A 71277-nucleotide genomic window follows, 5' to 3' on the forward strand; every position below is an offset into this window, starting at 1 on the left:
TGTTATGCACGGAGTGCACAACTCAGGCATCACAAGGCACCAGCATTACCCCAAATCAATAGCATGCCCTTCCAACTTGTTTTTGCCTGCTTTTTGGTATTTTGGATATCTTTGACAAGCATCCAAATTTCATTCCATGTCAAAATTCCATTAAATATATTCCCAATGTTTGCTATGCCTTGAAACCCCTGCATTCTCAAAAAAAGACTCCCAAAGGTCTCAGAGTGGGGCTTAAAATGACTATTTATTCAGACTTAATAAATTCCAGTTAGTTGATGCAGTGAAAACCAAGATAACATAGTGCAAGGTACAGTGAAACACAAACTATGCACTAATATTTCTACTTTTTAATATTTAATATATTAATTAAGCTGTGTTTTCCTCTGTCTAAGAGCAGTATGCTTCACAGAGTGAGCTCTTTCTTTCAGTTTATGGTGAATGTCACAGTTCATCCCCATGTCCTTCGGATCGCTACATCATCCTGTGCAGTTCACAAAGTCCGGTTTAAATTTTCAGCCCCTTAACTAAATGCCTGCTCTTCATGGAGGAAAAAAAGCAATGCAGTAACCTTTATAACGGCATATTTTGTTTTTCTCTGTGGCTTTATCTGTTTTTTTTTCCCTTTCCCACAGGCAGCAGGTAATTCTTTTTTAAATCTGGGTGATATTGAATCGATTGAAGTAGAAAATGAAATTAAATCTGTATGTACATGTACCATAAAAATATCAAGCCATTTATTTTTTATTTAAAAACATAATTCAACAGAGAAATACAGCAATGCACTGCAAGAAGGATGACATCACTGTGTACTGACTGTATGTCCCATATTTTACTTGCACACAGCTAACCTGAATAAATCTTTATGGCTGCATTTTTTGTGGTTACTTTAGTCCAATTTTTCTTTATTATTAATCAAATTATTAGGCCACATTAGTGAAGAAGAGACATTAAATCACTTATAAAAAGTGTGCGCAATGAAACAGATCAAAAAAATTAAATTTAAATTAAATTTTAAAAAACAGCTGTTGACTGAGTTTTATTACATGCTATTTAGTTTACCTCAGTATGTGGTTACTTATACACCACAGCAATGTGCTTATTACTAATTACAGAAATTATCTCAAAGGCTCTTTCATGCTATTGCCTAAGAGAATTTATGTAGCAATCAGCATGTCATTCATAGAGATTCTTGTAACTCTGCAGTCACCTACAACTAAACCATTTGGCACCAAGAGCAGTTACTTCTCACACGATGGTTAATGAAATGGTTGAACAATGGGGGGGCAGCGGTGGCCGTGTCCCTGGAGCCCATCGACCTGGGGGTGTGCCCTTGAGGACTGCCTCAACATGCAGCAAATAGCTGCAGTCCCATCCATAAATCCCTGCTTCCCTAAACATCTCATACATCACAGAACACCACCCCTGGCCCAAAACAAACCCCCCAACCCCTACTCAACCTACATATCACATGTACATACAGTGACAAAGGGAATGCATCATCGGGGGCTCCAGAATTTGATGGTGTTTTTAATGTCACTGAGTAGAAGTACCCAGGATGCTTACTTCATACCCAGGTGGTGTGGGGCAGGGTAACGTGTCAGCCAAAGTCAGGCTGAATTTATATTATCATACTTCTTTATAGTTGCACTTATAGCCTCACGTTGCCATCTATTTCGCGATGAGCCTCTGCTGCAGTGTGCTGTTAAAGTGCCGATTTACTCTGGGAAGTGGACTACGGCGTTCAGAAGACCTCCCCACACTTTCAGTGTCTCCCTCACTGCAGCTAGGAGCAGGTGTACACAACCTGAATGTTCACAATGATCAATTAGATAATGCTTAGTTTTTTATGTAATCTGTAAAAGGATAAAACAAAACAAAAAAATAGAATTAATAGTATTAGGTGGATTTTAGAAACACTTAACCCATAATTGGAATGCAGTGTTAATTTAGCCAGATCTGAAATAAAATTATATTTGGTATTATTCAAAGTTGTAAAAATGTACAGTTTTTGCTATAGCGGTGAGCTGTGAGTTTTACACAAGTCACTACTGCCCCCAAGTCTTCACTGTGTGCTTTGCATCAGTTTCATCTCCACACACAAAAGCAAAGCTCTACAGATAGGAAAGCAGCACACAGGCCATCTGACAGTTTTTCATTTTTACATATAAGTTAGAAATAGATTATTCTATTTTTGTAGGGTGGCCACTCACTCTCAGGTCCCCTGACTTTTACCAAGCTGCTTGTATTGGTTTCTTTCATTTTTGCAAATTTCATTTGTGATATTGAATGCCAAGAATCTGGTCTCTTGTACCAAGTTATATCTGGCCCACTGATTATATCAACCAGACAGTCTGCTTTATATATATATAAATGTGAAGGGTTCCCCCCCCACCCCTTTTTTGTGAAATGTAGCCATATGTTGAATAATATGTTAAGGTTTTAGCAGTTTCCTTTGTTCGAGGTTAGACGCTCAACTCTGCGATGACTGACCCGTTTGCACAGCAGGAAATACATACTGCATCAATTCAGGGTAAGTAAATAAGACTACTACAGAGAGATTCAAAACCAGAAACCTTTAGACTGCAGGAACAGAGCACTAACCACCACACTCATTATTTTGAGGTTTCCAGTCCGTGTTTCATTTGTCCCAACATAGACCTGGCATCATGACCCCTTGTCTAGTTTCCTTTAACCAAAACATGGACAAAGGACAACCTAAAGAAAGTTACTATTAAATGTCTATTACATATAGTGCAGCTATTCAAAAGATGTGAATATATGTTCAGCACTAATAATTTGGAGCCAAGGCACTGACTGGTAATTTGTATTCTGAATTTTTTAAATGCATACAGTGAGTAAGAACAATATATTACCATGTATGCAATGCAGCACAATGAATTTGTTTCATGGGCTGTCATGACAATATTTTTCATAAGTTTAATTCACATGCAAATAGGATGTCTGATATTAAGTTGATATCCTTTACTACTGGATAAAGAAATTCTGCTGTAGCATTGTTGCATTACACACTCACATTAAAAATAAACCTTTAGCAGAAGGCATGTCAGAAATAATGCAAATTTCATGTCTTAAGACTAAAGTGGTAGGGTACAAAATCTGCTTATAATTACATAAGGCAAAACGAAACGTCAATTCTTTTGTTTTCCCATTTACAATAACATCACACGGCTTAAATCTGTCCCCTTAAGATGTATTGTTTTACAATAGGCAGACAATTATTTTAATAAGAAGCTAGTTGAGTTGCCACTTAACACTACAGTAGTACATTGTTTACAACCCTCTAAAGAAATAAATAACAGAAATACAGATAGTCTTTTTACAATATACAAAGTTTCAGGATATGCATTTCACTAAAGAATCTAACTTCTGTTGAACCAGCAACCATGTTTCAAGTCAGATTCCTTCACTAGCTGCTCAAGGAAACCTGATTTGAATGCACAAAGGAAGCATATTTTGGTATAGTATACAGTAGGGTCAGCAAAGTAGTGAAGCAGATAACATCACAGCTGTCACAGCTCCCCGGCTGTGGGTTTGAATCCAACTCAGTCTGTCGGCAGTTTTGTCCTTTTGCCGTGTTCAGGTAGGATTCCTCCAGGTGCTCATATTTCATCTCAGTTTAAAGACCCATGTTTGAAGTGGATTGGTGACTCTGAATTGCCTGTACTGAGTGGATCTTCAACACAACATGATGCAAAACAGCACCAACCATCTGATAAATAAAGCACTGCAAGACTATCCGTTTACAACACTCATGCTCCGAGTCCCTTTAAATCAGTATTCTGTGTATGCAGTACACTGGGTGGTCCATGAATTGGTGTTAGGAGCAGTAGAAGAACAAATGCACAGTGCAACCTGCGTGTAGAGATACCGAGATACCCTCTCATGTTCCCATAGCCGCGTGGCATTCCTCTCCAACCTACTAAGTGCTGCATGGCTTCTTCTGGTTTGGTTTAAAAGCAAATTCCGCATCACTGCCACTGTGGCCAAGAAGCTCCAGTGTCCAGACACTCCCCTCCCACTTAAACTCCTACCTTCCCAGGGTTCGAGAGTCAGTGCCACTGCCCTCACTCTGTGCAAAATGCCAAGTTAATCTCCAGCCACAGTGGCACCATGCAGTCCGCAAACATAAGCCGTAAGCTCCAGACGTATTACTGCTGGGCCAGCAGCAGTAATGTTCATGTACATCCATATTTGGTCTTTTTAAGCAAAAAAAAATTAAATAAATGAGTTAAACTGTACAATTCGGGACCCCAAGGCAAAAATCTGTGGCTGGATGTCAAACAAGCTGCTGCTGCTGGATATCTTTCAAAATGATAGCTTTGGAACACTAACACTGAATCACTGTGGCTTCTAATTTCCTACAGTAATCAAGCACTTTTATTCAATTTTAGTTCATTTGCAGTACAAGTTGTTTAGAGAGGAATTCTAAACCCTTCCAACCATTCTGTTGAGTGCCAACTCTCTCTGTGACATAAACTTGCGTTTTTTGCAATATCTGACTGAACTGCAATCGTCTTTTTGCCAAGTTTGACAGCCATCAAATATATTACAGACATACACACACATATTCTATATATAAGATTAGCCAATAGCTATCGGCTATCTAATCATCACTGATGATCTTAGACTTAGTAATCTACTAGACTATAATCTAGACTAGTATCAATCCAAAATCTGAAGCAAATTTGCATTTCGACGCGACAGCGACACGCTCACGCAAGCACAAACGCAACATACAACTGAAAGAAAATTCTACTTTAGTCATAGCTGAATAAGAACTAAAATTATAAGTGAAACAAAAACGTAAATAAATCAAATGTAAAGGCGCACTTCGAATTCACTTCAGAAACGCAGCCCAAGTAAAGCTTGCTTGCTTCAGACTTACCTTGCGGGGAGGCGGAGGGGCTTATGGGAAATGGAGTCCTTTACGAATTCTGCAAGGCACTGGTTGCACTGTTAACTGCAGAGGGGAAATAAAGTAAAGAATTCACGGTGTTCTATTTGCTTAATAAACTTGACGTCATTAACTGATATATTGAAAATGTTAACTCTGCATTGTGACAGTTATTATGAGTAGACAGAAAAGTGGAGACCTAAACTGGGTTTGAAGAATCTGCAGGGTAGCGCTCAGCCAATTGACCAAGGGCCGAGTGGCGTCCAGAAGTCCAGAAAAGAGCACATTGCACGTAAACACACTGTATTCTAACAGTGTTACACATTAGCTTCTCATTGATTGCTCTAGGGAAACTTGGATACACGGGTGTGTGTTGGTTTCTCTTCCTTCAGGATACTATCGTACATTCAGAATTAATCACTTTCAAGCCTATCTGTAACAAAACTTCATTTAGAAGCTTATTTTTGTCTATGTTTTCGTAACTTTCTTGGTCTCTGAGGCACCAAACTGATGTATACTGAATTTATACCGATCTGAACTCGGAAAGGAACCCGAAGGAACATCATGTAAATCGCATTACTGTCTGGTTTCATTAACTAAACCATTTTAAAAGTGAATTACATACGATGTTGCATGGCATTTCAGAAACATCAAAAACCAGAAATAAACTGGTCACGACATTGCAATGAGGTTAAAAATGAAAAAAAGCCCAGTGGCCGATACACGCTCAAGAATTCAGCGCTCAAGACAAAGTTCATATATGGCGCCCCCTATTAGTGAAGAAACGAAATACTGCAGTAAGTGCAATCCCCCCATGCAACACTTTCCAACCTTAAGAACATTCCTCGCCTTACACAATATTAGGTATACTGTGAATTACTACTACGCTAGCAACTTTGACCCTCTACTACCCAAATGAAACAGAGGTATTGTCATTTAATACATATACACTCCCTAAACATGTATTCCATGACACTACTAGGCATTATAACAAAAATGAGAATCATCTAGTTTTGTGTCACTAATGGTCCCAGTCTACTCCGCTAAGGATATGTTGGTGGCCTTTGCCTCAGGAGAGGTGGAAGGTATAAGAAGAATGGCCCCACCCGGTCCGTGTACATTGTATTCATTCGTTTTTTTTCATTCAAGATTGAAAAACAAAAGGTGAATTACAATGCCTTCATTTTTTTTTTGTTAATATATTGAAAGCAGAAAAAAGAAGTGCTTTTATTGTTTCTGAGCACACACAAAAATAAAAGGACTTGTTTGTCTTTTCGTTTAACCATACAAAGTGCAGGAATCAAAATCTCAATACCAAATATGATGAATGCCCTAAAATACACAGCATTTCCAATCTAACAAGTAGCCTAACCTAAAATATGTAGCACAGCGATTAGCACTGCTGTCTCGCAGCACCTGGATGGTACGAGAGGACATGGGTTTAATCCCCACTCAGTCTGTATGAAGTTTGCATGTTCTCGCCGTCTCTGCTTGGGTTTCCTCCCACAGTTCAAAGACAGCATGTTCGATGAAGCCACTGATGGCTTACACGTAGTTTCAGTTCATTTACATGTGGGGTGTTCAAGAATAAGCCATTTCATGTTGTGATAAAGTCAGAAAATAAGAGGGCACAGTACTATAAATGAGGCATATTTTAAATTGAGCAAAAAATTTGCTTTTAAGATGTTAATTCATAATTTGTTTTTCATTTTTAGCAACTTCATTTATTTTCACTTCTTTTCACTTCATGTTTAAAGAAATGAAGGCTTCATAATTCACATTTTGTTTTTGAATTTAAAAAAAAAAAAAAAGAAAAAATGAATGCGGCATACATAAACCCCGACCCCATCCTTCCTTAATGGCACCTTGTGACAAAGCAGGTCTGTCCCAGTTAAGGGTCAGGAAGAAAATTATTCTTTTATTCTAGTTAACTTAGGGGGTGAACACAGTTACCAACATTCTTCATACTGTACAAACACTCAACACATATTAAATTCCTTCTGTTATGCTTGTATTTCACTAACCTCACCACTTACCCAGCACTGTCACTACAGTCCTGGAAAAAGATCCAAGCACTGTTTTAGGTGGCCTTAAATACTGTCTGTTCTGGGGTGGCCCATGTTCAGTGGGATGGAAGTGGGAAAACAAATTACTGGGGAACTTTGTCATGAACTGGTTTTCATTAATCATTATACTTTAGCAAAATAAGGAATGGTAAGATATAGAAAAATGAAATTCATGCTTGTTTGTAACTGAACCATCTGTAGGTCACTGTTTTACTGAGTTCATATCTTTCATTGATACCCTTTTCGGTTGAAATGGTTCAGTCCTTCCAATAAGGAGACAGGGAGGCTATTTAAAGGGCTCTTTCGGCTCTGTAGAGAAGCAGAGGTGTAGATGTTGTTGATGGCAAATGTGAACCTTTGTAAGTATTGCACAGCAATCCACTTTCCTCACTTACTTGGTAATAAATACCTTTGGTACCTACAAGGTTTGTTGTGACTTACCACTGTTTGAAGAAAAGACACAGAGGAAGGAGATTCATTTACTTCCATCCTTCTGTAGTTTTCATGATCATTGCTGAAACAGACAGCAGATAAAGCAGATGGAGCCTATGCAGACAAATGAGAAAAATCCCAGTGTCTGCTGCCGCTGCTGTGAGTTTGAGAAGTACTTCTGGTTGTCTTACAGAAGGTACTGAGTGAATCAGAGTGATTTAATGTTGGAGATGGCAAGTCTCTAAGTCTTCACCCTACATACTGCACAGGATAGGTACTGCAGTATTTCAGAATAACATATTTTAAAAGTGGTTTCTTTCACAAACATAAAATTGCATTTGTGAGTGTATATATACAAAATCATGCTGCTTCTAGTGTACATGCAGTATATTTGACACAGATGGCAAATCAGAAGTGATTTAAAATGTTTACTGACTTTCATTACATGTTTTATAAAAACATTGCTAAATTTGATTAAATATTGAAACATTAAATATAAAAACATATTTCTAAAAATGACTACAGATCCCAAATCTACCTTGGCATTCAACATAGAGAATCAAACTCTATTTTCTACCGACAGCTCATCTCCAAGGATTATATGAGCAGGTGGCAGCTGACACCAATCAGCACTCTACAAACCCAATCCAAAAACTCTATTTTAGAGAGGACAGCATAAACATAAAGTAAAATTTACTGGCAGAGTGCAAAGTGTAAACACAATAAATGTGAAAGAAAGTTATTAAAATGATGTAGAAATGTGTGGGCTTCAAGTTTTTCAAGGGTACAATGCTAGCAGCCAGCAATCTGGTTCTCAGATGGCTCACACCACCAATAAAATAAAGATGAGTAATTGCTTAGTTGATAAGATTTGTAAATTTTACTGGAATCGTATGCCAGCCATGTAACGTTACCTGAACAACGACACAGTCACGTAAAAGGACAGCAAGTGGTCAATGTAATGCAAGTTCGGCATTTTAACTAAAAAGGAAAATCACCTTGAAATACACTGGAAATAAATTAAATGAAAAATGAAACAAGGGCATCAACTGTTTGTAAGAGAGGACAAAAGGGCCATTCCCAAACAATTCATGAAGCAGTGCTCTGAGGATTTGTGCTTAATTCCTGCTCCCTATTCATATTCTACCAACTGACAAAAACAACATAGATCAGGCAGCAATGTCCCTGTGAAATATGGTTTATTTCCAGAAATTTTTACATGTTTAGAAAAAGAATCCAAGGATTTTTCCACCAGTGTGTTTTCGTCTCGCTTCTTCATGGTCCATGATGCCGGCAGAAGTGGTCATCACTATGTACCTGCAGAGATGGAGACACACATCTACATTTATTCACTTAACTGAAGCCTTGTCCCCAAACTGCTTAGATGTATCAAAGCATGAATCAACAGACAAATTACAGCTGTATCAATAATTGCATAAATGTGAATACTAAAAGTGTACATAGAAATAGTTGAGGTTGAAGCTACGGTGTAAATACAAAAAGTCATGCACCTCCTCAAGGTTCCAGTTACATTGTAAATCGCACTGCCAAATTAAAGGTGTATTTAACTTTTTTGATATTTTTACTTAAACCAGGAATTTAAACTGCACTGCTATTCAGTTTCACCTCACTTACTTCACCTCAGCTACCCACTTCAAAAGAAACAACAGCAATGAAATTGTAAGCATAAAATACAGAATTTTTTTTTTTTTTTAAAAATCTGTTGATAGGCACCCATATGCAGAAATCCAAGGTCTGCAAAAGTACAAAAGCACAAAAATAAATATTTGAGACCTGGGGCCTATTACTATTTCCCAATTCAAAAAGTATGTGTAGAAGTGCAATGCTCGAGTCCGTTACAATCAGGAACTGTAACTGCTGCCACTTACTATTATTACAGTACAATATAAAGAAATAAATAACCTGACATTTATAGGCCTTGTTTTAACAACTCAGCCAGCAGCAATCACACTCTTGTTCTCACTGTAAGTGCTGATGTTATTGAAAAGGGAATAAACCCTGCCATACAAGATAAAACTACAAGATGCTGGATCATTAAAGTTGCAAGCGCTGCTTTTTAGAGCATTTATTAACTAATACCATCTTAAATCGACACTTTCCAAGAGTTTGTGATCAAAGTCTAGTTCTGATCAAAACAACTGCATGAATATGAAGTGCACATGTTTCTGATGGCCAGCTAAAATTGCATATTTGGTACATTTTAGGCACCAGCCAACTGCTGTGACTATCCTTTCTCTGGGCACCTCATTTTTGGGACATACTGCAGTTATTTGCTTTTGATTAGAAATGAACACGCAAAGTATGACAACAGAAAATGGGAATTAAGGAGTTTAAATATAATAAATGTTACTGTGATGTGTTCTTTGGGGCAAAATAAAGAACCTGTTTAAGAACATATTTTTAAGGGCAATTTGTGGTGAAGCTGTTCGAGCTGTTGCTTTGCAGGTGAAAAGCTGAAGGTTCAACTCCCACCTCCCATTCTAATATCCCTGGCAAGGTATAAACCCTGAATTGTTCCAATACAAATTACCATGCAATAAAGTTAATACCAGCTTAATATACAAACCTAACATTGAAGGTCATTTTGGAGAAATCCATCAATTAAACAAATAATAAGCGAACGAGTGTTCCTGCAGATAAGGATTTTACCACTGAAAAAACATTTGACTGAAATGTCTCATAGCATGTGAGAGTTCAGTGGGTGTTTAAGAGACATCCCGCAGATTAATTAAGAGTGGAAGAGCAGTTTGCATCATCATCACTTTACAGCTGCATTACTAGATGCTCAATTGCTCCTCATAAAGAAAAGAAACATCCAGCAGTGTGTCAAATGATTCCTGGCCACATCTCTGCTAGCTCTCACACCAACCCCTTTCACTGGATTAATTACTCCAATTAGTAGTTGTAATTATGTGTCGCTCTCATTAGCATTACTAGTCATACTACTGCAATTCCCAAATAATACTGCAACGAAATAGGTATTTTCCGGAACAGCATATTGCTAAATGTAATTATTGTTTAAAAAAATATATACATAATTAATACAAATAATTTAAGGAGAACAAGGGAGCAAAATGTGTTTACAAATGGTGCAAAACACAAAAAAATATGGTGGTGTGTGTGTGCAGTTAGATGAAGCTACAGGAATAGTAATATTTCAGCATCAACTAAGTTAGTGTGCCCAAGAAACCAAATTAAGTAGGAACCAGACTCCTAGAATCTTAGATTTCATCAAAGATTTTCAACAAACGTGTTAACTCGTAAAATTAATCCATTCTTATTCAAAAAGATTTAAACTGTGTGTTTTGTTGCAATACTCCTTTACCATCCATCTGTCTATTGTTAACCACTTATACAATTACAGGCTGTGGTGATCTACTGTCTATCCCAGAAACATGAGGCCTGAGGCAGGGGACACATAAGACAGGACACCAGTATACAAAAATGAGATTTTTTTGCTGGCAATCTGTTTCATCATAGTACTGAGAATCTGCCCATTTGACCTATGATTTGTTTACACTGGCAAAATTCTGGAAAATATGAACATCCACATTTCATATTTACAGACAAAAGAATATACATTAATGTATATTTGGACCACAAATTTCAGTATATGATGAAACAGTGAATACTCTGAAATGAATTTATTATATCACTTTTCTAAGTATTTTGAGACTTATGTTTCTGATCTTCTCAGTAGTTCTATGGACCTGAACAGGTTTCCCTATAACATTATGGTTCAACAATTTAACTGCTATCCAACATCAAATACTTGCCAAATCAAATCAGAGCTAAAGACAAATAAAGAAAGACTAAGGTTTGACTTTTCATACCAACCAAACAGCAGTTGTGACGTTCAAATGCTGCACCTACGGCATTAATACATTTATCCTCAACAAACCATCAGCGGAGACCATCATCTAATGCATATTCCTTTCACGTGTCAATTTTCACGACAAGTAACGATACACTTACCCAAACTGTCGAGAAGGCAAGAGATTATTCTGCCACTTCTCCAAATCCTTAAGCCGGAGGTCGAATCGGGGGCTGATAACACCGCACTGAGGAAAAAAATTGATGTTTGTATGGTGAAACTGAGCATCAAGACAAATCACATAGACACTGAGCGCAGATCTATATCTTACCTTGTTCAATCTACCGGTGAGATTAACAACAATTTTTCCAGCTCTGTGATCATCAATCATTTCGAACTCTCCAATGTAGCCTGAAAAACCAATGGAAACTACAATGAGCCTTGAAAGCAATTCAAAATGTACAATTCCAGCCAAAAGTTTGAGTACGCCTGCTATAAACTTCCTGTTTTTTCCACATATCTTTCAGCTTACGGGGGACAGCTGGTAGCATAGTGGTTAGAGCTGCTACCTTTGAACCCACAGTAGTGTAGCTGTAGTACACTTGATCAAGGCACTTATCCTAAACTGCTCCAGTAGAGTTACCCAGCTGTATAAATGGGTAAATAATTTTAAGTAGATTAACATCGAAAGTAGCTTTGGAGAAAAGCTTCAACTAAATGAATAAATGTAATAAGGTTGATCAGGAAATGAGCTGCCACATTTTCTCAGCTCTGCTGCCATTCCAGAGATGTGGGGTCTTCGTGTGTCATACTTTCAGTCATCTGTCCAGTTTGTTCCATGCAAGTACACACCAGGTGGACTCACACTGTTCACTGGTACTGCAGGCAGACCCAAAACACTACTGCTAGAGGCACATGTATCTCTCAAGTATGAAACCTGTTTTGCTTTATCCACCTGCATGGCCATCTGCTTTCATCAAGTCTCTGCACATAAAGAGGGGTTCACTAACTGGAAGTTCTCACCTCTATAGTAACAGGTTGCTGGCAGAAGATGAAAACACACTCCATTTTTGTACTGCAGTATATGTTCTCAGCCCCGAGATGTGCTGAATCATATTCTTAGGGGGCATTATCAAGTGATGCCTGACTCACCATGCTTCATCATGACACTCAAAAAGCGCTGAATGACCTTGGAGCAGGGCCTGATAAGAACCTGGCGTTTTCCTCGCTTTTCTGCATTGTTGATGATCTTCAAAGCATCTGCGAGAACATTCATGCGCACCATGATGCCTGAAAGAGCCAACGGGAAGAGCACACAGTCATTCAGGGAGTCCACATCACCACAGTCTATGATCCAGCACATAAATATTTGTACAATTCTCTCTCAACTTCTTCAGGAGTGATGTCTGAGCACTCTGGACACTTTACTAGCTCAGGGACAGATGACTGACATGTATTCCGACACAAATTTCTGAAACATGTTGGCTGTCAGTGAATGGCTTTGTCGTTAGGTGCTTGTGTTGAGGTGAGGGTCCATTACCACAGTGACGAAGTCATTAATACACTGCAAGGCATTTAGGAGCTCGTAACTTACACCTCACAATGAATTATGTGTCATTTTATAATAAACAACCGTCGTTCTTGTGCTATAACAGCACCGACACGTGGCCATATGCTTCCGCTTTGGAGTTAGGGTTGAGGGAGCCTGGTGAAGGCAAGGATTGCATCGATATTAACAGGATTTGAAACACTTCCCCGTTGTTTCGCCTTACCAGTTCCGCAATATGGAAGAAAGAAGGAAGAGGAAGTCTCGTGTTCAAACTAGCGGGAGAGGGAAAAGGCAAAATCTCGTATCTCGCGTGACTAGCTGCGAGCATACTGGCTGGGATGGGCGAGGTTTGTTACTTCCGGGAGCGTGCTAAGTGACGTATGCTTTGTTTATGTCGGGAAGTTCAACTTTAGTTTTTCCCAACTGGAATGCTTGTTGCTGTATGGCTTTACACAATATAAACACTCCAGTGTAAACATTAAGTACATTATGTATGTAAACACTGCCCCAGCTACACGTGCTTCCGCTTTGAAACAAAGACATAAATCTTCAGTTGCAAGAACCAATCACAACGCTTCAGTAACGTAGTACTGACTTAATCCTTGTGATTTATGCACCAAAAAACCCCCGACTCAGACTGCTCTTTAAATCTTTATTACACAAATCATAAATGAAAAGGAGCCAAAGTAAATGTGAAAAGTCAAGTTGGGTTTTGTCAAAGGAAACCCTTAAACACAAACCTCAACAGAAAGGCAGGAAGACAGCTATATATTATTCCACCAAAGAGATTGGACAGTAGTTAGATGAGCAGGAAGTACTGCTTCCACAGGCCAGTGTGTTAATTGGGAGGGGCAGGATCCAGTGTTTTTTTTTTTTCTTTTCAATGTGTCCAGTTTCCACACTTATCAAACTACTGTCTAGCATGTAGCTTCTTCGTAAATCCAGTCTTTCTATACAGGATCATCACCAGTGCATAGTAGTTTTAGACCTCCAGCAGTGTATTTACCACTGTACTGTGCTTTCAGCATTGATTCATACCATCAACACTACAGAAGCACACCCCATCTTGCCTATAAAAGCCTTTTCCAAAATGGGACCCTTATGTATTAACACTTTATCCTAGCAGAAGTCTTCCGTATCCCCAGCAAAGAGGGTTACTTCATCTCTCTCAGTTTTCCTTCCACTAAATGTCCATAAACTTAACTGTGTTCCATTATGAAATGAATTCAGTGCACTATGTCAGCAAAATCGGTCATTTCAAAGCATCACGCCTTTCCATCACCCTCAATAACATCACGGTATGAGTAAAAACGTAAACAAACAGAGACCTTTCTTTGATGCCAGTCAGCAATAAATTACCAGTGATGTGTATCCCTTTGTATGTTGGATCCACATGTGAATATCTACCATTTTATAAGCTACAACCAAAAACACCATGGCTGTCTGCTACAGTGATCAAATATTAATAAGCAGCAGAAGGTAAGAATTATGAAGAGTAGGTGTGTAGGGCTTTAGTAATATAGCATACAACTGGAACATCAAGGATAACGTTGGCTTCATTCTATGAGAATATTCTAAGAGCGCTCCAAGGCAGGGAATGAAACCACACAAGTCCAGGCAATCTGAAATGGTCAGGTTCTGGTGCACACTGAACAGGAAGCGGTCTGGTTCTTCCTGCTCCCTTGTGCACCCTCAGAGAGGTCGCTTCATTAATTCTTCTTCTCCTTCTGCTTGAGTAGCTTGTTGATCTCCCTCTTGGCCATGCCAGCATACTTGGTAATCATGCCATGCTGGTTCAGGCCAGGAAGGAGGAGAAGCAGGCTCACTACAACAGAGAATAAATGAATTTAAAAAGCAGGAGTCAGATATACCCAGAGCAGAACACCAAACAGCCTGTCAGTAAGGACACAACCAGTCAGACCAGAGCAACAGTATATGAACAGCTACACTATTTTACTTTCATACAAACTAAGTAGCAAGAAGGCTTTGATATCTTACATTTAACTGACAAATTTGATTTTTCTTTAAAAAAAATTTTCAAAACAAATATCATCTAATCACAAGTCTAATAACTCAAGGAGCAACGGGAGCAGTTTATAGTATATATGGACTGAAACGGTCCTCCTTTATTGCCCTCAGCTGTGGCCCCATAATCACAGCTGCGAGGGAGGTGTAATTACGACAGCTCTCAAACAAATCCACAGAAGCAAACCTAGAATGCTCATTTTTCCCCTTCATTAATGGCCTGCAGAATTCAGCAATGGTTCGAAATCACAGTCAAAGCGATACTTGCAGCTGTATCAATGGAAATCATTTCCATTTGAAATTCACACTCCAGTATTTTGTTAGTTATTGAAAAAAATACAATGATAGACATTTATGCAACATCCTCTGTCTACTCACCAATCAAGTAGGTCAGGAAGAGGTTATGGATCTGCTGACCAACCCAGGCCATCACCACCAGACAGCTGATCACAGACAAGAAGTACTGCAGAGGAAACAGGAATGAAATGGAAGTTCTGCATGAGCATGTTTACAATGTGCTAACTATTCGAAGCTGTAAAACATCTTAAAATAGCAAATAAGTTACGTTAGGGAAAAGTTTAAGAAAAATGGGCTGCAATGGCTTTTATGTAATATGGTAAACTTAAAGGTTTACTGAAAAAGTCTTAAATATCAAGGTTTGAAGTAAAACACTAGTAATTACAAGTGAAGGAAAAAAATAAGTACTTCCCTTCTAGCCTGTTGTAATGACAATTGTATCATTCTGTGCAAGACGTGCAGATCGGTGCAACATTTTGAACAATATCGAATGTGTAAAAAAAAAACCATTCAGTTATTTCAAAACATTATCCATGGTAGTTTGATGCAGTTTTCTTCCATTGTACAATAATAGCTCTCGGATTTAATTTAAAATACTAATGTAAATAGTACTTTAATTTAATCATTCACTGTTGAGGCAAAAAGGTTCTTGAGTGAAACATTCCCCTTTTGAGGCCAGCTGCAAAGTACCACTTTCGGTTTTTCTTCCTTCAGGGCGAAGATGCGTTTCCACCAGCCGACCATGCGACGCTGGAGCTTCACGAGGTTCCCGCAGATCTCGTGGAAGCGCTGCTGCTGCTCCGTGGTCCTGCGGGGAGAACAGCAGCGAGAGCGAGATGAATAGAGTCCCTTATAGAGTCATACCCTCCCGCAAAACAGACAACTTCAATGATCCTTTATCCCCGGGAACCCCGACATTTCACTGCATGACACAAATCCCTCATAATAACCCTTACCAAACATTTCAATTTTGGTGCAGAGCTGTTTTTGCCCACAGCCAAGGGAACGGGTTACGCTACTGGTGCTACTAAACCAATTCATTAATAAGGTCGTCTAAAAACACGCTTGTATAACACACAAGATAGACTTTATTTCAACATTTCAAAGCCACGACATATGGGGCAATGCACGCAGCTATTAATATGAAGCGTGAAATCTAATATAAAAATCTCTGGGGCCCATAGTTAATCACATCAGCGTGTATCTAGGGCAAGTGCCAGAACTGCCGCACCCAGTGAAAGCAGGAATAATGAGCAACGAAATGACTGTTTCCGAAAGGACTAACAGCACAGAAGTCATCTTCGACTTACAGGAGTGAACGGTAACAAAAGGAGTAAATACACCTTTTACACGTACACAGCTCCTAATGAATCCTGGGGCACCGATCGCCATCACAGTCAGCAGAGTGGATAAAAATTTCATCCTTGCAGACAAATGTGTTATAAAAGTGACATCACAAAATACATTTAGCTGAAACTTTTCTCTAAATCAACTGACTTATTTATCCATTTATACAGCTGGGTAATTTTATTTGTGCAATATAGGGCAACACCTTGCTCGAGGGTACTGCAGCTTGAGGTGGGTTTTGAACCCATGACCTTTGGATTCAAAGGCAGCAACACCAGCCACTACATTACCAGGTGCAATAAGTCTACATTTGAATATTATTTTTAAACCCATTCCCTTCCAAGACGCACCACTTGCTGGATCCAAAGATCTTCGGAGCAAGGATTGGCACTAGGTAATCAGCGAGACACAGGGCCATCACACTGCAGGAGACTCCAGTAAGCACCGAAGGGTCCAGGTAATACACCATCCTGCAACGGGAGAGGCGTCACTAGTCGGACACACGTCTTGTACTGCCACTTCTGAAAAGAATAAGGCAAGTCACTTTGCATTAAAAAAAAAAAAATCTTCAATGAATTGCTGCACATGTGTAAGGGTGACCTTAAATCACTAATATTGGTGTATTTCATTTCAAAAAGCATTTTGATATTTTCACTCTGCATTTCTGTTACGCAAACTTCTCAGCTTATGGAAACCACAAGTCTGCCTGTAGTTTGTTCTGTTTGTAATTAAAGTCACAATAAGGCTTATTAATACGGACACCCCACAATTTACTCATGAGTTTAGTTCTATAAAAACCTTAACTGGGGGTATTACTATAGTACTTTTTTTTTTTTTTAAACTGTCATTTTAAGTCAATTTCAAGCTGCATTCAAATTAAAACTAGTATAAAAATCGATGAAAATAAAAGTTGTCGTTACAAATTCCTATCCAGTCCTAACTGTTGGCTGACTCGTGCACAGAGTGCAAGGTTCTTTGCATTCTCGCCACTTTCAGCTTTGTTTATAATCTCCAATTTGGTCGCCATGGTAACAAGAAACTTCTTTCTGATGCTATTCAGATAGAACCACCAACACTAGAAACACCAGGCATGCGCTGCTCACGCTGAAAGTGAGGCGAATTGCGGCAAGGAAAGGGTCCGGTTTTGAAGGGTGCCCCTTACTACCTTGACCGCGTGGTTCCACATTCTCTCCCTTTAGAAAATGGGTCAGCAAGGAAATCCCCCCCCCCCAAAAAATATATCATAACTTGACTGTTTGTAACCTGTGGGGGGGGAGTCTCTTCAGATGCATACAAACTATACAATTACCATAACATCACCTTCAGGGAAGACATTTACATATGCATGAATTTTTCATGTACGGCAGTGTTCTTGTGATGGAAACAAAACTGGAGCTACTGGCTCAGTGCAGCACTCAGGATTAGGACAGCCACCGATGCGGCACATCCACGGTAACAGGTGGCGGGCGATGCACCGTGCTCACGTGAACAGTACGGTGACGGCTCCTATCAAGGCACCGGGAAACCAGGGTTTCTCCCAGCGCAGCACCTGGTCCGCAGCCAGGATCACCTCCCCCCACCCCTGCAGCTGCTCCTCCAGCTGGGAAATCTCCTGAGCCTGAGGGAAGGAAATAGAGATTTTTTTTTTTTTTTTTTTTTTTTTTAAAAAAAGGGGGGGGTGGAATCACATTAAAGAAGGAAACACTTCATAGCCATTTAAAAATTACTAATCACCATTGCAGACAGGCAGGCTCAACTTCAGCATTAACAAACCCCTGACCGAAGAGGCATCTCTTTAAAATGCACCGCAGTACAGTTTGAACGCATGGAGCCCAGGGAATGCAAGTTTTCACGCAAACGATTTGCAGATTTCACCGACTTCAGTTTGAGGCGCCTCTCTGCAAGACATATGTGGCCTCATCATAGCCTTATCTAAAAACATATTTAAATAAAAAAAAAAAAAAAAAAAACCAGGCCTCATGAACACCCTGATGCACAAGGGCAAAACCACAGGAAAGTGATTTTCTTACACTGAGAGTTACCTTGGAGCAAGGTGTCAGCCAAATCAATGGCAACCATACAAGCTAAAGGCTGCAGGTTCCAATTTCAGCATGGCGCGCGCTGTGAAACGTTCCTGCAGCATAAGCATGTATATTTGTTATCTGCCTTGGGTAAGAGTGTCAGCTAAATAAGTGGATAAAATATGAGCTCGGCTGTGTAGTACTGGACCTACAGACAGTGGTGTAGTAGTTGGAGCTGCTGCCTTTCCTCAGGCCATTTACCTCATGAACAGCTAAATCCCCCCTAGAGTAAACCAGTGCAATACACAATGCTATTTATAATTATATCTATTTATCGCATCATACATCTCACTCACATTCCCTTGCACTTGTATAGAACACACCTGTACATACATATAATGTACAGTGCCTTTTTTGTATATTGTGTACTTTATTTTTTTTTTTAATCCTTTATTCACATATTCTATCTTCTCATCTGTGTCTTGTCACTGTGATTCTGTCTGTGCTGTGGAAGTTTCTGCCACCAAGACAAATTCCCTGTATGTGTGAACATACTTGGCAATAAAGCTCGTTCCGATTCCGCCTTTGGACCCTTGAGCTTGGTACTTACCCTAAATTGCTCCAGGAAAATTACCCAGCTGTATAAGTGGGTAAATAATTGTAAGTGGCGTTGGACAAGAGCATGAGCTAAACGAATTAATGGAGATGTCACCAGGAAGCACCCGTGTTTTACATCGTGTGACATTTCAGATGCTTTAAAAGACTGCACAGACTAAACAGATATGGTTTTATGATAGATATGTTATATTAAGAGTTATCCATCCATAACCCACATTTTCTTTCATTTGCTTTTTTCCCCCCAGGATCCTTCACAATTTGCCATGTCAAGGGGGCCAAGGTAGAAGAAATCGTACAAAAGACAAAGGAACAGGTGGTGCAATGACTTTGAGAGAAATTTCGAGGGCCTGGACACTTTATAAAAAATAAAAAGAAAAATTCAACGACTGACCGCTCTCCCCCAGAGTAAAGCGTGGTAAACGAGGGTAAACGGTGCTCACACTCGGTAGCCAGACGAAGGGAGTAGGGTGCGGAGACCGATGACGTAAAACTCTGCACGCGTCAGATGCGGGTCCAGCACACAGGGCCCCCAGGCGGCCGCTTCACGCGCGCCGCACGTGTGAAGCTGTCAGCGGCACGGAGCGTCCCCGCCCAGCGCGGGAAGGACAAGGAGGCACCACGCACTCGGCCCTTTAGTGTACAATATGATCGACACTTAATGCAAAGCGTTTAGGTCGCGCGTGCAGGCTACAGGTGAACACGGAGCGATTACCATGGCATTATTAGCATACATACATACAGGAGGTTTATTTACACACGTCGTCAGCGCGTCTACGTTCACCAGCTCGGTGAAGCTCGGAGCTAGCGGTCCTCACCCTCCCCCGCCCGAGCGGACGGAAGGAAGGAAGGAAGGAAGAAGGAAGGAAGAATTAATGATTTCAAGCCTGCTTGGCACGCGGGCGCGGCGAGGGGCAGAAGATCAAGATGCGGATGCGCTACATACCAGCAAGTTCGCGCTTTTGTTGTCGCCTTCTGCCATGTTCACCGATCAGCCTGGCACCGACGTTATGATACCAAGTGAGAGGCGCAACGCGTCCCACCCGGGCTCCCGCTCCGCTCTCTCCGCGTCCCTCACTGACAGATTAATCTCTATTATCCGCTAGGCGTTCAACGCGAGTGTGCTGCGTCTTGGGATTTGTAGTTCTGCAGTTTGTTTACGTCACAGGAAGTAAGAGCCAGAAATAGACTCCACTTCCTTTATAAAAAAGTGTTGTACATCTAGGTTGTAGTTACGAAATTTTATCGCCTCTACTGATCGCTTGTTCTTATGACAAATTCGTGAAATTCTGTGGGTAAAGAATACGGTTTCGCTACAGTGGTAGGCTACTATGACACGTTCAGTTTTAATTAAATTCTCAATTATTTGATTGAACCGTTATTAATTATGGCTAATTTTTAAAAATCTCGATATAATTTCTTATGTCTTTATGCTTATTAACAAGATTAAAAGTGTGTTTTAAATTATGTTTGCCAAGAATTTCTTGAAGAAATGTGCGTTGGTTTAAACTCTAACTTCCGCTGACTTATGAATTTAAGTCTGTTTACCTCGAAAATAAAAAAAATTGGGTTTTCGCATTTTGTTGTCAGAACCAGTAAACTAAATAAATAAATAGAACATTATATACACGGCTTTCACGAGTGCATTTCTGTGCCAGTTTTAAACATTTTTAGCTTCTAAATATGAATAGATGTAATAGGAAAGCCAAAGAAACCTAATCAGGCACCTGACGGGACCCAAGAAACAGGAAAAAAAAACCGGATTGATAGCGGTGCACGCGCTTGCAGTAGTTCCCGCCGTTGCCACAAGGTGTCGCCCTGCCACCAAGCGCAGCAATGTTTACTCTTCGTACATATTGCCTCCGTCATTTCTTCGCTTGCTGTGAACATTTGTGAATCTTTTTTAAGATTTTTCTCTTAATTAGAGAAAAAAACGGACTTTTTGAATAAGAGCGTAGGAATCAGCTGGACCAGACAACTTGCCTTCAGTGTGGTTGCAAAGTTTCTCTTCTACCTGATCACATAAGAACTTGGCTTAAGTTTCATAGGATAAAACTGAACAGCTGCTGCATTATGCACTTGTATACATATCCCTTTGCCTCTTTTTCAAGGTACATATAGTTAAGTTAAGGAAGTCTATTATGTATTTTATATGAATATGTCCCTATTTTTGGAGAATTTTGTCTCGGTGTATAAATTAGTTTAAAATGTCCCGCTCAGGTACCAGGTGCAAGGAGTTACTAGGGTTGAGAGTAAGGTATGTTTGCTTAGCCGTCCTTTAATGAGAAACAGCCCGGGTCTAACCTCTGTCCCCGGCCCCTGCTCTTTGCCTGATCCCTCCTGTTCTGCTTCTCTGGAGCCCCATGCTATGACATCACCTCGTTGCCAGGCAACAGGAGCCTGCGATAATCAGTAGTGCAGTGAAGAGGTCCTCTTACACTGACTAAGGGGCTGATCTGATAGGTGATGACAAGAAAAGGAGGGGTTTCCATATTTCAGGTGAAGGATTGCTAACACCCATGCTTCCAGAGTTATATTAGCCCTTCGCCAGAAACAGTAGGCACCTTCGTTCCCTGAGAGTGGCTTCGGTGCTGGTGTGCTTTTAAATAACTGCTTCTGTGTACTTGGACTGCGGACAGCCTGATGCACAAACGGGAGCAATTCAACTGCGGTGAAAACAACCAAAGCGCACAGTGGGAGATGGACAAATGAAAACTTTACAACTGAGGTTTCCTTGCGGAGCTGAGCAGCAGCTCAACGGCGGTGGAAGGACAATACTGGTGTAAGAGGGTCTCTTAGGCTGCATGGTCCGCACACTGGCATTCGTCATTCATCCTGCCATAGCGCTGCTGTCTCACAGTGCCGGGGTGGTGCGAGAGGACGTGGGTTCAATCCGCGCTCAGTCCAGTCTGCATGGGTTTCCTCCGCACGCTCTGGTTTCCTCTCACACTCCAAAGACATGCTGTTCAGGGTCCCCCGTACTATGTGAGTGACAGAGAGAATGTGTTCCACTGATGAGTGACCCATTGTAAGTAGTATATCTAGCAGTGTAAGTCACCTTCGTTAATAAGGTGTGTGAGCTGATAACACTACATAGAGTTCATTGGAAGTCACTTTGGACAAAAGAGTCTGTAAAATGAAGGAATGTAAACATTTCCTTGCCTGTCTGCAGCCACTGGTGACTCACCATCAGCAGGGCACTTCTGGGAGGCTCCATGGATCCCACTTTAGACTGTCCAGCAAAGATTTTCTTCATTCAGGCACACAATGTCTACAACTGTGTGTCTCAAGCGGGGCCGCGGCGAACCGGAGCCTAACAAGGCACAAGGCTGGGGGGGGGAGACACACCCCAGATAGGATGCCAGTGCGCCGCAAGGCACCCCAAGCAGGATTCGACCCTCATACCCACCACAGAGCAGGCCCCGGCCAAACCCGCTACGCCGCCTCACCCTGCAGTTGGGCACACCAAGGGCTAAATTCAGTTTGGTCCCCTTCATTTCAGTTCTGTTTATTTTTCTTTCGCGTTCTTCCTTACAGATTGCCACACTTAACATAAGCACAGGGGGGCATAAAACAAGGTGTACTAGTACCAACAAAAATGATTCAATTTTAAAATCGACAGTAGGGAGAAAAGCAAGAAATAAAATGGATTCAAAATTCTCATACAGGAGTAGATAAATCTTTTTCTTTTTTGTCTTAAGAAACTAGTTTGCTGTTGTGCACCGTCATCGATTCATACTGACGTGTCAATTGATATCATGAGCGTAGGAACGAACAATGAAAATGATTTTGTGTCTCTTTATGAGCTATGCTCATGTGAAATAGTAACTGCTCCAATCTGTAGTACTGTGGAAATCCATATCTAATACAGGTGTTGATGGAGTAAAATGCAGTTCTCTAAAAACAATTAATTTGATAAAAAGAAATCCATTTAAGCACAATTCCAGACTGACCAACCCAGGATTCCGGTCTACTTATGGTAAATCTACGGTATCAAGGACGGCATGAGAGTCTGAAAGCATTAGTGTTGTGGAACTTCCTGCTGAAATGGATAACAGTATTTAGAACATAATGTTTTCCAGGAGGGGGTGCGGTGGCGCAGTGGGTTAGACCACAGTCCTGCTGTCTGGTGGGTCTGCGGTTCGAGTCCCGCTTGGGGTGCCTTGCGACGGACTGGCGTCCCGTCCTGGGTGTGTCCCCTCCCCCTCCGGCCTTACGCCCTGTGTTGCCGGGTAGGCTCCGGTTCCCCCGCGACCCCATATGGGACAAGCGGTTCTGAAAATGTGTGTGTGTGTTTTCCAGGACTCCCATCTTGTCCCTGTGTAGAGTAGGACTGTGATTTATTGGTGGACTCTGGGCCTTGAGAGGGTTTTAATGTTACAGATGAGGATCCAAACAATGGATCCCATTGTTGTCCTACAGCGGTTGATCAGCATCAGTTTACTTCCTAAAAATAGTTAAGAACTGTCTGCTGAGAAAAGTGTAATCTGTCACACCTAGTGTCTAACTATGTGAACTATATATATATATATAATTTACCCTGATGACTTTTCTGTTTTTTTGTGTTTCCTCCGCAGTGATTAATTTAGTACAAAGTGCACTTTTTGGTCTAATTAAGGCTTACAGAAATATACTGAGATGTTTTCTCTATGTCAAAAAAGGTCAACAATGTGAAATATTTCACATATTGATTGAATAAGTATCACTAAAAACAGCATTTTTTTTACATATTTAAGACAATAATAAATAATTAGAGAAGCTGAAGAACAAATTTAAAGTAATGCTTAGTTTTCTATTTCGAAAGTGCATTTTTGTTCTTTTCTGGGCAAAGATTTGTTCAAGTCGTCTTCTGTGCAGAAAACTGAATCTTTATTGGTTATCAAGTACATTGAGCTGTTGGTGTATTTTTATTCATGAGGCAAATTTCAAGGATTTACTTCATTTTTTTAAGTAAACTGTCTACATGATGATGATGATATTGATGGTACTCATACCCTATTGGGATGAAATGCCAAGTTTTTTCTTTGCTCGTAGATCCGACAATGATTTTACATTTTTAATCTAAAGCTGGACAGATTTAAAAGCGCAATAAAAACGTTCAGTCAGTGTATGTTCATGTACTAAACCACTTTCAATCTTCAGTCAGGCAAAGCAGAACAATTCCTGTGTTGTTTTTCTATTGCTGCTTTTGTAACTTCGGTGTTGCCATCTTACAGGGAACTCCTTTGTCAATGAGTTTGGAATCTGGGTGTGATTAAGTCATAATAAACGCCCAGTCCAGTCACTGCTGCACCGTGACCATTGCGTGGCACTTTCTGCCATAGCTACGCTTTGTCATCCCGGGAAATGGTCATTGGGATGGGGTAACACACTCTCCACATTCTGCAGCGTTACTGTCCACTGATCCACGGTGTGTTTCCGCAGCGGCTGTGCTCTCTAATTGGCTCCTAGGGAGCACAACTCAAGACTTGAAGGAATTACTCAGTGAATGTACAGTACAACTGAGTTTCCTTAAGGAATTTCTCTTCTCACTGTGGCCACTTTCAAATAAAAATCTGAAATTTTCATCATACCCTTCCATCACGTCAGTCTTTCCTCATAAAATCCTAGGAGTCATTGTCATTCCTTGACCTTTAGCAAGAGCAAGAGAAACTGTGCCTTAACCATTTTCACTGTGGATGAAAACTGTACTTAGATGAGTTACAATTAACAGCACAGGATTAAAACATTCGAAGGTGGAATGTGTAAGAGCTGCTGTGACATCTGTCAAAGTCATTGAGCTCTTTCTAATGCGAGGTTGTAACCGCTAATTTGTACAACACAATTCTATAACACCGACGGTGATAAAAGAGGAACGGGGATAATATGTGCTCGTTCAATAGAGTTCATTTAACAGAAACCAACAGAATGTCTCATACGTTGTATCATTGCGGTGTAAACATGGCCCAAGAGTTTTACTGCAAACACGTAAAATCAAAGCCTTTATGGTCACTGTCAAAGACCCTACTTAACCGTTTTCTCCGTCATTTTTATTGTTTATTCGAACACTTGATAGAAAATCATTGTGCATTTTTTATAAAGGGATAGTCTGACCACGGCACCTATTTCAGAGAAAGATCACTGTGAAATTACGAGGGATTGTGTTGCGATATAATCCACATTTTATGGAGATTTCTTTTCAGTTTTCTGTTCCTCTTCTCTGAAAAAACCTCCACGAGAAAATGCAAACCAGTACTGTAAGTATCGTAACTATGAAAACAGCAGGAGAAAACGGGGGGAGTAATTGTCAGATATAAGTCCTCATTTGTAATATTTTTCTTCTACGCTTCAGCAAATTGCATTAAATAGCCAAACTGGGAAGAAAATAAAAATGTACACTGCTGCAGGTAAAGAATCAGAAAAAAAAGCATTAAAGACACGAGAAATTTATTGCCAAGCATTGTTATATAAATTAATGCTGAGTGATGAGTGCCGCAGTCACAGACACATGAACACATACAAACAGAGAAGTATCATTTCAACGACAGTGATTATTTCGGCTTCACGATACACCTTATAATTCGGTGAAACGGGTCATATCCGCAGCATTCTGGCGACAGGACCGTCTACTTCCAAGTCCTTCCGCCGACCTTTTCCAGCTCGTCCTCCGAGATTCCAAAGCCCTTCTTTACAGCGAGTGGGAATCATTCTTATGACGAATCCCATGACAGTCGCTCCCTACAGGATTCCCACTCATGCACGTTGGTCCTCTGACTGCTGCCGATATCTTCGAATACTTCACATGTGCTGAAAGCAGAAGCTTTCAATCGGGAATGAACCACCGCAGCTCCCCAGGTTTCATCAAGAAAGCTTCAGTGAAAACACACAGATTTATACTTCTTGCAGGCCAAGTATTAATAGAAATTTGTTCAATATATATACTTCATTGGCAAAGTACGAAATATATGTATGCTATGCTATTATACATATACCTCTATATTTACAGCTATTCTCTAGGTAAACAATCAGAGTTACTAACACAGATTACTTTCAAAATGTTCATTACAATAATGGATTTCACTCCGTCGCATGACTGATCCTAGAGCTTGCAATGAGAGGATAGGAGGGAATGCAAATTAGCAGAGCGATTTTAAGTCGAAGGTCATTTGGTGCTCGAATTCTTAAATACCCTCATGCTGTAACATTGATCACGTTTCCATCAGAGGGGCTGAAGCTTAATTTTGGTGAAAAAAAAAAAATTGTTATAGATGAACTTGGCTGAACAGCGCAACTGGGTACAAAACTGTTCTACTGCATCATACACATCATCGAGTGACCGACACTGAAAATACAAATCAATGTTTGTACCTCAAAAAATACCCAACTTTCATACTGGTCCCCAATCGCAAATTTTGAACAGATGGTACAATCTGTGTGGTGTTGCTTAATCTGTAGATAATTTATATTTTTATTCCGTACATGCCAATAGCCATTTTTCAAAAAATACCATGCCGTGTCCACCTCTCTAGATGCGCTTGCTAGTTTATTGAAAACAAAAAACATTCTTGTCGAAACCAATTCCATCACTCTAAATTTGAGCACAGCTGTATTTTGTTCTGAACTGATGTTAGCCTTTCAAAATCAATAAAATTAAACTCAGCTGAACAAATATCTGGGCTTTTTCGATCAGAACCCGCAAGCCCATTATTGCGCTACTTTATTCATTATCAATCGTCGCTTATCCAGTGTAGGGTCGCCATGGTCTGGAGCCTATCCTTGAAGTGTAGGGCATGAAGCAGCCCGTTAAGCAGGCGTTGAACATTTTAAATTCGGTCCTCTTCATGGAAACAGCTAGTAATTATTTAGATGTCTTGACACAACACATTGCCAGAACACAACGGTGACAGTCGAGTCTTCTGCTGTAGGTCACGACACAATATTTTCAACGTTATCGACAAGATTGGACAGAAGTAATCGCTACAAAGTACAACCCGGTGTTGGTGAAACAATGAACAAGTAGCACAGATGTTTGCAGCGATGCGCCGTTGCAGTGAAGCACAGCGAGGAGAAGACAAACACACACACACACACACACACACTGTGTGCTGCACGCAGCCACTTCCAGTGTCCTGAAAACACAGCGGCGGGAGCTTTCGACTCACACACGAGCCGTCTCTGAACGTCTCTTACTTTTCCCTGGTCAATAACCACTTGAACCAGGACCGCAATCTCCTGTAAAGACCCAACAAAAAGGCTCGTAGGTCCATTTACACTTCCCACTTAAAAACACAGAAAGACTTCACTTCCAGTACGAAAACGATGCAACGATCGATAGTTCTGGGTCCTAATGACTTTGAAGACTTCTTATTAGTAAGGCTAAATGAAAGAAAAGGCAATGTAATGTCAACGTCATGCGGTTTGCTTTGGTCTCATGAGTTGTGTTGCAGACTACTAATATGGTGGACATCCGCCGAGCCAAAGAAAGCGACGAGATCGTAATGCCATTTGTAGCGCGCTACTCCTGAGACTCTAAATATGACCGTGATAAAGCAATTGCTGAATTCATGGATCTGCTTCCGCTTCATATCCTGAGGTTTCCTTCCTTCCCAAGGGTCAGCTGATGCTGAAGAGGCACCTGAAAGTTTCAAATAGTATGGGCTTCTGGGGAAATTATCCAGCAGTGATAAATAAATCCTCACCCCGCCCCCCACCCCATGACCTCTCGGGACCTTTTGCCCCCCCCCCCCCCCACCCACCCCCGCTGCCCTCATCACCGCACCTCCTCAAACTCCCTCTTTCCCAAGGCCGTCATGTGACTTCGAGCGAAGCGAGGGACACTCGGTCGCACTCAGCCCGTGACCTCAGGGTGTGCCACTGCTCCACAGGGGTGCGCTGCGACCCCAGCAACCGCAGCCAGTGGTTGGCCTCAGGGGGTCCTGTGGAAAACCGTCCGATCACGATACGGCCCACGAAGTCGTTGCTGCTCTTCATGTTGTGTCCATAGACTGGAACAGAGAGAAAAAGACACAACCGTAAAGTGCCTTCCGCACACTGTCCTGTAAAAAAGGACAAGGTGAAAAGAACAGGAAATCCTCACGTTAACTTAAAGCTCACATGACTGGTTGTATGTTTACAGCTGTAAATATTTCCTAACGCTCTCAGTATAATACATGATCACACCCTGCCTCACTGCTACAGTTCAGTTCATTTGATTTATACAGTGCCGTAAAATCAACATTTAAGGTTCTTGCTAATTAAGGTTTTGTAGAGATTTATTCACAATGCCTTAATTATTAATATTTGTTTCTTAATGAAAATTCAAGAGGGAACATCCGTCTATTCAATTTCAAAAACTACTTGTCTCAAGCAAGGTTGCGGTGAACCACACCCTATCCAGGATTGGGAGCAAGCTTCGGTACACCCCGGATGGGATACCAGTCAGTCACAGGGTAGCCAGACACACACTCACTCATTCACTCACCCCTCTACACACTGAGGGCAATTCAGAGTGAGCAAGTCATCTGAACTGCATGTTTTTGGACTGTGCGAGGAAACCAGAGCAACCGGAGGAAAGCCATGCAGACACAGCACGGATCAGACCCAGATTCTCTCGCACCACTCAGGCGCTGCATCATCATACGACCCAGAAGGAACAATTAAACAAAAAAAAATTACTTCGCTGCCGTTAAGTGTTCCAACAGAACCTAATGTGACAGACCACATGACCATAACCTGACCAAGCGTAGGAGATGAACAGATTTACTCTGAGTCAAAAAAACTGGAAATTATCCCCACAAAGGAATCAGGGATCTCAGAAAAAAATGATGTTACTTCCCTCCGTGAAATAACCTCAGCATTCTTCATGTTTTCTTTTTCCCCATCGCCTCTTAACACACAAGTTGTGAGTGCAAAAAGGCAATAAAGTAGCTGCCCAAAATAAGAGGGATGGCATTTATCTACCTGGCAGTGCCCGGAATCAGCATCTTATTTCCCAAGAGGCATGAGCTTTTCTGCTACTTAAAATTGGGCTTCTTAGTTTCAAGGTAACATTTTTTACCTGTCCATTTTGGGCTCTTGTGCAATGGTATAGCACATCACATAAATGATTTCTTTCTTTCTCAAAAATCAAAACTATATCATTCGAATGAATGCTCTACTTGTTTTACAGTACAGTGGCTTGAAACATTATTAATCTTTATTCATGTGGACTTGGCATTTGAGGAGATGGGTTTGGTCTCCAAAGAGGAATCCCATATGTTGCGCTAACGGCCGCTTCTTCCTTAATCATTTTCTTTTTGGCAGAGTTCTCTTCCTATGTGCACCGCACATCCCTGTGGGGAGTCAAGGGGATGCATTATTAATGCAGCCTGAGTCAGCCACAGATGCAATGACCAGTTTGTCTAGGTTCCTGGGCCAGCCTGAGGAATATGTGATTCAGGGGAGGCCAGCTTGGACAGTGGGTGTTGCTTGAGCATTGGGTCTGTTAGCACATTTGCAAGAAGGCGTTGCGCAGTGATCAACAGTCAAAATTTTGATGGAACGAAACCCTTTAAAAGCAACATTTGAAGATATGCAAGTCATTGCCAAAGGTGATTTCCACACGTTTTTTCAGCCTTCCTCTTAACAAACCGGGTGTGGAATAGTTAGTACAGACATTAGTAGACATTCGTCTATTTTTTAATTCCAGTGCATCGATGTTCTACTTTATCACATGAAAGAAGAGATCCTGCTTTCATGTAATGCACATTACATACTCCAGCAGATAGTGGGAGAAATTAGTATTTGGTAAAACACTTATTGCAATAAACCAAAATAACCATGGTGCTCTCACATTTTCCATTGCCATATCCATTCCATATTATGTGCTCTCTTCAGAATTAAATCTCCTTGACTAACAAAATAAAAGCAGTAAGCAGCTGGTCTGGGAAAACCCAAAAAGCTTGATGACAGATTATGGAATAGGATCCATTGAGGTTCTTTTCTGAGCTATAATGGCTAATCTATTTCAGGATGAAAGCAGTCAGCCTGCTTCACCTGCAGAAGGCCTCTGTATGCTTCATGAGAACAGGAGAGCGTTGCACAGCCCTTTGTAATTTAGCAGATCAGCACATGGACACCGCACCATATTCTGCTCAGATACACAAATCACTGTCAAAGCAAGTGTCTGAAAGCTGTAGGAAAAGACCTTGCAATTAGTGAAACCAATCAGTGCAACAAAGGCCTTAATAGCAGAGACGTGTGGACTACGGTAACTTAGGTCTCTAAGTAGCTTATTAATATTCCATCACGTGAGTTAAAAGATCAGTCCCTACTGACAGTTTTTTGTTATTCTGTGGTTTGCAAAAATATTAGGAGCTTCACTTATTTTTAGGCCAGGGTCATCCTCCCAAGGGATGATCGTTAAAGATTTTAGCTGCAGCTGTTATCACAACATGTACAAGCAAATACAACGATGAGGCCAGGTACCTGAAAACACCAGGCTGACTTCACTGAGCTCTTCTTGAGGGACCTTGAAGCTGAATGACTCATTGTAAAAAGGGTCAATGGTTCCCTTCATGCAGGAGGTCTTCTTGGTCTTCACCAGCTTCAGCCCTGTCACTAGTTGGATCTTGACAAAAGGATCTAAATGAAAGACAAAAAACAAACACATTACTATTACAAATATTTTACAAATTTTTTAGACAAATAGAGTTTAAAACAAAGTGAGAAAAATGTGTTAAAGGGAGGTTTTATGAAAGGCAACGTTTGTTCTTGATATTTTTCGATGTCTTGTCTATGAATGATAAATGAGCACACACAGTATTACTGCATGTTTACTTAATAATCAGCACGGTAAAACAACAAATGGAGTGGTATTGCAAATAACTTGCACAAATAAATAAATAAAAGCATCTGTGACCAGTAAAACAAACTATGCAACTGTAGAATAACTTCCTAAACCTTTTTCTTAACCATAGCTCTGGATCACTAGATCTCCATCTTTGACCCATATCGAGACTTCAGGTCATATTCCAAAACAACTAGCTTGGATATATATATATATATACTGTATATTCTCAGACTTGCATTATTAAAGGTCTGTGCTGTTTCTCCATCCAAGAAATGATAGAACAATATATTTAACAACATAAAAACCAGACAATGTTACCATAATCACTCCACTTGTCACATAGTCATGTGCCAGAAAAGCAGAGAAAATCTGTGAATCCAGAACAGACAATGACTTTACTAATCTCCTCTGGCTAAACTAGTGTAAACAAACACAGTGACTGTAAGACAGTTGTGAGTGGTGGTGTGACTTTTCCTTCAAAAAACAGGCTTACTTGCTTTTCAGCTGTTACTTTCTAATACAGGTGGTCAGAAGGAACCCAGTCATAAGTCAACTTAGTCCAAAATTCCCTTATATGGTATTATTGGAACCATAAGGGTGTAAAATCAGTCAGCATTCATGAAGGCAATGTTGTATGATAGGACTTTGATACATTCACTAAAATTACACATTCAAATGTTTAAAGATGTGTTTCAAGTGAACTGGTGGCTAAATTGCTCATTGTGAGTGTGTGTGTGTTGCTCTAGTGTATGGTGATTGAACATAGGTAGTGTATCTAGCATTCTAAGTCACCTTGGAGGAAAAGCGTGTGCTCAATGACTAAATATAAATTACTCATATAGAATAATACAGGACAATATTACAGGTGTATTTCATGTTGCACTATTATTTTCCATTTTCATTTCTAACTGATTTCCTTAGTTTTTTCCTTTTCTATACCACTAGAATACTGATGGTTTCACTTGCTAACCACTGCGAAAAAGCAATTTTAATGCAATCACGAAACATTCTGAAAATAAAACAATGTTTTTGAAAATCGGACATAATCACTGATAGGCACGGTAACAGTCAGTAAGAGATATGGTGCCTTGTGGCAGCGTGGACAGCTCATGTTGTCGTATAGCAGATTGAGCAGTCGTAGTTATACAGTGAGATGAAAAGCCGGGACTCAGAAACAATATACTGTCATAAGGTTAATGGTACAGCTTTCGGAAGTCCAGGTTGTCGTAAGTCGTATGTCATAAATGAAGGACTATTGTTTTTCACAATGGAGAGTACCTGAGCCTTGGCACATGTCAGTCTGCAGCAGTTGCTTGGCTCGGATGATGTCGACGTTGAGTCTCCCAGCACTGGGCAGGTAGGTGAGGGATAGGAGCAGCTCACCAAGCTCCACCTCATTCTAAGAGCAAAACACCAATGACATCAGCAGTCACGGCTGGTGCAGTTTGGGGATCTCAAGTATGTTCCACAAAACCAACATTATCCAAGCACTATCAAACTAAATAGTTTTTGAGACATACCTGAGAACTTGGCACTAGCGCTTTCCACCAGTGGCCACCCTTGACCAGGTCGACATCACCCAGAGGCATAGTTACCTTCCCGATGACACAGTGTCGGGAAAACTTGTCAAAATCAATGACCGAAAGCAGCAGCGTGCGGCGCTGTGCTTCCAAGAAGGGCAGCTTAAAACTGAAACGCTCCTCAAAGACGGGGTTCTGAGTCTTCCTCTTGACACCAGTTTGCCGGGAGTTTTTGTTGTCAGGCAGCAGGCTTATCTTGACATAAGGATTGGAGTGGGCCATGTCTTGGCGGGAAACGTCACAGGAAACGGGAGGTGGTAGGTCACGTGCCTCGATTACTCTCACACTCAAGTGGTTGTGCACAAGGTCGTACTGAATGCTGAAGTGCAGCATGCCCAGCTGGTAGCGCAGCACAATCTCGTCATCCGTCAAGGAGTCCACATCATCGCCGCTGGAATCCGCCGAGTACAGCTGGGGCTCCAGCTTGCGGAAGTAGTCTTCCGACTTGTCGTACGGTTTCCGCAGGATGGCAGGTTGCACCGCCTCCTTCCTTGAACCCATGGCCCAGAACTCAATGGGCTTGATGTCCACCAGAGGAGAGCTGGGTCTCTGAGACTCCATGCCTGCCAGAAGATTGGGAGCAGTTGGTCACAACAGTTACACTACTACCATCCATATTCACATCCTTGTTCTTATTCGCATCTTAAGGTTAAAAAAAAAAAAAAAAGAAAATATTTACATGTAGAGCTGAAAAGTACAGGTTACCTTGCTCAAGGGTAAAACAGAAACATTTTTAGCCATAAGTCCAGGACAGAGACTCACTGGAGAGCTGGCGGGCCAAGCTGTAAGTGGAGCGAGACATTTCCCAGTTGGAGGACTGCCTTTTGGGGGAGCTCTTCTGAGGTGTGGCAGAAGCATCAAAAGCTATTGCTTCAGAATTTGTCTCTTTTTCATCTTTGCAATCATTGACCCTGACAGGAAAAAGAAAACACCATGAATAATTTCTTCCCTAAAAAGTATTTTTACACAGAGGAATAGTAGTTTTCCATTTTTCATTCCGTTCTTCTTATTTAGATAAAATGAATGTGGCCAGTAGTAGGCTGTACCACATAGGGTGAACTAATAAAAAGCTGTAAGTTCACGCTTTATTGCTTCATGTCTGATCATTTCCGAGACCAAACGCGTCTCTGTGTGTCACATTATATAAGCTAAAATTCCCTGATTTTTTTTGTACACTTAATCGATTTCTGTCAAGCAGAAATCTGAAGTGCTGTGGAGATTTTAACAGGGAAACAAGTACGATTTACCAGACAAATCATTTTCGGAGTGATCGATCAAGCATGTGGAAAGTCACTGACATGAAAACATACACAACAGACAAAACAAAGTACAATCAAAAATTGTGTGACTTGGACAAAGAAGCTTAAGACTAGGAACACACACACACACATTTTCAGAACTGCCTGTCCCATACGGGGTCGCGGGGAACCGGAGCCTACCCGGTAACAAAGGGCGTAAGGCCAGAGGGGGAGGGGACACACCCAGGACGGGACGCCGGTCCGTTACAAGGGACCCCAAGCGGGACTCAAACCCCACACCCACCAGAAAGCAGGACTGTGGTCCAACCCACCGCGCCACCTGACTAGGAACACAGTTTAATTTTTTTTTACTGAAATTAATGGAAATTGGGTGTCTGAAAAACTGAGATTTCTCTTTTGACTGATTTTTGCAGAAAACAAGTGGTGTCTCCTAAGCAAGACTTCTGTCTACTCAAATTAAACTACAGTAATTCCTCTTACCTGATTCTTCATTCTATCTATGCGTTCTGTTAAAATCTGTACTTTGCAGCGAGGGTAAACACTGCGTTGCCTTCATTCTATGTCAGACGACAGTAGTTGAATTCCTGTTATGCAGCTTGGTCAAACATGCCAACTCTCCAGATTATGGGCTGGACATGCCAATTGTCCAGATAATGAAGACCAGCTGGCTTTTTGAAAAGAGTTAAGCCCAATATAAGAGGCAGCTTGTTTTCAGGCTCAGGGACGTATCAAGCTAAAAGATCTCAGTATAGATGTGTGTGTGTGTGTGTGTGTGTGTGTGTGTGTGTGTGTGTGTGTGTGTGTGTGTGTGTGTGTGTCTTCACTGGAAATAGAAAGATAGCGGCGCTAAAGTTGTACTCAGAATGAAGTTCTTCTCTAAGTAGCTGCTGTACTAAATAATTTACTGTGACACAGATGCTCCCGAAATTTCTAACTCCGTAATCTCTCTCGGTGCTTTAGAAATTTACACGTTTAAATGTTCAGTATCAGACCTGCTTCAGCTACCACATGCTGGAATTGACCTTTAACGATTTACCTGTATAGCTGCATTTCTAATAGTGATTTAATAGCTTTAACTCTAACACTATTACTGTATATGGTGTTTCCAATATTTCTTCCACCCACTTTATGTGATCTTTAAGAGCAGCAGGACAGCTGGTCCTGTTTGGTATGAGACAAACCCCCGCCCCCTCAACGCAACAGAATGAGCCTGGAGTGGTAACAGCTGATATCCCAAGGAGAGAATCAGACAGTTTAAGATTGTAATCATTGACACTGAACCAGAAAGCTTAAACTGAAAAGTATATTCATTAAATGCAAGGAATATTTGCAGCACAAATTAGAAGTAGTTATGAAACAAAATTTTAGACAAATGTGCAACAGATTTCTAAAATGTTCTCACGGCACAAAGGCAGACTTTTGTTTTACATTCTAGATCTTAGCTTGCGGTGCATAGTTGCAGGGCAAACTAGGTAATCGTGCAGAAAGTGTCATACCTCCACCCGCCCCCATGCCGCTCTGTAAGCCACGGTGACTTTGCTATCGACATAATGACTCACTGGGAGCTGTGTCTGCTCAGTGCTTTCTGCCTGCGGCCCCTGTGACTCACATACCCCCCATCTCCCAACCTCCCTGCCAGGAGCAAAGGAAAGCTGCATCTGGCCATTGCCTACATGCAAGTCAGGCAGTCCAGATGTTATCCATGTCATCACAGCCCATAAACTGTGAAAGGCTTCCTGTGGGTAGCCCATGCACCCATTAACAAAGTAATGCAGCAGGCAGCTCTCTGGCACTGGGTCAGAAGGGTACCGCTAGTCGTTTCTGTGTGAGCTGACAATACTGGAGAGGCAAACGCAAATTCAAGTTCCACGTAATCCGCTGTGACGTGCTGCGATTCGGCAATAAAGCATCAAGGAGCGTGATTAGTTGTGAACATAGTATAGGTAGGGAACAATCTTAGGAAGATGCAGAGAACTCATTAAGGTTCAATGTCAATAATGGGAATGGGGCTATAAAAAGGACTGGTGTATTAATGCATTACACCTAAGTGCAAGCACAAAGTGTAAATAATAAGTAATTATACATCTGATTGTAGAGTATGTGGAAAGGACACTCACAACCAGGAAGGGGTCTGGGCAGGGAAAGGTCCCAGGATCTCCACCTCCTCCTCATTGGGCTGACAGCAGCTGCACTCCCAGCAGGACTGCCAACAAGACTGGCACGTCCAGCGACACAGGAGGAGGTTGGACAGTCTGGAAAGGAGACCCTAAAAGATAAGACCAGAGAGAAGGTTCTGCAGTATTGAAAGACAGAAAGAGATTTTTTTTCATGAGAAAATCTCCTTTCCACGTCTTAGATGTGCTGCAGTTGTGTTGTCACGGTTCTGCTGGGCCATAACGCATGATGTCGAAAAGAGGATTAAATCCATAATTTATCCATCAGTTATTAAACAAAAAACGCTTTTCCAATGAAGGACCAACATAGTCTGGAGCCCGTTTCTGAAGGAAAAGGCACAAGGCTAGGTACACTGAGGTTATACACACGACACCAGCCCATTGCATACACGCATTCATTTACTCACACATACTGACACATGGTGGTGGCAATTTGGAGCCACCAATTAGCCGTATTCAAATTCATATCTAAAGGCACCAGTGCTACCTACCCACAATGCCCCATGCCCCCCTTATAGGACTGACGCTCTACTGAAGCATCTCTGCGAAGAATCCAGGTCCCTGGCTAAACCTTCAGAAATAGTATTGAACAGCTAATCAAATTGTTCCTTGACTTCCAATGACCCCATCTTTATTTTTAGTGCTCAAGATGTCAGGCACTGTATCAAGTAAATATAAAGAATTTAGAGTTAAAAACACAACGGGATCTGGCTGATTTCCTGCTCAAAGCAAAAAAACTTGTTTTCACAAAGGTTACTTTTATGCGTTTACGGAAAAAAATACACTTTGAAATATTCATGCCTTCCTGTTCCGACAAACCTCCCCTAGCGTGACATGTAGTAAACAGGACAAATTGCCTACTTCCTGAAGCCAGCGTAACCTGAACAAACATACTGTGCCTCCTGAACCAGCCCACGCAGCGAGGCCCAATGCACTCAAACATTTACTTGCTCCTGCTTTTAATATGCAATATTAATAATATGCAATATACTTTTACTATGTAATCAGTATCTCTCAGACATTCACTTAATAAACTCAGTTCACCACGGGAGGGAAGTTCAGTTTTTGCATTGATCATACTATTTTTCAGTGTAAAGAAATCACGCTGAGACTCCGGAGACTTGATGTTTTATTCTGTAACCTTCTCTAGGTTTATCTGCAACAGCGGTGATATGATGTTTAGGGGAACTGAATGATGTGCTAAATACAGAATTTGCCGTAAGATAAGGATGCGTTCCACACCGTGCAGAGATACAGCCGAAGGGATGAAGACAGTGGTATCGGACATCTTCATCGGAGGGCCGGGGACTGTTAAGTGTAGTTTGCTGACAGCACACTTCAACATGCTGGCAATTCAATATGCAGCACGACATCACAAACTGCCATAAAAATGGGGAAAAAAGTAAGAATGAAAAAGGTTGGAAAAAGTGAAATATTTATGAAACTACGTACAGATGTTTTCCGATATACCACGTACTTCTACCGTGTTTTGACATTTTGACCTTTTATCGAAGGACTTTGTATTAAATGATCAAAGTCAAAGTCGGCTTTATTGTCACTTCCACAATTTGTTTAGAATATACATCGGCGTGAAATAGGGTTTCTCCTGGACCACACTCTTGCTAAATAATATTCGGATCATTAGACATTTGGTCATTATATGCATACATTTGAATTTTAACTAACATCCTAGCTAGCATAAAGTCGGGTTCTTCTTGCGTAACAAAAATATATCTCTAAATCGGTTTTTCAGACAATACGATCCGTAAAAGAGCTACATCACGAATTTTATTTTAAAGTACCGGTGATTTTAACAGTCAAATATATAGAAAAATTTGAAATGGTTTACGAATCCACAAAAATGCCAATACACTATACTTTAGCATTCCTCTAGGCCCCACTAAGAGACCTTGCCGCCAATGTACTTGTAGTTACGCTTGCTTCGATCGGCAGGGGAGACTGGGATTACGATCTCTCCATGGGATGTCTTCAGCGGACTTGCTACACATGCGTCCGATGGAGACTTGCATCCATGCAAAGCAGTTCCATAGGAAGAAAGTAAGAACAATAGGTTGTCCCGTAATGTACCCGTGAAGCTACGGCAGTCAGTACCAATGTAGTCATGACTAAGGGGCAAACAGTGCAGTGATTACTGAAGCCTCTGTGGGGGACTTCGGTCTATCGTTGAGACTTGCATCTGTCCCCGGTGTCCCCAGTAGAGTTGGTACCATATGACTATTAAAAACCATTCTTTTGGATTGTTGTTTTCAAGATCATCTACAGCAAGCGAATTAATAGAATACACCGAGAGACAAATCTCTGGAGGTCAAAAGCTAGAAATAAATCTGAAAATCGAATACAGATTTTCTAATGGTTTCTCAAATTTTTTTTTCCCCAGATGGGTGCTCTTCCACTAATTCGCTTAAACTTTGAAATCTCCAAGAAAGATGCGTTCCACAAACACCGCAGGAGGCTCAAAATAAAGAGCACAACTATTTGCCAGTAAAGCTTTTACAAAAAAATTTTCATGTAATTTATTATGTTTTAGCAGGAATTCTAAATGTAAAACCAATAGTCTCATATATGTACTCCTGTAACAGGAGCATGTATATGACAACTTTTGATACTATGTTGAAACAATTATCTAAAAAATAAATATGTAAAATCAATTGGGCATTTAAAGGTCTCTCAGATGTGTTGCATATATCACTATGTAAATAAATCACTGTCACAATCATAAAACACTGCATTATAAACATCTCCGTTTGAAAGTTATCATTTCTTTCAAAAAGCCAACACTTGAAGGCTACCTCGCAATAGGTGGTACATTACTGAAAATGCACAAACCCACAGAGAACAGCAGAATGTAGCTGTTTCTGTGCAGGAAATCTGGACAGTTTTCTCTGTGACCAGGTGTGTTTAAGAATGGAAATTATCTTGGCAGGAGTTTGTTGGCTGATACATTCTTCTTCTTACCTCATTGATGGGTTCCAACTGTCCTTTTTCAGAGCCACAGATGAGAAGACGCCAGTTTGGAATAAAAGATGGGAAAGAAGCAAAAGGAAAAGGGACAGTTTAGTTTAAACAAAAAAAAAAAAAAAAAAAACACAGAATTACTTTCATTCGACCTATTTTGATTAAACAGGAACAAATGCAATGCTGACTACAATAAAAATTTCTCTAAGCACGTAAATGTGTGTTCAGTTACACGTTTTGGTTGTGCCATTTTTGGAAAGAAATCTATTGACCTTGTTTCAAAAATCGCAATGTGTGATTTTGTCACAGGGCAATGTACACCTTAGGTGCACAGAGTATTTCAAAGGAAAGACCTTATAGCACAAGAACTCATCATGGAGCATTTTTACCCTTTACGTAAACTGCCTGATATTCCCATAATAATAATAATAATAATAATAATAATAATAATAATAATATGTTCATATAAAAAACTTCTACTCTGAAAGTAAACCACCTCAATGTTCAGTAAAACACTAGAAGTCATTTCTTAAATTTTCATGTTGTCTTGAGGACCACAGGCAGGGCTGTTCAGTGGCAGTGTTGTTTATCTACAGCTGACAGTCGTGTGTGTGTGTGTGTGTGTGTGTGTGTGTGTGTGTGTGTGTGTGTGTGCGCCTTCTCTACCCAGACAGGCTCCTCCCAGCCGCTGCCCCTCTGCCCTGTCTTTGCAATTAGCAGTGGCTGTAACCATGGCAACAGCGACTCTTGCATTGCCACTCCCACTCCCTATCGTTGTGATGCTCAGAAAGGCCTGAGGGACGAAGGCCAGAGGCAGGAAGACGCCTGTCACAGATACCTCACAGATCCCCTTCCCTGACAGCAAGGATACTGAACATCAGTGTCCACATCTACAGCAAAAAGCAAATAAACATTCTTTTGAAACCCTCACATCTTCTTCTGTATTTCTGTTCAAATAGCAGATGACCAAGTGTGACCACAATACCTTTGTACAGTTTGAACTGTCACTGTTATAAAACACTGTTACAGTAATACAACCTGTTGGACAATCTAGTGGAAAAACAGAAACCATGCAATTGCTTAAGCACGGGCAGGTTTATTTAGTCTATTACTTTGTTTTATCTGTAAATAAATTAGACATGTGCAACATACAGTGAAAGAATAGTTGTAAAAGGAAGGAACAGTATGAATGAACTTGAACTGTCATTAAAATAATTATTAGTGGTAGTGGTAGCGTCCATTTGTTAATTTTCCGTAAAAAAGAAAAAAAAACAAAAAACTGGTTCAATCTTCACCCGGTTCTCATGAAAACATAATTACAAATATGTGATAATTTAAAAATAATTATTTCATTACTGTGCACCAAATACATATACGTTAAAAATGCAGAAGCAATTCACAGACAGTGCAATTCAAAGTAGAATCGGTGTGTGCACGAAGGGACTGAACAAAAGAAAAATAACACATCTGAAATGTGCACCTGAATGTGTTTCTCCTGAGCATCCAGATTGCAAGACAGCGTTATGTCAATCCAGACTTACCTGTATATATGCCATCTTCATTTCAGTCTCTCTCCATCACCTCACAGTCCATCCGGGATGGCATTCCACTCTTCTCTGTCCATTTTGCCATCCGTCACAAAGAAAAAAACTCCCAAAGCCACTCCATCCTTTATCAATTCCCCGAGACACAGATACTTCCCACCCAGCGCACGACATCCACCATGTCTACCTATCTCCCGCTCTCAACCCCCCCACTCCCTCCAGTCCCCACCCATACATTCTCTCTCTTTCTTCGCGTGTCTCTTTTTCTTCCTCTTTGCTCTTGCCCGCTCCTCGCAGCAAAAATTCAAGACAGGTTGCGTGCACCGTTCTCCTATTTCCGAATTTGCTCTACCTATTTTTTCCCAGAAAGGGAAATAAAGAAAACAACAATATTTGCACTGTCACATACGAGCCAAGAGTCTTTCGTTGATACCAAAACTTACCTGTGTTTCAAAATACGTGGATTGTCAACATGGCCCTACCATCGCTGAACCTGTCTTATTCCTAGAAAGCAAGCAATCAACGATTTAAAGCAGTCTGATTGGGTACCTGCAACCACGGCAACAGGTTCTGCGCACAGCCTGTGGGAGAGAGCTCTTCTGCCTCTGTGTGCAGAGGGCTGGATGGCTTAAAAGGCACTGGCAAGTGCAGCAGCGTGGCCTTCCGAGTATTTCGTATGTTTCTCCGAAGCCCTGACTGAAGCCGGTAACCCGAGCAGGTGGACAGTTTAATGCATGGGACTAAGGTAAAAGTACGTTGTCATGGAGATGAAGGGAGCCATCACCTGTCATTCTGCAGGCTGGCTGAACACGTAGCCGGGCTCTTCGAAAAGCTACGACCCCGAATGTATTTCTACTTCGAAAGCCCGCACCATCACATTTAATTTTTTTCCTATAGCATTGCTGACACGAATGTTCAGTCGCCTGTTTTCGTCCTTTCTGAACGATACAGTAGTCTCATTTTATTGTATTTGCCTGATAATTTTATCTGGGAATTTCATGCGCTTAGCCTTAATTATTTTCCGAGCACATGCATCTATTCGAAGCCGCAACCAACAACAGGTTCCAGCCTGTGATCTTCGAGGAAACCCCTTAACCATCGTGTTATCGTCTCGGTCACGAATTCTTAAAAGTGTTCAAACTGGTTCAATATGTTTTAATAAAAGCAATTTGTTCTGTATTCCATTTTCAGTCGGCAGGCTGTCATTTTTTGCTCCACTCTCTTTAAAAGAACATAAAAGAAAGGCCACTCAAGGTCTCATACTGACACCTTGTGTCTGAGAATGGATTTTCAAACGAGTAGAGAGTCAAACTGCAGAAACACCAGCAAGGTGTGTGCAGGGCACGCCAACCACTTCACTTAACTACGGTACCTGAGCGAAAAGGGAAGCCATCGTCTACTCTACACACAAACTTGCTTTGTGGGATTTTTAATCCTTTAACACTGGAGGCTCTCTCTGTCACTCACACACTATGGGTGACTTACAGTCCTCAATCCAGCATGTCTTTGGACTGTGGGAGGAAACCAGAGCACCCAGAAGAAACCCACACAGACACGGGGAGAACATGTAAACTCCACATGGACTGAGTGGGGACTGAACTCATATTCTCTCACACCCCCAGGTGCTGTGAGACAGCAGCGCTACTCACTACGCCACTGTGCAGCCCAGTGAAAAAAAATAAAACATTAATTTTCAATCTACTTCCAGCAGTTGAGAGAAATGTTGTATGTGATGGGAAAAAGAGCTGCTGCCTTCAGAACCAAAGGTTGCAGGCTCAAGTCCCACCTCCATCTGTAGTACCCTTGAGGAAGGTACTTACCTTAAATTGTTCCAGTAAAAATTACCCAGCTGTATAAATGGGTAGAAAACTGTAAGAAGCATAACATTGTAAGTCGCTTTGGAGAAAACACACACACAATGTTTACAACCACTTATCCTGAGCAGAGTCACAGCAAGCCGGAGCCTAACCCGGCAACGCAGGGCGCAAGGCTGAAGGAGGAGAGGACACATCCCCGACGGGATGCGAGTCCGCCACAAGGCACCCCCAGCAGAACTCAAACCCCAGACCCACCACAGAGGAGGCCCCGGCCAAACCCGCTGCACCACTGTGTCCCCATTGGAGAAAAGCGACGGCTAAATGTAAATATGACATTAAATTGTGTTCTTTCAAGACAATGAAGAGTGTACAAAGAATGCAAGAAACATCGAACAATTCATGAGTGTCTTTCTCTAGTCTCTGTTCTGCGGTTCCCGCATTATTAGACATTGGCTTCGCTTTGAATTAAATGTTCAATAGTACTTTATTTCTGTGGTTTTTGTCAATATTTATTGAGATTATCATTGTTTTCTTGCAGATCATATGTTTTTAAGCATGATCAGAGGGTAAACTGGGAGAGACCTAACGCAAGCCAAATGAAATTATTCTTGTACCGATGCCAGCACATATATAACTTATCCTCAGCATGAACAAAGGTAGCAGAACCGATCGAACTCCAAAAAACGTACAGCAGAGAAACGCTGACATTGATCCTTCTGAACTCTCTCTGATTTTTTTTCAATAGTTGCATGTTCTTGTGTTCTTGAGTTGATATTCGATTACACAGGCAGGCAGTTTTCACTAAGTAACTTGAGTAACTTGAGTAACTTCCACAGGAGGAGAAGGAAGTGGAGTTTGGACCTGGGTTTGTCTACTGTAAGACAATGTCTTTAACCACTTCTACCAGCTGCTCCAGCACGTGGTGCGCTGAGACGGATCTCTTTTAGCGAAGACACTGGAATTTTCCACTCATTTTGTATTTGCTGTAAAGTTATGCTAGGAGTCATAAGAAACAACATGTTGCAGGGCAATAGATGCAAGGGAGCTATTGAATGGATCCTATTTCTTCAATGTTAACTAAGAAAAACAAGGTTACCACCTAATGCGATCAGCTGCACATTGGAGCAAAATCATAATTCAAACATAAGACTCTTGTAGAGCTTCCCCAGAAAACACAGGAAATAAAATACAAATATGACTGAATGCCTTTAGGACTGTATTTAAATATGGAATGTTGATGAAGCACAAACATGACATGAGCTTTATTTTTCAGCTTTATTTAATGAGTAATTCTTTTCCAATACAAGAAATAAACAAAAATGATAAGGTGGATATTTGTACCTATGAATATACATTAACAAGTACAATAAACAATAAATATTTTACCTATAGAATAATTATAAGTGATACATTTGAAGGCATTGTAGATCTGTGATTTTTAAGTTAAAATCTGATCCAATAAAAATCAGCAAAATCCGAAAAGAATTTAACAAATGAAAAAAAAACACACACAGAGATGAATTTCCCACAACTCATTATTAAATTTTGAATGAAAGCCATTTTTTAAAGGAGACTTAAAACCCAAATGCAAGTCTTTTGCTGTTAAATGCAGCATGAAATGCTTTAAATTATCATTTAACTTTTTAAAGCCAATACTTTAAACAATAAAAATGAACAGTGTAGTTGGTACCACGACCGGTAATTCAGAAATTCACTTTATCATTACACTGCCTAAATGTACCAGTCAAGTGCCACATCAACCAATCTAAGATCTTGTTGCATGCACACAGCATATTTTTGAAGTTCAGTTTAATCAGGAGATGGTTGTGGCTATTTCTTTGCGAGTGATAGTGAGTGAGTCAATGTTTAAGAATATTTTCAGTGACAGAAGCAATAGCAAAAGCAAAAAGATGACATTACATATTATACTTTATATGTGGTAATATACAGAATAGCAAACAGAGGTTGGAGGCAATGGCTTTTCAATCGTTCTGTACAGTATGACGTCAATGGATAGCAGAGAAGTACCTTGTTGTACTTCAGTCCTTCTCTCGGCACAGTGAGAACTAGGGAGCCTAGGAATGGAGCTGTTTATTTTGTGTGCATCAGCCAGTGTAATTCCTGGTAACCCACCTCATCTTAATTCTACCACTCGATACACAGGTAGTGCGGCTCTATCGTAAAAGTACAAAATGGCATCTTGGAAAAATTATTAGATTTAACTGAAAAGCTCCAAAAAGTGAAAGCAGACAAACGTCTCCTTTGCCGGATGGCTAAATGGGATGTGATGCAGCATAACCGAGTGGACTGGATGGAAGTCTAATAGCTAAATTCAGACATTCAATGCCCAGGTCATAAAAGTCTTCCAGACAAATCCCAAACCGGCCTGGGACATACAGAGACCTCTCCCTTCGGCGGCACGGGACGCCTGGGAAAACCGTGTGTACGGAAATCCAGTGACAAAACCCACTGGTCAAAACACCAAGTTGCAGTAGAGCACAAAGGAATGCTGTGTGGCACAAGTGAGTACCAGAACTGGGTCTGTGCATCGCGTTTGCAGTGCAGTCGCTTCCTAGCCTCCGTTACTAACCACGGCGGTCAGGCTGCCATCTTGCTTTGGGTCCAGGCCCAACTTCTGCAAGTCCAGGCCCATGGCAGCTAGCATCTGCAGGAGGGTCAACTCCTGGTGGGTGGCCTGATCGATCAGAGCTGGACAGGTGGGGTTACACTGCGGCCACTGGCAGCTGTCGATCAGGTGGAACGGACAACCCTTGATGGCGGTCTTGCTGTTACGGTTGGCCTCCTGGAGGCTCTTGTCCCAGCACTGCAGGGCTCTTGCAAGAGAAGTTCCTTTAACCTGGAAATCCATCCAGTTACTGTGTACAGGGAGAAGAGGGAAGCACACCCAACAGCGAATCTTTGCATCAGGTACTCAATCTTCGTCAATGTGTGAATCAGCTCTCTACCCTTCCCTCCACGCTTTGGATTGCGAAACACCGTAAAATTCGTTCCATAACCAAGCCCTGACCCTACAGCGAGCTCCACCTCCATTTGACCTCAGACCCTAGCTAACCATGCCCATCAACCCCTGACTCTGGCCCCTTTCCAGACTCCGCCCCCCAGCGAGTGAAGTTGGGAGGCTCGACCCAGATGGCGGACAGCGAAAGTGTGAAATGGCAGCCGGTGACAGACAGAATGCGGCATGATGAACGAGCACACGGAAACAGTAGCATGAGCTCATTCTGCAGAGATGGAGCGAAGCTTGTTAATCTGCTCTTCAGGCCCGGCTCAGATGTCCTTACCTTTTAGTGATCAATGTGTGGGACAAGCAGGAGGGAGCAAACACCGCCCTAGAGACACACAGCAAACAGTCAACGGGGAACGCAGAGCGCGGCCGCACGGCACAGTTACGCTGCAGAGAAACGTTCTCCGACGCATGACAAAGTTACGCTAGCGTGCGACACTGCGACGCAGGGCTAACGGCCTCAACGCAGTCGCGAAAGCCACGCCGCAGCACTAAACACTTACGTTTCACATCCACAGTTCACAGTCACAATCACCCCGGAGTCTATTTCTTGTCAAGATTTTTTTCACTTTCCTTTTTGAAAGAGCGATGCTACACTATACTCACGTCTCAGATTATAGACTGGATTTGTGGTCATTTTTGGTGCTCTTTTTCACATTTTTGTCCCTTTCGCTGCCATTTCTTAACATCACAGCCGGTGTTTTTGCTCACTCTCAGTGTCGGATTCATAAGAGTACGCAGTACAAGCAACCATAACACGAGCGCTCTTGTGGAAAAGGACAGGAGGTGTTTGTGTGATACTCACGAAACATCTTTAAGTGAGCTCTTGAGCTCTTTGCCCAGGTTCTGCATGTACGTCCACTGCTCCTCAGACAGAGACTGGCCACCCAGGTAGATGTTCTCCACCCGCAGCTGCTCCTCATCGAACAGCCATTGCACCACAAACAGAGGGGCTGAGGGCAAGACGCACATCATCTTAGTCAATGAGACATGCAATTCCGCTTTAATTACCATGCTCTCAGTGGTATACCGACACTGTGGGAGTGCAGGGGCTACATGCTCGTTTCGCCGCAAATGTGCAATGTGTCACTCACGAGACAAGGAGGCGTAAAGCTTGTGGCCGAAGAAACACTGCCACTCTTCGCCTTTCTTGTACTGCTGCCGGCACTTTTCTGGAATCATCCCATTCCACAGCCTGGAGAGGCAACATAAATCTCTCTACAATCTTTAACCATCCCAAGACAAGTAGAAATCACACACATGCTGTCTGAAACCGCGTGTCCCAACAAACCGGAGCCGAACCCGGAAACACAGGGCACAAGGCTGGAGGGTGAGGGGACACACCCAGGACGGGACGCCAGTCCATCACAATGCACTCCAAGCAGGACTCGAACCCCAGACCCACCAGAGAGCGGGACCCGGCCAAGTCTGCTGTGTCACCGCACCCCCCACAAGTAGAAATTAATTGCTATGATAATTTAATGAGTACATGTCAAAGTAAGGGATTACCTTCATTGAAACAGCATTGCTCGAGGACACACAATTTAGCCGTACTTGAGTAAGAAAAACAAAGCTTAAAGGCTAATTTATTCTTTTTTTTTCCATATCTGGAACTGTTATAACACGTCCTGATTATTTATGAAATGCGTATTAACAAAATTATTTAATTGTCAAAAGGGCTAAAAAATTAACTCAGGATATAAGGATATCAGAAAGTATTGGAGGGAAATTCAGCAGAAGCCTTGTTGCAATAATTTCCTGTATTACACTGGAAGCTTCACTGCATTTTAAGTCTCTCTAAAGGAGGCATATTGTGTAAGGCTCTGTTCCACATTCATATGAAAGAAAAGAGTAAAAAATATTTTGCTGCTATTAAAGACTATATATCGAACTGCTGTATTTATCTATCAAATACTAAAATACAAGCAAAATTGTATGAAAAACTGCAAAAAAAAAAAAAGTATCTTGCAAAGCAGCAGTTTGTTTATATGGTAAAGTTGGGTTTGAATGTTAATTAGGTGTTCTACATATGGAGTGGCAGGTAGCCTAAGCTTAATGTTGTATGTCTTTTTGTCCAACCTATATATTCACGCATATAATACTGGTCTGAGGTTCAAATTCACCTAGACAACATGTCAAAAAGGCCAAACTTCCATTTTTAGTACCAAAGTCATGAAAACACAGGGTGCTCGCTTTTTACCTAAGGCCTTTTTTAATAGCATCTGTCGGAGTGCAGGACACACTGTCGGGGCACTCTGTCGCCTTCTGCTGCTTGCTTTCCAAGAACCAGCCGGAGTCCACGAGTCCTCGCACCTGTGCCTCCGCCCCCAGCTGCTCCAGCTGAGCTGACACCTTCTCAATATTCAGCAGCACACCTGTTCCCCCAGCACTGCCAGCACAAAAGAGCCTCGGTTTCCCTTTTCATCACATCCAAGTGCTCAGCAATGGAAATAAGTAGACTGTGACATCAGTTAAAACAATGCAGGGATTAGGGAGCTGAAGGTTCCTTATTTAAAACTCCCTTAAACGTGTTGCCAAACTGGGAGGAATTTTCAGAGCAAATTCTGCTTCCGTTAGGGGACATTTATAGACGTAGTGCTATTAGGTGTGGTAATGCAAGGTCCAGTGCACATTTTTATAGCAGACAGCAGGATGTGCCAAAAATACATGATGTCAGTGTTGTATGTGAAAGCACAGGATGTCCCACACAGGAGCAAAACAGGGAGGGCATGTAATCTTGTATGGTTCCAGAACATTGCTCTTTATAACAGTTGCACCAGGTAGCAACTAGTAACTAATCAATTAAATTGGCAATCAAGTTTTTATTTAAGTCATCACAAAGCATGTTGAGCCAGTCATGCGGAAAAAAATTACATTTTACAACGGCCCCTTTTTAGGAAGGTGGTGGACTTAGATCCTTGGAAAATATGTGTAACGGTCAGATGTGAAAGTTTACCTTGTTCCAGCCAGCATGATAACTTTGGCTTGCTTGATGCCCTTGAGAACGAGGTCTTTAATCACCTCACGGATTATCAGGGATCCCATGAAGGCGTACTCAGCTGTAAGATATTCAGGGCATATGACAATATGCATCCATGCACTACACATGCATTAGAGACACAACATGCAAATACCATTTACGCAATAGACACGGTCTCATGTATCATGTTGGCTGGAACATGAAAGGGGAAATATTGCCATACTTGGGTCTTTTCCTTGGCGGGCCTTGACTGGCGGTCCAGTTCCACTCCACACATCACTGGAGCAGTATGGAACAAACCTAGAACAAAAAAAATCACTGAGATTTAATTCACCCTAAAATAATCAAAACAAATTTTAACAACTCAAACCAGATTACTGATTTATACCAACATCATTGGGACAAATGAGTTTATTCTAACAAAAGGTTCAGGTGGGGGTATCTGTGCTGTTATGCAGTCTCCACAAGTTAAATGCCAGTAGAATTGACTTAACTAACCTAGTTAAAATATTTGCCAAGTGTTTTAAACTTGTTAACATGTCTTTAAAAAATGCACTTCATAGAACTTACACAATGTTGGTGTTCCACCAGTGTGGATTTTCTTCAAGTTGTGACGACAGGATCCCAGTGCCTAGAAAGTGTTCAAAGTTGTCAGACTCAAATAGAAATCAGTGCATATTTACTCAGAAGTCAGCATCACAGGTTGATGAGTGCTGGGGGGGGGGGACTTGTGTCACGGGCCAAAGGTAGAGGATATGAGTTTGCTGGCAAACCTTTCCGTGTTTGGGGCCACTCTGATGAGCTCATGAGGCGAGGGATATTTTTGTATCTGGAGTCGCAGGTCTCCTTGTTGTAGCAGCACCATCCACCTAAAAATATGACACTAATGTTAGTATTAGAGGAGTGGAGAAGGGAGATCCCAATGGGCCCAAGCTCATGCACCTGTGGCTCCACTTGTTCCATTCACCTGCCTGAGCTTTTTTATTGTCACCAGTAAAGAGCTGCCTGCAGCTGGACTCACTGAGATGACAGGCTTCTGAGATTTACATCCTGAGAAAAAAAACCTTGTATAGAGCACTGGCTATATGACATCGCCCAAAAGGCTTTTTCAGAGTAAATGGCTGAATAACCGTGCACAGTTTTTCAAGTATATATTTAATCAGACTTGGAATTGTGAAGTTTCTAGAGTGTGAAAAAACAGAAATGGCATCTACCAGTCAGAATTCCACCATCTGCAGCATTTTATTAATGTACATGTTCTGTTAGTTATCCAAACGATGTGCATAAAAACTTACCTTCCAAAAATATGAGCCATCTCTTACTTCCCTTGAATTCTTTTAAGTAATACCTGTGGGGCACCAGTAAAGCATACAAAAATGAAACCTTCACCAACATCTTCACAGCATTTTTCAAACAATCTGGCTTTAAAAATCTTTTTTTTTTTTTTGCTTAGTGAATATATAAATTACATTATTGCTTCATTTACAATAGACATAAATCAATGTAAACTTATAATTACAAAAAGGCTAATGGAGAATTCTGTAGATGTGCAAAACTGGTGTAAGAAAGCATGTTCCCTGGAGGTCTGAAGGAACCAGGCCAGGGGCAGTAGTCGTTTTTTTTTTTTTTGTCTCACCCTGCTGCTGTACCATCATTGCAGGTGACCTGCGTGTTTTTAAGGAAGTGCAGCTTCATGTCATCGCTGGGCTTCTGGTTCGAGGCACCGCTTTTCGGCTCACTAGCACTAGTGACGGGCTGGGTCTCGCTCTCAGGGGCCACCTCTCCCCCTGCACTTCCCATCTTCTTGGGAGACTTGCTGGCGGGTTTGGCGTTGCGGTTGTTCTGGCAGGTTACCACTCCCAGCAGGAGCAGCAGAATCACATGGCCCAGGACATTCATCGCAGATCCAGCCAGAACACCTTGAAGGTGAAGAGCGAAGCCTTACAAATCTAGTCAAGGACTTGATTCAATAGCAGCTGAACCCTATGCATGTGAACATTTATATTTATATAGGTTCATAAAGGGACAAAATTCCATCTGCAAATCTCAGCAATTGCAATCATACCAGGCTGCCTTTCTGTTTACTGTCGAAGTAAGTTTCTCCCAAAGAGAAACCAAAGGAAACAGTTATGATGAGTCACAGTTACATCATTGTTATAACTATACATTATCATTAGTATTCTCTTGCTTTGATGTCTAATTTGCAATAAGGAACCAGACCTCTGTTTAAATCTCTTGAAGGAATACAATACATACCCTTCAGCAGGCACTTCTGGTAAACAGCAGGTGCAAGAGAGGACCTCTAGGCCAGGTGAACTACTGCTGTCGCTGCAAGGGCCAAGAGTGAATGGCGGGCAGAGAGGAAGCCTTCGTAAATTCTGGTTAGGGCTCAGGTGTGGCGTCGACTTTATAGCGCCACCATATGGATCACATTTCCGTGCATTCCCTTTGAGCTGCCGCCAAATCCGGGCAGACGACACACGGGGTTGGATGGCGAATGCCGAGGAGAAAAGATAACACACGTTCTCCTGAACTCATTTCAAAGGCCCCAACCCATTCCCGCATTAAGCCCTCCCTCCCCTTTACACTAGGCTAAGCTTTGATTTAAACACTTACATGGTGAGGCTAACAGCACAGCAATTTGAGGTGGTATGTTTCCCCACGGTTCCTGGATTGCTGTCTAAGTCAGCTTGATGGCATGAATAGTCACTGCAGATACTGAAGATCAACAAGGTACAACGGATGCCAGCTGCATCAGTAACCAACACCACGAGATATGCTGAGGTGCAATTCTCGAATCCCACTACACGTGGAGCGAAGGCTCACACAGCTGACGATTTACGAGTTACCCTAAGCTATCAAAATCTGCTTCAGATCTTTGTTTCATAGTCTTTTTAAATGTGGAACTTTGTTTTTATATTAAAAATGGAATATTGTTACTGAGTAGAGAGAACTTAGCCTAAGGGCGAGAGTGAGCATAAAGTGGGTAATTGGGAAAGCTACAACTGGCTAGTACTACATATTGCTTTAACACAAATTAATGTGATGCTTCACCCGGTCACTTATTTACAGATCAATGTGTGCAATCGATGCATGCTGCAGTTCTGAGACTTCTAATAATGTGTGATTCAGTCACAGACAGTAACACAAACCGCTCCACATTCAGGGCTCAATATTTCCTGTACTCCAAAATCTCCGCTTTTCAGCTTTCAGCTCTATAGTTTTGCAGAACAAGCTACAAGACACTGTCATGTGCAATTTAAGCTCAGTTCAGCCTATTTCAGAGCTTTGCTTCAAGTTAATGTTGGACCTATTCTGTTGAAACAGAGGCTATACAAAATCCTGAAGTTGTTGAATTTCATGTAATAAAGTAATAGCACATAAAGAGAGGCATGAAGAGCATGAATTATTAGAAAATAGAAAATATTTATACATTTAATGGACATGTTTAGAAAAAAACATAACATTAAATTAGTTGCAAACATTTGTAGAAAAAAAAGCATGCTAAATGTGTAACACATGTAGTACTACTCATTCTTCTTTAAACTCATGATGTAACTGGGATAAAGAATTATTCTTAATGATTCTTTTTTTTTTTTTACCTTTATGCATGTTTCCAACAGAACCAGGTGTGAATCAGTGGTGCAGGGCAGGGCAGTTTGACTCTGGGCACGAAAAGCCAGGGTATTTGTAACCGATCTCACATATCCCTGGGATGGCTGCAGGGTGACGTGCTGATCAGCAATGCAGATCCCGAGCCTGGCTTCTGAAACTCTCATCAATGAAATGCACACCATCCCAAGTTGTCAATCAAGCCAATAATGAGTCCCGTAGAGGGACAGAACTAATGGTCTGAAGCAGGCGCCCTGGGTAGTGCAGAAAGTACCCTTCCATACCTGCATGTCCCTTGCAGCTAGCACAGCACACCTGTAGGTTCGTGATTATATAGTAGTTTAAAAATGTTTTATCTTTTTGCTTTCTTTATCATCTTTTATATTTCTCAAGGCTTTTTTTTTTTAATTGATGGAGACATACACAGTTCACATCCGTAGCGTAGTAGATGCTCTTGAGCGTGTTCCCTGGCTACACAAGGGAATCTTTGCAACGGGAGCTACTTTGTTAAATAATGATAGGGATCCCCAAAAGGAACACCTATTTTTAGTAATCATGTGGCTAGCTGGTTTTTAAAAATTATTTAAAATTCAAGAAAACGCAATGAAGACACCATACCAACAACCAAAGCTTGCAAATTGAAGCTGATGTTCCAAGTATAGTAGGCTGTACTTTTTAAAAGAATCATAGCAAGTCACTGATTTATTTCAGTTTCTCTTTTTCAGGTTCTATGAAATTGTGTGCTATATCTTTGCTTACTTATCACCTGTTAGCTATTCTGGTAGCTTTTTAGTGATGCCAGAAAATACACTAAGATATGTGAAAATGTTTTATTGATAATTTATTTTGTTTTACAATTTATTTTTGTTTCAAAAGGAATTCAATGACATACCCACTCTGAATTTGATCTACCGAGCTTAAAACTTTTTCATTCCATCACTATTTAGAAGCATGCGAAAGAACCATCTATCTTCTCAGAAATCTATTCAACAATCTGTTAAACAGATACCTGAAATACCTTAAAAATGAAAAAATTGCTGTAAATCCATCACCTTTTCAGCCAGAACGTTGTGAGCAAACCTCTTATAAGGAATTGCTAGCATTTTACTTCTTTGATATCTGCTCCGACAGATGATATTTTTTGTTGGCGGCTGGATTTGAGAGTCATAATTTGAAGTAGATCAATAAAGAAACAATATGGATGTTCCCAGTTCCCTGTGGCTTCCCACCTCTGAACTTGGAGTTTGTCTATGTTCTACTGATACCAGGGATTACAAAGTGGCACAATTTTCACCTTCAGTTCACCAACAGCTTGTTTACTTCCACTGTAGGAACATTTAGCCTTTAAGCATTCAGGGGCACAACAAGTTGATACAGTGGAAAGGACAAAAAGAGAAGAGCAGTTTGGAATATTGCGAATATGGATGCTACCACTCAGCATTCTCACCGAAGCAAAGAAGGACACCAATTTATACTCTTCTCCTTTGTTTGGAATCCGTGTTTAAAATGGATCCCCCCAAGGTCAGACAAGAAGCTCTGTAGACCCGGGTGGTCTGAGCACTTTGTCTGCTGTGCATGTGTGTCATCACTACAGCCTGGTCTAAGGGCAAGCAAGAGCATTTATCAGCTGACAGGTCCAATGCAGACCATGCTATGAAGACTGTTGTAGGCTTGATGTCAACCAAGAAAACGACAGAGGTCATAACCCGATAGTAGTAAGTTCAAAAATTACCATTCATGCTTCAAACATAACCATATGCTGGTTGTGTGGGTGTCCTTCAATTACACACCTGATGCACTGAAAAATGTATGTGCCAGTGGTGTGTATTATGCCTCAGATATGCACCCTTATGTGAACTCAATGCACTTCGCATAATCCCCTGCCTGAAAAACCATTATTTGATCAATTCTGACATCGCTAGTTTAAATTACATCCAAATCTGTTCACAACATCAGCCAATATTTCCCACTTGTCACCAGCTAGGGCACTCACCATGAGAGAAATACATCACTAATGAAACCGAAGAACAGCTTGTTTACGAGCAGCACTAGAACGCCACTCGTAGAGTCAGAACCTCGTCCAGGGTATAGGGGGGTTTTGGGCTTGGGGCCAGTGCTGGGTTTCAGTTCAATCAGCTGGCCTGACAGCGTAGCTCCATAACTGGTGCAAAGTGCAATCCCCACTAAAGAGGGCTAATGGGGGAACGAGTATGCCGTGCAGAAGCTCATCAAAAGGCAGGTGCATTTTGAAGTCCGTTTCGCCTGCAGTAACTTTTAGCAGCTACTCTAACACTGCCACACACCAAAGCACCTGTAAACATCAGGGGTGATGAATGGACCTGACACACAGACCGAGGTTCAAAAGTGATGTAACTGTCTCCCAAAAAAGGGGCAAAATGACTTAAGCTCACAGGCATCACCATGAGACGGGTGTAGGGGTGCGCTCACAAGCACCTCGCTCTTCGTTCCCAGCGTGCCTTTGCAGTGACAGCTCCCTCCGGTTTTCAATAGGCTCAGCTCTTTACCACCCCAACCCTTACACAGACCACTGACTGAGCCACATGGGAAATACCAGCAGTGACAATGAACAAAGCAGCTGTTGTGAGGAACAGGAGGTTTGTTTTACTATTGAATTTAATGTTAGTAGGCTTGTGTTGGCCAGGTCTGCAGTATGTGCAACACAAACATTTTGTAGTCAAGGGATAAGGTGAAATAGAACAAAAAATGGTAATCTGGGAGTTATTCTCTAATTAATGCTGAGATTTAGATGACAGGAGTACATAGCATCCTTGAAATCCACTAAAAGTGATTGTCTGGCCATAGCCATATCTAACAAGAGTTTGCTATGCTGTTGTCCCCTTCTAATTGCAAAACGGAACTCTTAAATCACTTTAATTAAAGGGAACAGCAAAATAAAGAATAATAGCAACAAAGATCAGCATCACACAGTGTTGGTGTCGAAAGATTCATTTTCTGAACAAAGAAACTGATAAATTTTCTGTAATAAAATCAATATGAGCAAAACAAAGATTAAATCATCAAAGGCTGGGAGGGGTTTAACCAGCGTATATGGCAGAGGAGAAGCTCTTATGTGTCAGCTTCTGGTAGAGTAAGTGGGCCACAGGATCTCTGCAAATGCCTTGCCTAATATTTTGAAGAGACATTGGGGCCCATGACAGAGTCCAGTAGCAACGTGGCCTTGAAATTATGCTGGTGCAGCCACCCCCTGTCTCTCTGCTTGGCACATCAGTGATTGATGGGCTCGTGGAGGGGGTCACGCTGCACTCAGCATAACTGCAGGCCACTTACATATGCAGCTCCAGCTGAAAGAAAACATAGCCATCACAAGTGCTGAAAGAGCTACCATCCCTGGAGCACAATCCTAAAGACTCTGGATTCACAACAAGCACTGAGTCTACTACCCCAGAAGTCAAGTCACTTGGTCACATGAACTCACCAGTGTATAAGATCACCAAAACCATCCATGCATCCACATATTTTTTACCAGTAATATCATTACACTAGTAAAAAGGAAGTCTTCACTGATGCAATGATAGAGTTGTTCTGATGACTTATGTCATGTTCCAAGAAGCACAGTAACATCACTCAAATTTAGTAGAGCAGTATACATGTTCCTTCATCTACATATTGTACATGACTCCATACAACTAATAACTTGGTGTAATAACGTGTGCAGTGATTCTGGAGAAATACTTCAATGTTTGCAATTATTGGTGTCTTGTGCCCTGTGGTAATATGATATAAGAAGGTTCTAACAGGTATTTCCAGTAAACATGTACTTTGGTCCTGTTGAGCATATTTTTGTCAAAATACAGTGAATGGGGATAAATTATTAAAATAAGATTGTGGCACTTCTTGTGAACAGGCAGACAGGTCAATGCATAGACTCAGGTGCGTGTGTGAGTAAATTTTTTTTTTGAGGTAAAAGGGAGTCGTGCAGAGTGTCTGGCCATCAGCATATTTGGAAGAACGGAAGAGCAGATTTGGGTGAACGTAAAGAACCAGTCAACGTATTTACAGAAAGGAGAGAGAGTTAGATGTAAGGCCGGGATGAAGTTTCATTTCATAGCCAGCATGCAACTTCGTACTGCGGAAAGAGGGATAAATAGGTGATTAGGGATGAAATTATTGATAAAATAAGAAGTTCTTGAAAACTGCTGCCCTCCTCACACAACCTTAGGAGACAGCTGCTGCAGGCTGTATTTGTTACCCTCCTCCACTGCCAGAGACCAGTATCATTGACCAAAGAGATTCAGTAGCAGGGCAGAAAGTTCTGAGAAGTTAGGGATATAGCACCTGTAATAACTGGCTAATACTAAAAAGAACTTCACCTGCTTTTTATTCTCAGGCTGCTGCCACTCATTTCCATTGATGATGACATTATCTAAATATGCTGCAGCATGTGGGTAAAGAAACTTCTTTCTCACTATTTGAAACATGGGCGGGGCCCTATGAGGTCCAAACAGAAGCATGAAGAATTTGTGCAAACCAAAAGGATTTAAGAGTGTTGAGATCTGTTCGGACTTCGAAGACAAGAGAAGCTATCAGAAGCCCTTGGTCAAAGCAGTGTCAAATTAAAGTGAGCAATGTGCAGACAGTCCAGCATTTGATCCATGCAATGTCTTGGGTAGGCATCAGATTTTGCAACCGCAACCCCTTTTCTGTTGTCAGCACAGAAACTCAGTTATTTAACACAAGCACTACTGGACTTTACATTATTCATTTCTTCCTTCACCATTTTTGGTTTATGCAGAGAATAGCAAGGGCAGCTAAAAACAATCATGACATCTATTTCCACATGTTGACATGAGACCTCCATCAATGGGAGGGCCTGCAACAGTGCCTGCGAAACACCTGATGTGTTTACCTTTTGACATTCGGGGTATTTTGTTCATCAGGTCTCCCTGATTTCCTTACCACCACTTGGGCAATTCCCATTTTTTGGAAAATTGGATGATACAGAGACTCAGGTCTGGGTACAAGTACATTATATTAGAGGAAAATACAATCATGTAAAGGTTCAAATTACTGGGAAACTAGTGCAAACATGAAGAAGCCAACCTTCAGATCCCTTTAAGATCTACAACCATTTTCTGCTCTGGAAAGATGGTTAAATATGTGATTGGAAACAATGCTTATTGATTACAGGTGTGTTCCGTGAGTCTGTTTCATGCCCTTCTGCACTGCACGTTCCAAGGTGGCAATTAGGGTTAAAAGAGTTTCTAGTTATAAACTTTTGTATGAAGTTGGTGTCACATGTAATTTGTATGGAGAAATGTGGAGTACTGCTATTATGACCAGAAGGCATACCAGTATTCAGGGCAAAGAGTTTAAAATTGTTGAGATTTATTAGGCCCTGTGATTGAAGCTGGTTGTTAAGCAAGGTGATTGCTTTGTACTCTATTTCAACAGAACTGCATTGCCACAAGTAAGGATTGGCAGGCCTTACAATGACTGCCAAATAACAATATGATCTGCATCCGAAAACTTTTATGACACATAATAAATTTATACAGCTTGGGCTTTTAGGATTTACTGGCACGATAATTCATAAGTATGAGGTAGCACTGACTGATTTTCATTCCTGTTTTTCAATTCATGTTCCCAATTTCTCAGTCTGTATATCAACAGATTCCTTTGTGAAGCAATTCTGGGCAAAGTACTTTGAAAAAACTGAAAAAAAGTACACAGAACTAACTGACTGTAATCAATGTGCATGCTTAATAAATGTGCTGAGCTTCACTTGCTTCTTTATAAAGCAGTGAATAATTTAGATGTTAATCTTATGGTTTACTGGTATAAACACCTGCATTTTGACCGTAAGTCATAAGTCATGTTTTATTTAATGGTAATTTTGTCACCCATTGCTGAGCCAAAAATGTAGTTGCACACTTGATGCTTTTTTAAAGTCTAGGATCTTGCAGTAAAGCTGTCAACACTATTAATCTGAAATAAAAATAATCTCCGGTGGTCAGATTTTAGATGCAAAGTCTGCTGCTGAGTGTTTCAGTTTATGTAAAGAAGCTGTAACTTTGTGCCTTAAAATTGAAACAGAAGTTTTAACACGAGTAATATGCTGAAAAAACCACAGAACTGTAACTTTAATCACAAACTGACTTGTGCATATTTCCAAGCAATAAACTACGCGTTTTTCTCAGGAGGAATCGTCAAACCAAACACTTGAATTCAAATATAAAGTGTCAGAACAATATGGTTACAAAAAATGTTTCTTGTGTATATGCAGAGGTATTTAGATTTCTCCAATATAAATAAATACAGTAAATATAATGTACTTGACTGCAATTTTTGATAATTTTGGGGGCTTTGAGATTTAGATTACAGATACTGCTGATACACTGTTTATCAGTATAACACTTGTTTATTGTAATTTATGGACTTTTGTTTAACCAGCGCTAAATTGGGCACTGAAGATTTATCGAATGCAGGCGGCACTGTTTATTTATACTAGTGAGCAATACTCTGAAGTAGTTCAACTAGGTACACAGTATCTTAACACTCTGATGTCATTTGTTATTGACACACACATAAACAACTGACCATAAAAAGGAGAAGCATCTTTGAAAGTCTTTAAATTTAATGGCTCTGAACGCTTGACACAACTTTGTCATAAGCAATGATACATGTTGTGTGACCACAACCATGCGTGACGTTTGCCACAATAGGCAGAATCACAGCAGTGGTATGCCCAAGGACCAATCTGAGGTCACTAATTTCTGTATACCTGGCAGCAGATTTGGCCACTGCAACAACAGTGAGTGGTACTAAAGAAAAAGATTTTCCCTCCCACTGCCCACGTCTACGGTCCATGTGGAAAACGGTATTCCTCTGTGTTGTCCATTACATCTCCTTCTTACAGATTAATAGCATCAGCAGAGCCAAAACCTGAGTTCCTGAAAGCACATAGTGGACTGTAGCTTGACTGTTAGTACTTCAGAAGTTGTGTCCTTCTCAGGTCTGATAGTGAGGGCAGTTTAAAGGGTATCTGAGCAAAAAGAGATGAATTAGGGAATGTTCACCATTGAAGTCTGGAACCATGTTGCAGGAACTCCTCAGACTTCATTTCAAGGGATATTCTAAATGCCATGAATCTGCACTAATTTCTGAGCCATCTTGGTTGCTGCGGATTCATCCTTATGACTCTATGACCATGAAAATTCAGCGTCCTCTGATTTACACCTAGAGGGTAAATATAACAATTTCTACTAAATTGTACAATGTCAATTTCAAAATCGAGAGCACCTTTGGGAATCTGCAGGAAAAGACATGTTAATACACTGTAATGAACTCCAGGATCAATGGATGGATGGATGGAGACATTTGCTTCACTATTAAATGCTCCTAGAATTACTTAATGTGTCTATTGTGACTGACGAATGACAGCAAACAAGAAAGCTAAGTGGAATAGGTTTAGTCTCTCAAATGATGAATTTGATATATTGCATTTTAAGTTGCCGAACAGCTTTCCTCTACAGCAGTTTGTCAGCTCGTGGGCGGGACGCGTGAGCCCGAGGAAAGACAGACTTCCCTCTTTTCCTGTGTCTCGTGTGTTATTGTATTTGGCTTTAATTTTTTGTTTTTACCCTCCTTAATCATGGCACCAAAGCGTAAATGTGATGCAAGTGATGATGATGATGCATCCAAGAAAAGAAAAATGATCACGACTGAAACTAAAGTGGAAATAATAAAGCAAAATGTTAAACCCCAGCAAACATTGGAAAAGCGAACATTAAAGTTTCATTAATGTTTTATGCACAATCACAAACACACAGTCTCTCTCTCCCTGAGAGAGGACTAAGCTACAAAAAAACACTTGCAGAATCTCAGCTGCGGAATCTCACTCCAGACCAACCCTCCCCCCATTCTCAAACCTACCTCGCTCTGCTCTTCAAGTCCTGTCCCTCATTGTTCCCCAGTCCCATTCCACATCTCTTTGATAACGACTGCCTGCCTTGTTCCTCGACCACGATTTCGGATCCTCACCTCTGTTCAGTTCGCTGATCGACCAACCATTAGCCCATCCCCAACCAAGATAACATGTCTAGGCCTTTGATTCTGAATAAACAATCCTGCATCCTCTGTTCATCATGACAGTAGTAACATTTATTATCTTTCTATGTCTCTCTCTATTATAAATACTGTAGTTACAGTACTGTGCAAAAGTCTTAGGCACTTCGCTGTTTCACAAAAATATTTGTTTTAGACCGTTATTTAATGTCTTCTGCATTAGTGTCAATGGAAAAGAACATATTTTAGATTTCCCAGTATTCCTTTTGCAAAAAGTTACAGTATTACAGTAAGGGTTTTATATGTTGTTAAAGAAAATAGTACACACACACTGTCTGACATTGCTTGTTCTGAGCGGGGTTGCGGCGAACTGGAGCCTAACCCGGCAACACAGGGCGCAAGGCTGGAGGGGGAGGGGAAACACCAAGGATGGGACGCCAGTCCATCGCAAGGTACCCCAAGCAGGACATGACCCCCAGACCCTCCTGAGAGCAGGACCGGCCAAGCTCACCGCGACCCCGCTGAGGACAAGGATGGATGGTTACTAAGCTTACATTGTATTATTATTACTGTATTGCTATATTAAATATGTTTTTGTGTATCCGAAGTGTTTCTTTAATTTTTTTATGCATAGAAAGGTAAACGATATATGATATAGCAAGACAAACATTCGGTAAACTGAAGTAAGATAACCACCATGCCTAACTGTTCCAACTTACGTCAAAATCCGACTTAAAGACAGACTGAGGGCACGGAACTCGTTCGTAATTCGGGGACTGCCTGTACATGCCATCAAACAACTAGAGCACATACTTGTCATATTTACACATTTCCAAGCATTTCCGTCCATTTACTCTTAATTTAAGAAATACTGAGTGGTTTTAGATGCGCTCAGATATATATATTGCAGCCTTGCAGCCAGCTTGAATCACATTCTTTAAAAGCCAGTATCCAGGCACCTAGAGAAGATAAAGGATAAAAAAAGATTACAGAAGAGTTCAAGACAATATCAGACACAATGAACACACACACACATTTTCAGAACCACTTGTCCCATACAGGGTCGCGGGGAACCGGAGCCTACCCGGCAACTCAGGGCGTAAGGCCGGAGGGGGCGGGGACACACCTAGGACGGGACGCCAGTCCGTCGCAAGGCACCCCAAGCGGGACTCGAACCCCAGACCCACTGGAGAGCAGGACCTGGTCCAACCCACCGCGCCCCCTTACACAATGAACAAGGCAAACTATAAAGTCTCAGGGAGTCTTACAAAAAATTTTGCCACTTCTCAAAAATGAAATCAAAAACATAATTATCTGCCTTTAACATCAGGTATGTACATGAAAACAGTCCTCACCGATTGAGCATCTTGCTCTAGTCCAGTGTCATGGTGTTCCATCTCCTCATCACGACACTCTGTAATCAACTGATCAACAAATCCGACATTGAATGACAATTCCTATTTCAAATCTGACTTTTCTAGAATGCACTGAAACTGCTGTAAAGAATTCAGAACATCTATTCTTTCCAAATTGTAAACATCGTTAAAAGTCAAACATTTTGATGCACATGAAGAATGTCAGTTTGCATTGACTAGTTGGAGCATGGTGAAATGCAGTCCTTTTTAATCAGTCTATATCGCCATCTGGAGGGCATCGATATATTTTTTAGTATTTTTAAAAAGGTACACCCTTAATGAGGAGAATGCGATGCAGTTTTAATGAATGAAACTCGTGGAGAACCATTTCCATAGGATTTTTTTAATGTATTATCATGGTATGTGATCTAATTGGTCTAATAATTAGTATTTGGTCTGGGACAGCTGGTACCGTAATAGTTAGATCTGCTGCCTTTGAACCCAAAGGTGGCAGGTTTGAATCTCACCTCTGGCTGTAGTACCCCTGAGGGAGGTACTCCCTTAAATTGCTGCAGTAAAAATTACCCAGCTGTACAAATGGGTAAATAATTGTAGGTAGGTTAACATTGTAAGTGACTTTGGAGAAAAGCTTCAGCAAAATGTAATTTGCAAGTTTAATACAACTAGTACAGGGAAAAGAAGGGAATTTTGTAAATTCTTACTTGTAATAAATCTTTATATTTCTCTGGATCAGTCTCCATAAGTGCCCTGATCTGACTGTTGTAGTGCTCAGAGATGCTCTCCTCCACTGCCACAGTGCATGCCATGGCTCCTTCTTTCCCCAGCAAGGCTGTGGAGGCTCCTACCAGCACATACAGTTAGCTATAGCTTAATCCTTTAAGGAAAGCAGATGTAAGCACCCTCTCACAACCATTTATTCCTTCCTGTTCTCACCAAGTAGAAACCCTGTTATGTTCCAAAAGGGCAACAAGGCTGTGGGTCGCACTCTGTTCTCAGCCAAAATCTCATCGAATTTCTGCAGATGCTTTTTCTCTTGATCCCACATATGCTGCGATGACAGATTAAAAAAAAATTAATAAATTAGTATCTCGCCGACTCTGAAACATAAAAAAGCAGATATTTAGAAACTGAAAATGTTTTAAAAATATTTCCATTTCTGGTATATAAACAGAAGGCATTTCATTATTCTCTTACTACATGCTTTTCTATATTTTACAGAAACTTGTTTTACAAATCACAGTTCACAGTACTGAAGCACATTAGAAGAAGCAGTTAGAAGTCTAACGGCAGCACTGCACTCGGATCTCAATCTAAATCCACACCCAACTTGTTCATTTTCTATAGGCACCGCACGTAGACAGAAAAAGTAAAATATTAAATGACCAGTTAAACACCGAGATCCTCACACACCAAACAGGTGCTAATAATAAGTAATATGTGCATATGCCATGAGAGACCCTGACTGTTTAGATTGTCAGTACCTGGATGAGGGGCCCTGACTGAGTCCTCCCCAGCACTGCCATCTGTCCAGCATATATCCGGTTGGCCCCATACTCGCCTGCGTGGTCTACTCGGAGCATTCTATGCAGCAAAGCTTTCTCTTTTTCATCGCGAGGAGGAGGCAACACACCGTAACTCCGGGAACACAGGGGAACCGCTGCTGCTCACACAAAGAAATTTATAACAGCACATATTTATTTCAAACGCTGAATCACTGACACAATCGACATATCTTTTTCAAATGTATCACTCATTTGATCTGATGCCTTAACTTGGCAAGACTGGACAGGGAACAGTTTACGTGCACAACAAGTGTTGTATAACAGGTCAGACTGTCATCGGAAGGCTCTGGGTTTGAATCCTACTGTAGGTACTACCCTGAACCGATACTCTATCGGCCTGCTGCTAAATCATTGGGTAAATCAATGTAAAGTTGATTATCTAACAGTGTAGGCTGCCTTAGACAAGGCAGGCAGTTAAATTAAGGCTGAAGAAAGACTGATGAATGTGGCAACACATCTGATCTCCAGCAGTTTCCTCCTGGTTTGTTTCCTACATGAAAAAGCCAAGCCAAGGAGGTAAATCTCTAAATCTGACCTAGGCTAAAGTTTGTGCATCCACTCATTCTGCAGGTATCTGCCCTAGGCTAGCTGTACGTTAAACACAAAACAGTACTTATTAATATATTTATCACATATGCAGCCAAGTAAACCTTGTGTAACCTGAACACAACGGCCGTGCGCCCCAGCAACTCCGCAGACCGCGCCATGTCCGCATTCCCTCCATCGCCGCTGCCATATTTCTCTCAATGGCTTAAAAACAATGTTATTGCCGCGTTACGTTTAGTAGCGGATGCGGTCGGCGCATTTAAATGACGTCACGCGCATACCCGACTTCGTCATCTCTGGAGTTGAAAATGCTGCTGTTGCGGTTGCGGGGATAATTATTTTTCTCGTACCTATGTACTCTGCATATACATAAAAAAATATATTCTCGGACTGAGATATGAGTAGCATTTACAACGCATTTCCTGTACGAAACGTAAAAGTGAGAAAAGTCATATAGTTGGGAAGGAAACTAGTCAGTGTGTACATAGTACATCATGTGGAGATTTGCAGTTGCTGTGCAATTGTGATACCAGCATCGGCCTCGACGACACTGATCTTGTTTTAAAAATGTGTCAGTTTTTATTTATTTAAAATGGAACCGCAGTAATAATAGGTGCTGCAATTAATGCGGTTTGACGTAAAATGTTAGCTGTACGAACAAAAACTAACATGAAACTCCGCAAACTGTGGGCTAGGTGGCGTCATTGTACAGATAGAAAATACTACCACATGTAACAGTACTTTCTGTCCCCATACACAGCAGTTTGCTGAGGCTTATTTAAATTATGTTAGAAATAAATTACAACTTGCACCCAAACTCACAGGGCACGTATATAATAGCAAGCTATACTGCAGAAAGAAATTTTATCTGTGCTTGTAGTGATTATTTATGGTGAAATTTAAAAACCTTTAGGCTATTCATTAGTTTTCCCAGATAACTCATCCTGTCTGTTGACTGACTGGCAAATTGAGTGCTTTGTCTGAGGAAGTTGCTGGATTGATCTTCTACACGGTTTAGAAGTCTCCACGGTCCCCTTACGATTACTGAGGAGAATGATCCTGAGGTTCTTCAACTCCTCCACCTGAGGCACGTACCCCCCATTCCTCCAGAAAACAAGCCACATTTTTATATGAGTGAACCATGACCTCAGAGGTGTTGATCTTCATCCTAGTTGCATCCAACCCAGCTTCAAACTGCAGGAGATCACATTCTAGCAAGGCCAACAGGACATCAGCACATAACAGTGATGTAACAATGGAATTCTCAACCTGCATCCTCTACAAAGCCTGGCTGTACCTTAACATCTTTTCTATGAAAATCGCAAAATGAAGAAGAGACAAGAAACACTTCATTTTTTGTCTAGATGGACCATGGTTGACTTAAAATGAGATTATAGTCACAATTCCTGCTTTGCAATTACAGGGGCCAAATGGCTCATGGCAGTAGACCGGGTACCCCGTAGCTCTGCACCCAATGTCAGACAATGATAAGCTTTCTTCACGTCTACAAAACACATCAATTGGGTTAATAAATTGCCAAGACTTTTCCAGTAAACTTGAAAAGATAAAGTGTTGGTCCATGATTCCATGACCAGGAAGGAATTCACATTTTTGGAGACCTGAAGACTTTTCCAGCAGTGGAGTATGATCTTTTAATGGTTGGAATACGCCTTCAACTCCTTATTTTGAAAAATAGGTACCACCACTCCCCTGTCTGGCAATCGAAAGGTCCTACCTCCCGCTCGTAATGAAAATGGGCCACTTCAAAGCCTAAAGACATAGTGGAGGAGAGAACTTTCTGGAGGCGCTCTCTCAATTTGGACAACAAGAGTCTAGAAACTCAACGCATTCAACAACAACAAATACAGATTAAATTTCCCATTTTTATAGAACCTACAGAGTTCTTTTGACTGCCTAAAAGCTGGTCTTCATAAATTAAGGATTTTTAAGGCATCACATCCCAAAGAACATGGTAAAGGGTGAACTGACCCATGATGTGATGGGCCGCTGCTGCTTCAAAGTGCAGTACTCCTACAACTCATGCCATCAGATCCATAAATAACCATTTATGACGTGTTTATGTGTGGTTTCTGTACAACAATCTGACCTATGAAAATTTGTTTCCATTTGTCTGCTTCCTTTTTTTTGCCATTACTTATGGAAGAAAATGTCACAAAATGAGGGTACGAGGCACACAATTGCACAAACAGGCACAGCAGCTTCTCTCTGACTAAAATGAGGTGCAGCAAAATCGCTAGTGGCAATATGAAGGAATGAGAATGTTACCAAAATATGATTTTTAATCGCAGTCTGTTTTTAACATATTTAATATATGCCCTGTTCTGACAGCTTTATAGAGAACACACCAATCATTTATTTGTGCAGAATCTCTCAGTGAAAGGATGATAATTTGCTTGTTCATGAGTAATTGAGATTTAATTGTGCCATTAGTCTTATGGGTTACTAAAAATATGCTGCATAATATCACATAAATATGGTAGAACATACATTTGTTAACCTTTTACAGTTTCTCTTTCTCTGTAAAATGATTTATTTGTCAGCACAGATATGAAATCTATTAATGATGTGATGCTAATGGATACTCATAATCAAAAAAGCAATAATCCCAGGCTTATCACACATACACATTGGCTGAAGCCACTTGCCCTGAGCAGCATCACAGCGAACCAGAGCCTAGCTCAGCAACACAGGGCGTAAAGCTGGAGGGGGAGGGGACACACCCGGGAGGGGACGCCAGTCCATCGTAAGGCACCCCAAGCAGGACTCAAACCCCAAACCCCCCAGAGAGCAGGACCCGGTCAAGCCCACTGCGCCACCACACCCCCCACAGCCTTATTGACACAAATTTATATTCTATGTGTTATTCTATTGCTTTTTAATTGAATTTTTGCAAATGTACAGTTCCCACAGCAAAGTGCTTAGGTGCTCAGAGACACAGAGTCTTTGGCATAATACAAACCAAGAAAAGTCTATGACTTAACATTGATAGTCTTACTGACAGTTTAACGCCTTGGTTTGAAGGCATTCATAGAGGAATACTCCAGACTTTGCTAACAGATCTGAAATTTTGTGTCTCCCTGACTCTCCTCTCTAGCTCACATTTGTTATGTTGTTTCACGTCTCATCTTACAGACTTGTTTTCCGTAATGTCTTCCCCCGAATTCCTGCTGGCCAGCCGGGTGAATGCTGTGTAGCGCGCAGTCAAGACGGGGTGGAAGTTTAGTACGCCCTCGCTGTCGGGCCCGAGCCAGTTGCTGCATAGCTGTGGTGAGGCTCAGCCAAAGAGCCTCGGGCCACTGTGAGTTAGTCAGCTTCCACCTAGACAGGGACCTGAGGACATGGAAGATCTTGTCCAGCGTGTAGAAGACAGTTCGGAATCCCAGCTTTAAAAATTTGTAGAGGGAAATAACATCTCCCCAGTGACAAATTGTCTTAACAGAATTTTTCCTTTTTTGCATGGTTGTTATTTTAATAGACTTGTAGGTTAAATATGCATAACAATCATAAAAATTAAAAACAAAATTGCTAAGTATTTATAAAAACCAAGGTGTTTGTCAATTACTTGATCGACAATGCAATGTATGGTTATGTTTTGTACAAAATTACAGTCACAGTTAATGGGCTATACTTGGATAATTCTGTCTAAAAAGGCATCACAGTATATCTTTTTCATTAGACAGAAATATGCTTTAATGTATTTAATTTAGAATAAAACATTAAGGTCACTAATCTTTATTCAGCAAGCATTGACAGGCTTATTACCTGCTTATTTATGCTTAATTAATGGTTTCATAGCTTTTTTATGATTCAGCAATAAATTTGATTGGGGGCCTTATAAATTTACTGTTTCAGTGGAGTAGAATCAGCAAAGTAAAAGAACTCTAGAAATGTTGATGACAGTTTACGATCTGTCTGCACTAAATTGGTAGGATGTTTATCATTTTTTAAGGCTCTGGTGTCAGACGGGGGGAAACCCCAGATTCTTCACCTCTGAGGAGGAATGGGGTGTGCTTCTAAGCAGTATAGTTTGAGATTGCAGTGTTTTCATCTGAGAATGCCATTGACTGTTTTGGTGCACAATGTGGTCAGAGCAGTGTGGAAAAGATGTAATTCATTTGGGCCATTGCTGTCCTTCATTGGCTAAAAAGGGTGCACCCTGGTGTCAGATGGAAGGTGGTTCTTGGTTAGAACCAGACTCTGGTCACTCAGTGTAGACCTCTTGGAAAATGGGTCACTTGCAATCAGGTTGTGCAACACTGGTATTATTTTAAAACTTGTATCCATTTTAATTGCGTCGTGGCATGCTTCCGAAAAAGACAACTTGCCTAGTAAAAAGCAATTCGTTTTTGGTCTTAAATTGGTAAATGTGTAAAGTCTCCTGAAAACCACCCAACTCTTTTTATAGCTGCCTATATAAGACCAGGGAGAAAAGCAACTGGCCTCTGAACCATTTCATTTAAATGTTTACAACTAAAAAATGTCTCTCTGAATAGTCCTTGTTAAAACATCGAAAACAGTCTGCGTTCTTTCGCTTTAGAGAGCCACTGTATGTTTGCCTGCGGAAAAGTTTTCAGCATTTTATCTTTCTGAATATCTTCTAACGGCAGTCAGTAAATCACAGGTGTTCGTCTTTCTTTCTTTTGTAAATCTCAAAGGGACCCTTGGAATCTGAAGGTGAGTGTAAGACTTTTAGACTGACAAAAATCTTTGGATGCACAGTTTAAATTTTTCCTCAGTGAGATAGTCCTGGAATGGCACTTGTTACGAAAGGAGTAAAACCATTCATTGGTGTGTTTTTTTCTCTTTTCATCACTTTTCTGCGCATTCCTGTCACAGTTATGATTTTTTTTCTTAAAAACATGCTAAACTGAAATTGTGACTCATAAGATATGCATAAATCCACAAGATGCTTATATGTGGCAGATGCATGCTGCCTGTTACACAAAGCATTTCCAATATTCATCCTTCAGTTTCAGCAACCTTTCATTTAGTTAGGATCACAGTGGTCCACAGCCAGTCCTGGGACATATAAGGGTACCCTCTCTACACAATGCTGGTCTTTAGAAATCTCCAATTCAACCAAACAGTATGTCTGGAATTTGAGAAGAAACCCAGTGCCCAGAGGAAACCCACGTGAACATGGGGAGAACATGCAAACTCAACGCAAACAGTGTTGGGGCTAGATTCATACCCACAACACTGCAGCTGTGAGGCGATGACACTAGCCAGTAAGCCACCATGCTCTTCTATTTCAAATAAATGGGAACAAAAAATGTGAAACATCAACATTTGAATATGAAAACATGAACATGAGCTAATTTAACTGATACTTTTCTCCAAAGTAACTTACAGTTTTAAGGTACTTATAATGGTTTACCCTTTTACATAGCTGGGTAATATTTTTACTGTAGCTATTCTGGGTAAGGGGGGTGCGGTGGTGCAGTGGGTTGGACCGGGTTCTGCTCTCCGGTGGGTCTGGGGTTCGAGTATTGCTTTGGGTGCCTTGCGACGGACTGGCGTCCCGTCCTGGGTGTGTCCCCTCCCCCTCCGGCCTTATGCCCTGTGTTGCCGGGTAGGCTCCGGTTCCCCCGTGACCCCGTATGGGACAAGCGGTTCTGAAAATGTGTGTGTGTGTTTGTGTGTGTGTGTGTGTGTATATATATATATATTCTGGGTAAATATCTTAAACAAGGGTGGTGAAGCAGGTGAGATTCCAGTCCTTCTAGTATAAGGGAGCAGGGCAAACTATTATGTGACGCAGCATCTACTCTTACAGTAGATAGATATCTGCTGTATAATATATATAAAAATATATTTTAAGTTCCTGCATAATCTTCAGCTTTAAACTTGTTCTAGCTGGAACTGATGTTAAATGTTTTTTCAGGAGATGCTGCAATTTATGGAAGAAAATGTCACAGGATGAGGGTACTCTAGAGCAAATTTCACATCCTGTCCTTTTACAGTGACTCACTCACTTTCATTAACAGCTCGTCCTTGTCAGGGTCACGGCGGTGCAGAGCCTATCCCGGGAGCACTAGCTGTTAGGCATAGAATACCCCTGGATGGGTCGCCAGTCCATTGCAGGTCCTTTTACACAACTTTTGATTTTACAGAATGTAATTAAGTACTTTATTAAAGGATACTACTCCAGCTCCTTGCACAGGTCAAAAGTCCATCTGCTGCCTCTATGATGTGTTTGATTACTGTCTAGTTTTTCCCATATATCATCCTGAAGAACATGAGGATGGTTCAGTTGCTGTAATTATTCTCAGTGGCACATTTAAGCATTATTATGATATGAAAACATTTAACATTTTTAAAATTTAAAGCATCCGCCAGTACTAAGTGTTTCTCCAGTAATTTGCACTTCTTCACAGCATTTGGTGAAATTGAAATGAACCAACAAAAAAAAGAACTACAATTTGGCCACTCGAACATATTTTGAGCCTAACACTTCAAACCATGTGTACCCCCTAAGAGTACATTCATAAACAGTAATCAACAAATCGTAAGAATGTAAATCTTGACAGTTCATTAGCATTTTCGAGGCTGAGCGTTGGACACAAAAATCCCGGCTGCAGGGCCATATTTAAAATTTGCGACGTTTAGCCGGATCCTTCTTTATCAAGCCTGTCATTTACCTAGTATATCCTGTGGCCGACGGGACTGTGGTCTGATGCCTTGGAAATTACCGTCATATGTTCTCACAGCGGAGTTCCGGAAACCATGCATAATCCAGGCCTTAAAGTGTGTGTTAAGGGTTTACACTAGATGAAGACAGCATGGGCACATTGGAAGCAGGAGTAACTAATACACTCAAAGTCTTTTTTATATGCTAAGATCTAGTAGATATTTCTAAATGCTCACGGTGACAACTGATTACCACTATGTAACAAAGATCTACCAGACAAGGTGGTAGATAACTGAACATCAAGACACATTAAGCAAGTGAAGAACAAAGCAAGATCATTTTTGTTCTCAAATTAAATTTTGTAGTGTTTGGAATTTAGTCTCATTCCTGGTGGGGACTGTGCACTTTTGGTTACATAAATGACACTCGAATCTCGAATTCTATACAAAAACACATTTATGAAAACATCCAGACGGCTTTGGGGCATTGTGCCACCTCAGTCTTGTGTAATTGTTGTGTTTACATCTAATTCCTTGCTGCTGTTCTTGTGCAGCTATTTCAGACCCCATATGGAAAACAGCTGCTGTCTGATGCAAAGGAAGTTTTGGCTTTTCCGAACAAATAAGAACCACAAGGGAGGTAAGGCAGACTGGAGCAACAGCTCATTGCCATCAGATCAACATATATTTCATACTGCCCATACACTCATAAATCACTTCCAGTTTACTACTTGTGATGTGAAGTAGCAGCCAATAGACTAGTGATAATCGGTGATTTAAGGAAAACTACTCATGTCTCAAAGAGGGGGCTACGTATGGGAGGGGGAAGGGACTCATTGCCCAAATACGCATAGATAAACATGGTTCAGCCATCAGGCTCCTGCGAAAAGGAGGTAAGTGACAATGTTCCACATTCCCATTTACTTGTTAGATCTTCAAGCTGCAATCTTTCAGTAAAATGGACCATGTCTATAAACATCTATCCCGCTATTGCTTGTTTCATGACTGAATCAGCCTACGTCAGGGAACACCGTTGAGTAGGCTGTGGGTTCCATTATAGTGATGTTTCCAGGAATAATAGGCACTCAAGGGGAGAGTCTGGTCCGTGGGTTTCTTCTGATTTCTATTTTGGAATGGGACTGTTTTTTGTTTGTAAGAAGCCACAGCATCCTATTAACAAGGGTTTAAGTAAGTGAGTGGATGTTTATTGCAAAAGCT

The 71277-nt window shown here is 41.2% G+C and overlaps 5 protein-coding genes across 6 annotated transcripts; all 5 read right to left on the reverse strand.

The window, feature by feature from the left end:
* Positions 1–8593: 8593 nt before the first annotated feature.
* LOC108927317 (40S ribosomal protein S15a-like) lies at positions 8594–12571 on the reverse strand. Its single transcript, XM_018740552.1, has 4 exons — positions 12401–12571; positions 11580–11659; positions 11410–11495; positions 8594–8730 (listed from the first exon to the last, which is right to left on the reverse strand). The coding sequence occupies exons 1-4, from the start codon at positions 12531–12533 to the stop codon at positions 8637–8639; spliced, it is 393 nt and encodes a 130-aa protein (XP_018596068.1). The 5' UTR covers positions 12534–12571; the 3' UTR covers positions 8594–8636.
* An 864-nt stretch (positions 12572–13435) lies between these two features.
* On the reverse strand, positions 13436–20232 carry LOC108927309 (ADP-ribosylation factor-like protein 6-interacting protein 1). The gene is made up of 6 exons (XM_018740539.1): positions 20049–20232; positions 17951–18084; positions 16817–16936; positions 15810–15927; positions 15201–15285; positions 13436–14622 (listed from the first exon to the last, which is right to left on the reverse strand). Exons 1-6 carry the CDS (start codon positions 20082–20084, stop codon positions 14507–14509), a joined length of 609 nt encoding a protein of 202 aa, XP_018596055.1. The 5' UTR covers positions 20085–20232; the 3' UTR covers positions 13436–14506.
* Positions 20233–27889: 7657 nt separating this feature from the next.
* LOC108926779 (synaptotagmin-17-like) lies at positions 27890–40456 on the reverse strand. 2 transcript variants are annotated; one of them, XM_018739713.2, is made up of 8 exons: positions 40442–40456; positions 38901–38918; positions 35868–36016; positions 33254–33402; positions 32432–33054; positions 32190–32310; positions 30548–30703; positions 27890–28086 (listed from the first exon to the last, which is right to left on the reverse strand). In XM_018739713.2, exons 1-8 carry the CDS (start codon positions 40454–40456, stop codon positions 27890–27892), a joined length of 1428 nt encoding a protein of 475 aa, XP_018595229.1. The 2 variants fall into 2 exon arrangements, with proteins under 2 accessions (XP_018595229.1, XP_029102864.1); XM_029247031.1 differs by lacking the exon at positions 38901–38918.
* A 4377-nt stretch (positions 40457–44833) lies between these two features.
* notum2 (notum pectinacetylesterase 2) lies at positions 44834–50165 on the reverse strand. Its single transcript, XM_018739203.1, has 11 exons — positions 49903–50165; positions 49562–49614; positions 49040–49135; positions 48837–48897; positions 48490–48566; positions 48243–48345; positions 47487–47675; positions 46381–46481; positions 46092–46239; positions 45564–45611; positions 44834–45137 (listed from the first exon to the last, which is right to left on the reverse strand). The coding sequence occupies exons 1-11, from the start codon at positions 50163–50165 to the stop codon at positions 44834–44836; spliced, it is 1443 nt and encodes a 480-aa protein (XP_018594719.1).
* Positions 50166–60508: 10343 nt separating this feature from the next.
* On the reverse strand, positions 60509–63653 carry coq7 (coenzyme Q7 homolog, ubiquinone (yeast)). The gene is made up of 6 exons (XM_018739664.2): positions 63523–63653; positions 62782–62960; positions 62234–62348; positions 62002–62141; positions 61280–61348; positions 60509–60883 (listed from the first exon to the last, which is right to left on the reverse strand). The coding sequence occupies exons 1-6, from the start codon at positions 63596–63598 to the stop codon at positions 60806–60808; spliced, it is 657 nt and encodes a 218-aa protein (XP_018595180.1). The 5' UTR covers positions 63599–63653; the 3' UTR covers positions 60509–60805.
* Between the last annotated feature and the right edge of the window lie 7624 nt (positions 63654–71277).

This window comes from Scleropages formosus, chromosome 20 (assembly GCF_900964775.1).
Source record: "Scleropages formosus chromosome 20, fSclFor1.1, whole genome shotgun sequence".
NCBI classification, from domain to species: domain Eukaryota; kingdom Metazoa; phylum Chordata; class Actinopteri; order Osteoglossiformes; family Osteoglossidae; genus Scleropages; species Scleropages formosus.

Coding starts and splice junctions, on each gene's coding strand:
- LOC108927317 (XM_018740552.1), bottom strand. CDS start 12,533: ATGGTGCGCATGAATGTTCTCGCAGATGCTTTGAAGATCATCAACAAT. Junction 11,660..12,400: donor GAGTGTCATGATGAAGCATG/GTGAGTCAGGCA, acceptor TTGGTTTTTCAG/GCTACATTGGAGAGTTCGAA. Junction 8,731..11,409: donor TTGCCTTCTCGACAGTTTGG/GTAAGTGTATCG, acceptor CCATCTCTGCAG/GTACATAGTGATGACCACTT.
- LOC108927309 (XM_018740539.1), bottom strand. CDS start 20,084: ATGGCAGAAGGCGACAACAAAAGCGCGAACTTGCTG. Junction 15,286..15,809: donor AGGAAGAAAAACCGAAAGTG/GTACTTTGCAGC, acceptor TTTCCTCTGCAG/TACTTCTTGTCTGTGATCAG. Junction 14,623..15,200: donor CTTCCTGACCTACTTGATTG/GTGAGTAGACAG, acceptor TCTCTGTTGTAG/TGAGCCTGCTTCTCCTCCTT.
- LOC108926779 (XM_018739713.2), bottom strand. Junction 32,311..32,431: donor CGCTAGTGCCAAGTTCTCAG/GTATGTCTCAAA, acceptor TTTTGCTCTTAG/AATGAGGTGGAGCTTGGTGA. Junction 30,704..32,189: donor TGACATGTGCCAAGGCTCAG/GTACTCTCCATT, acceptor TCTTTCATTTAG/ATCCTTTTGTCAAGATCCAA.
- notum2 (XM_018739203.1), bottom strand. CDS start 50,165: ATGAATGTCCTGGGCCATGTGATTCTGCTGCTCCTGCTGGGAGTGGTA. Junction 48,898..49,039: donor GTGGCCCCAAACACGGAAAG/GTTTGCCAGCAA, acceptor AACACTTTCTAG/GCACTGGGATCCTGTCGTCA. Junction 48,346..48,489: donor CCGCCAAGGAAAAGACCCAA/GTATGGCAATAT, acceptor AATATCTTACAG/CTGAGTACGCCTTCATGGGA.
- coq7 (XM_018739664.2), bottom strand. CDS start 63,598: ATGGCAGCGGCGATGGAGGGAATGCGGACATGGCGCGGTCTGCGGAGT. Junction 62,961..63,522: donor CGCACGGCCGTTGTGTTCAG/GTTACACAAGGT, acceptor TTGTGTGAGCAG/CAGCGGTTCCCCTGTGTTCC. Junction 61,349..62,001: donor AATATAAAGATTTATTACAA/GTAAGAATTTAC, acceptor TTTGTTGATCAG/TTGATTACAGAGTGTCGTGA.